Source organism: Gastrolobium bilobum, unplaced genomic scaffold (assembly GCF_033153095.1).
Source record: "Gastrolobium bilobum isolate Gb01-03AN ecotype WA unplaced genomic scaffold, APGP_CSIRO_Gbil_v1 utg15473, whole genome shotgun sequence".
In the NCBI taxonomy this organism is placed as follows: domain Eukaryota; kingdom Viridiplantae; phylum Streptophyta; class Magnoliopsida; order Fabales; family Fabaceae; genus Gastrolobium; species Gastrolobium bilobum.
The window spans coordinates 202,184-272,822 of NW_026897632.1; the positions used below are offsets into that span (position 1 = coordinate 202,184).

Below are 70,639 nucleotides of genomic sequence, written 5' to 3' on the forward strand. Positions count from 1 at the left end.
AAGAGAGGTAGTAACTATAAACTCCCCTAAACATATATATCATTTTTATTTTCCAATATATATATATATATATATATATATATATATATATATATTATTTTAAAATAAACTACTATAATTTATTTAAGGATTTCAATTTTCTCATGCAGTAGAAAAAAAAATTTCTTATACTATAAATACATCTTGTGTAAGACCAACATCTATTAAAAAATATTTGCATGAAAATAATAAGATAAAAATTTCTCTTACAACATAAATAAATTTTTCCATTTATTTAATAGTACTTGCCAACAAAACTGGAGTTGTTTCCCATTTGCATTTGAGCTCTTTTCTCCTTCATTTCCGTTACATTTTATTTCAACACGTGAAAGCAAGAGAGATAAAATCCGATAATCTATCATGTTTTCGTGTCAAATCATTTGCTTCTTAAATTCTTCATCGGTTAATTATACGCAAGTATCCTCTAATGTGTTTTATATCATAAAAAATAATAATAATGCAATATTCGGTATGGAATATCAAGTTTGTAAGTGTGTGTATACCTAATTAATCATAAATAGAATATGATTTTGAGAAAGGTTAAACTTATTATCAATTAAGTTTATCACCTCTTTTTAACTCTTTTACAATTTGTTTAAAATAAAATTTGTTAATTTAATTTTATCCGAAGACTATAAAAGAAATAACTTACTTGATGGTAAATCTTCCTCTGTTTTGTTTATAATTTGTATATTATAGTTTCAAATAAAGGAAAAAGTCTTAATTTTTTACTTCGACTTATATTATAAATTGACATCCATAAACATTCCGATCATATTATTTGTGAATAAAACTTAATTTATACACGTTCATAAAAACATTTATATAATTTAAGAACAATTTGCTTAATATTTTATTTTTTAATTTGTAAGTACCCATAGTTATCCAGTTTCACATATTATGTTGAGTGTTAGTAATAATTAATAAGGTTAAGGGAGATTGTTATGTACTCTCAACTCTTGGAGTACAATTACAAGAACTTCCTAAACCAGTTTATGATATGCAAGCTATAATCTCATCACACTAAAATGTATTTTGAAGAAGCTTGTCGTATTCAATAAGATTATAAGACATTGTGCTTTTCATTAACTGATAATCCTCATTCTACTCATTTATTTAAAAAAAATAAAAACGAAATTACACCTGGCGCAGATAAATGGACAAGGAAGAAACCACAAAGGGGAATCAAGAATTCTCTTTAATCAAGTAGAGGACAGAGTACATCAACATCAATATTCTATGGCCATTAAGATTAAAAGAATCACCCGATGTTTTGTTAAACCATCCGAGGCCGATCTCGAAAGCTCAAGAAACCTACCGCTAACATAACCAATCCCAGTTTTTTTCTTTTTTAATTAATTAAATTGGTAGAAATTAGTTGTTGAATTTTTTGCCCAGAAGCGTGGCGCGCAATTCGGCGACATCAATATCCTTAGTGTTCTCAGGTTTGTAATAACCAGTGACAGGATCAGGCACCCACGAAACCTTGTATGTGGAGGCTCCCTTGTCTTCCCCTGACTTGGGTGTCATCTTGCCGCTTATGGAGGAGGTAACTCCTCCCCTTGTTGCGCTTTCTGTTGCCGCCGCGTACCCACGTCTGTTCAATAACCATTTATTAAAATCATGTCATTCACAAATTAACAATTTAATAGTCATAAGTATCAATCTAAATACAAGTGAAAATGTTACGGTACCTGGCTAGAGCGTTTGAGAATCCGTCAAGGACAAGACCAGAGAGAAGCTTAGCGTTAGGGAAAGAGCGAGCCATTGGTGATTTAAATCAAAATAAAAATCAATGAGAGAAATTTGTGAAGATGTTAACTCTCTTTTAGACGGCTTTTAAGTTGGGATGCAGAGAGAAGAGGCAGGGGGTGGTTTTTATAGGGCAGTGGAAAGAGAAGGGGACGCGTTAACTAGGTTGTATTATTTTTTTTTTATTTTTTTTTTGGAAATTTGGTTGTATTATTATTAAGCCAGAATACTAGCCGCGTCAAAGTATTGAACTTGCTGTCACGTCTTCTTGGAGCCGTTTATTTATTTTTAAGGAAATGAAATGACCCGCCACTAAATTGGTTTTGCTTTATGGCGAAGTTTCAATTCAATGTGAGTTATGTCTCGTAAGATTTAAACTTCAAGTTGTTCAATAAATTGAAACTTCCAGAAGTTGTTCTATAATTATAAAGAATTCTTATTGACTATTTAAATTATTATATATTATAATCTTTTATAAAACAAATACATTTTTATCATAATTTTACATTTTTTTATTTATCCAATAGTAATATGAATATTTATGAAGAATGGTAAGTAACTGATAAATTTTTACTCCATAATTATCATATTATTAGCAAGCATATCATTCAGGCTTTTTGACCAATATGGTTTTTTTTTTGGAATTTTAATATATCAATTTAGTATTTGATTCTCTATAATTATCAATGGAAGCCATTTAGTATTGTGGGGGTCAGCGGTACGAATAAATCTTTGGTACTACTGTTGTACCTAGATTAAGTGTATTCCATGAATGAGAGCTTTACACATCAGAGGAGAGAAAAAAAAATTGACAGAAAAAAAATATTTTAACCTACATATAATATTTTTATTGGTGGGATGCACTGAATCTTTGATACAACAGTAGTACCAAAGATTTATTCCAGCAGTACACAGTGCCATGACTCTCCTCGACACTCACATATTTTTTTAATTTTTTTAAGTGAGTATCGTGATGTCTCTCTGACACTCACATGATTAATTGTGCTACGTGACATGTTAGTTTCGTTAATGTAAAACTTCAAAATAACATAATTTTTGACATGAGTATTGAAATAGATTTTTTTTTTATTTCACCTAATTTTTTGATGTCTACGTAATGACATATCACTTGACATATTTTATCTCTAGTAAACATATTTTGAATTTGTAATAATTATTAAATAATAATCACACCGCTTTATGCATGCGGCATCCCCATTGAAATTATACTCAAGTAATAATTACTTCTAGAATAAGAAGCACTTAAAATATCCCAAGGGCAAAGTAGTGTTTTAAAATCTCATCCCATCTTTCGGGTTGACCCGGGTCAACCCTGACCCATCTCCTCTGAGGGTTTGGGTCACAAGTTGGACCTTATATGCACATCGATTCCTTCGACCTCCAAAACCTGACCGGGTTTCAGTGACTCCCGAGTCAGAGAGGGGTCAAAGGGGGCCACTGCATGTTTTTTTTTTAAAGAAAATTCAATGAAACAACATCGTTTTATTAAAAAATAAAAATAAAAATGCTTGCAAACCTAAATCTAATCGTTCTCTTCTCTCCCACCGACCTAGACTTGTGGTATCTTGGTACTTTGGTATCATTAGAATACGAGTTTTGTACTTTGATATCTTGATACTTTAATTAGGTTGTGTAATATTGATTTGTGGTTGTAATTGGTGAATTATGTTAAGTATATTTTAATTTTTTGATGATTGGTGATTTGTTTTTTAATATTTTCATATAGGATAGATATATTTATATTTTTTTAATATATAAAATCGAGTCAGTAACTTCATGATCTTCCGATTGAACCCGTAACCCCATAATCCTTGACCTCAGCCGAGTCGATGACCGGATCGAATTTTGAAACACTGATGCAAAATCGATATTGAGGGCGGCAACTAAAGATAATCGACGGTGGAAAAGTGATTGCGGAATCAGAATCGTCCAGGTGGCGGCTTCGTCAATGGAAAGGAAGACTTAGTCGTGAGTCGTGAGTCGTGAGTTACAAGTCATCAAGTCAATAGTGGTGGATATACGAGTGAGCTGAACTTGGTCTTTCTTTTGACACAGCCTTTTCTAGTCCCTTCCACAACTAGTTGTCGTAGTTGATTAGTGTTTGCAACTGTGCAAGTCATGAATAACATGTGCATTATTAATGGTCAATAGGCATCTCCAAAGGCCAAACTTTATGAGAACTTTCCCAACCCTCTCGCGCCAAGTGGATACGTACTATTCCTTTTGCGTAATCGATGGGACTTTTTCCAATCCATTACGACCGTGATTTCAAATATTTGATTCTCCATTTTGATGGTTTAGGATTCTGTCTTTTAAAGTTTACTCAAATTTATTTAAATAATAATAGATTCTAATATAATTTTTTTTCTCATATCATAAAAATATCATGAGAAGATGTTAATCCATTCAATAATATATGAACCAACGAAAGGCTAAACACTAGCAAGGAAATGAGGGATTGAACTTTAGGTAGGAATTTTGTTACGGTCGAGAGATATCATAAAAATTTATTGAAAGTCATCACTTATAAATTTAAATCTTTGGGTTGCAATGAGAGCCGACATGACTTTATCTTCATGACCTCATTTTATTAATAAAAAATAATAATTATAGAGTTTCTTAATACAAGTAGGTCCACTTGATGCATCATTCACCTTTAAGTCCAATAAATTCTCTTATGAGGAGGCATGTTAGAGAAATATAAAATTATTATTAATATTGTTTCATCCAATAGTTTAAATTTTTGGATTGAAATGGTTCTTTACATAATTTCGCCTCTTACTTTTTAGTGAAATTAAGTCAGCACAAGGATGAATCCAAAAAATGAACTTGTATAATATCTACACTTTAAACTCAAACGACTCTTACATGACGGAGTGTGTTAGAGATTATAATGTAAAATCATTGAAAACTCATTACTTACAAACTTAAGTTGTTATGTAAAATGGTTGTTTAACAAGGTCGGTGACCATGGGTCACGAATTCAATCCTTAGTGCCTCCCATTTTATAATGGAATTAAATAACCACAAGAATCTTCACTCCCTCCACTTTATAGTGAAATTAAATCAGACAAGATAGAACCAAAAAATGGACCCGTGCAACATCAACGCTTTTAAATTCAAAGGTTTTTTGTGTGAAAGGATATGTTAGAGAGATATAATATAGAACCATTAAAAGGGCAAATAAATTAATTTATTGCTTTTTTAATAAAAAAATTACGAATAAGTAGTCGTTTTGAAATTAATTACAAAAATATAACAGTCAAACACGCCCCACAGAGGCGTGACTGGTTGGAGAGAGACACGCCACATCTGGGCGTGACCAAGGAGAGAGACACGCCCCATCTCGGCGTGTTTCACCAGGTGTTGCCACGTGGCACAAAAGTCAACAGTTTGACCGTAAAACTTTGGAAGTCCATAACTTTTGACTCGGGTATCCGAATTAGGTAAAAAAATTTGATTCCACATAACTTTTTGATATTTACGTAATAACACCTCATTTGGCATATTTTGTCTCTCACAAAAAAATTGAATTTACAACAATGATACCATAAAAACGTTTAAACTCAAATTAATAAGCAGAAAATCATTGTTATGATTAGAAACATTCATAATAAAGATCCTTATGATTATGGTAAGTTATGATAAGGTTAATTATGTATGTTATTGGGATATATATTAAAAATTTGAATGAAGAATTTTATAAAATTTATAATTTTATTCGGTTAACATCTGTCGGTGACAGAATATCGAATAATTTATATTAAAAAGTTAAGTGAGTGCTTTTCGTTTTATTTTGATTTTTAAGTTTTTGTTCATGATTATAAAAATGTTAGATTATTTTTAGTAATAATTATAAGGTAACAAAGTCATGTCATTTTTAGTAAATTATGTTAGATTATAAAGTTTTTGTTCATTTTTAACATTTTTATAATCATGAACAAAAAGTTAAAAATCAAAATAAAACGAAAAGCACTCACTTAACTTTTTAATATAAATTATTCGATATTCTGTCACCGACAGATGTTAACCGAATAAAATTATAAATTTTATAAAATTCTTCATTCAAATTTTTAATATATATCTCAATAATATACATAATTAACTTTATCATAACTTACCATAATCATAAGGTTCTTTATTATGAATGTTTTTAACCATAACAGTGGTTTTCTGCTTATTAATTTGAGTTTAAACGTTCTTATGGTATCATTGTTGTAAATTCAAATTTTTTTTGTGAGAGACAAAATATGCCAAATGAGGTGTCATTACGTAGATTTCGAAAAGTTATGTGGAATAGTAAAAATTACCTAATTCGGATACCCGAGTCAAAAGTTATGGACTTTCAAAGTTTTACGGTAAAATTATTGACTTCTGTGACACATGGCAGCACCTGGTGAAATACGCCTAGATGGGGCGTGTCTCTCTCCTCGGTCACGCCCAGATTGGGCGTGTCTCTCTCCAACTTGGTCACGCCCCATGTGGGCGTGACTCACGCATAGGTCACGCCCCACATGGGCGTGTTTCTCTTTATTGAAACACGCCCTATGTGAGCGTGTTTGACTGCTATATTTTCGTAATTAATTTCAAAACGACTATATTTTTGTAATTTTTTATTAAAAAAGCAATAAATTAATTTTTTTTGCCCCATTAAAAGTCCATTACCTAAGTTTAAGCTTTTGAGTTAAAATAGTAATTTACAAAGTTCTTAGATATAAACCTCTAACCATAAAATTTATGTAATTTAGTAAAATAAGTTCAACAAAATTATATGTGAATGTAATAATTTATATCATTTCTAAATCCTAAAACTCATTTTAATTACGGGTTTAAATTTAATGCACACATAAATTTATATCTTAATTAAATCATTAAAAATAAATATTAAATAAAAACATTAAAAGATTAATATTCTAAAGTTTAAAATATTTAATAATTTATTGTATATACAACTTCAATGATTATTTTAAAGTATGAAGTTATTGCAAGGGAATAAGATAAGTTACTTATTACCTAATTTAATGTATAGTTTACTAATATATTACAAACATGCATATAAGTACCATAATATATTGTATACCAAAAAAAAGTACCATAGTATATTTAACGCCAAGATTGAGAAGCTTGATATGTTCTATGGGATGGACAGCTACAATTATATGTTAATATAGTTAGAAAAGTTAAAAAATTATTTTAACCCAAAATCTTAAGGTGTTAGGAGATTGCATTTTTAATACTTTTATATTATTATCTAACACACTTCCTCATGCAAGAGTTCTTTGGGCTTGAAGCGTGGATATGACACAAGCTCATTGTTGGTCTGTCTTGTGCTGCACAAATCCAATTTTTTGGTTTACCTTGTGTGTAACACACTGTATATATCTGGTAATGTTATTATGTTATCGTATTAAGCTGCGCTTAATTAAAATTGCAGAATATCTTTTTCTTTTCAATTATGATGTCATTAATCATTACCAACTGGATTACTTAACCATTTTCAAAACATCGCCTGTATGTACATTGCAACAAACAGCTAACTGAAATACCTCATTAATTAAAATAACATAAGTATGTCTCTAGTCACGGAGCTACAACACGTAGACCGGACCAACTAGTAGTTTATACAACTCAAGCTAAAAGTACTAACAAAATAGTGGCATGAACAACTCTCATGCTCACCCAAATAAGGCAACAAAGCCCAACATAAGTCTCAACTCAATAATCATAAATGATAGAAAACATAAACAGCATCCAATCCAGTCATGCTAGCATAAATATAACAGCAATAATCATCAACTAAGCTCTGGCCTCCTGCCGCCAGAGGCATCAATCCCCATACTACCTGAACCTGAAATAAGCATTCCCCAAACGTGGGGTGAGATCTCTAAACAAGAAATCTCAGTAAGGCAAGGGGTCCTCAGGGATCTTCCATCCCAAGCTCACTTACATGTGCAATATAAGTTCAAAAACAGTTTATCATCATCAGTTCTAAAATAGTGCAATGCAACAGATAATCATGTCATGTGTGTCAATTATATTATACTGGCCAGAGAAATGCAGGATTTGTATACGCCAAATACCCACAAATAGTGCAAGACGCCACTTGCATCCATCCCGGATCACCATCTTGTATGACGCCACATATTCAGGTTTACCGTCAAGATGGAACAACACATGCATATTAAAAGCCATTACACATAAAGCTCAACAACATTTCAAATATCCAAAGCATGTAACACAGCATGCATATAACCATACCTCCATAGGACATGGTGGAACCACAATATGATTAAACCGAGGACACAAAAGCTTACCTCTTAAAAAGTGCTTTGAAAAAGAAATTTTATTCAATGACAACAAATAACTAATTACTAATGTCTTCGAGCTCCGTTGATTTTGCCGAATGAAACGATTCAGAATGTGTACCACTACATATCTGGAGCGTGAAGGAGTGCACAAAGTCTATAATCAATTTTCCATGCCAGGTATGGCCCATTGCTTTATGAAAATCTGATTTGTTGCTTTCTTACAATTCACTGTTTATTAAGTTTTTTATTTAAATATCACTCGAACAATATTATTTTTTAATATGTCACATGGACAAATTTGTTACAATGACCAGCGAATTTGGTAGCTAATAATTTCGTTACACGTGGCACATTTTCACATAAAAAGTTGACTGACATGTGTCCAAATTCGATACTATTGGTAGCGAACTTGGTAACCAATAATTTCGTGACACATGACACACTTGTGCAGAAAAAGCTGACTGGACGAAGTTCGCTACCAAGGGTAGCGAACTTGGTGCGCTACGTGACACAATCTTATTGCCCAATCAGAATTAATGTATCAATCACAATCAAAAAAAGAAAATGAAGGAAAATGACTATTTAATTAATGTATCAATCAAAATTAACGTACTAATCACCAATTACAATTAATGTATCAATCACCGATCACAATTAGCATACATGGGATTAACTTTTGGCTGTATCAATCATAATTAATGTATAAATCATCAATCACTTCGAAGGGCCATAACTTTTAATTCGAATATTCAAATCAGATATTTTTTATTTTATTTCACATAATTTTTTGAGATCTACTTAATGACACCTCATTTGACATAATTTATCTGTCACAAACATCGTTTGAATTTGTAACAATAGTATCTATCACAAACAATTTATGTATCGATCACTAATTACAATTAATGTACCAATCAAAATTAATTGCGATTGATACATTAATTGTGATTGGTACATTAATTGTGATCAAAATTAATTGTGAATGATGATTGATATATGAATTATGATTGATGATTAGTATATTAATTGTGATTAATACATTAATTATAATTAATTGTCATTTTCCTTTGTTTTTTTTTTATTGTGATTGAAACATTAATTCTGACCGGGCAACAAGATTGTGCCACATAGCACACCAAGTTCGCTATCCCTGGTAGCGAACTTCATCTAGTCAGCTTTTGTTACAAAAGTGTGTCACGTGTTACGAAATCATTGGCTATCAAGTTTGCTATCACTTGTAGTGAACTTGGACACGTGTCAATTAATTTTTTCTGCTAAAATGTGTCACGTGTAACGAAATCATTGCCTACTAAGTTCGCTGGGCACTGTAACGAACTTGCTCGCGTGACATATTCAGAAATAACGCTGTTCGTATTACATTTGAATAAAAAAACTTAATGAATAATGATATTTTGATCACTCTTACTAATTCCATCGGTAGGGTTTATACCTTTGTGTATATATGTTAACCGGTTAAGGTTTATTTAAAAGAGAGTTAGGATATTCTAACTACTAAAAATTCTTACTACTAACTTACTACCTATCACATTATTATTGGATCAAAGAGAGAGAATGTTAAAAAGTTTTTGAAGAGAGAGAAAATATTAATCTAATGATGATTAGATAAATAGTAAATTAGTAGTGAAATTTTTTGATAGTGAGAATATCCTTTCTCTTTAAAAAAACCTAACACCTATTTTGTGCGGTGAATGCATAGGGATATTTTGGATCAAGTGGATATGGAAGTGGCCATGTGGAATGGGATTGTGGGACTTGCGGTGCTATTTCTGCATGATTAAAAAGTGTAAGAATAACAAAGATATGTCAATGAGCTAAACCATGGTTGAGTTGGAAAGAGAATCTAACACCAACTTTAGTCAACGAGTCAAATGGGGAGGAGTGTTATTTTTGTGCGAGAATGAGACTCACTGTCATATTACCAAAGTTCAGGGAAGTTATTGTATTTTACCCATTGTTTTAATTTAAAACAGAAAAAAAAAAAAATACACCCGGAAATATGGAATGAAGACTTGAACGTGTGGAGACCACAGGCTGTGTGAATTTCTTGTGTGGTTTTTAAGATAAGTCAACTATAACTTGTGTTGTACACCCAACAATTTGCTGGGTCGTTATTATCCCATAAAGTGTGTGACATCATCACTTGTTAGTTTTACAATAGAAAATGCCAAGAGTTTTTCATACAAAATAAATAGTTTTTTCATAAATTAATGTCTTAAAAAGATTAGTATGTAATTACAGAATCCCTATGGTCAAATGTCACTAGCGTGAGATATTGGACCTTCCACTCAATCATATTTCTCTCTGGAATATTTTACTCACAAAAAGAAATCTTGTACACAACTGCACAGGAGAGTGAGGAATGAATGATTACAATAACCTACTTTTCATATGTATTATATCAAATTTCATATAATTTTTATTATCTGATTGTAATTATGCTCATTCAAATGTTTACACGTGTACATTTTGATAACAACATTTTTTTTGAAAGAATAATATAAATTATTAAACTATATTCCCCCAATAGCTTAAATCTTTGTATAGAAATAATTTTCTGCGTCATAGTTTTAATGACAACGAGTTCGATACATATTTCTATTTAATTAATAAATAATCAAATATTATGAAGTTTATAAACATAAGTAGCTAAGTATGTGTATTATTTAACCTTCAAACTCAATAATTTTTTGTATGAAGAGAAATTAAAAAATAATATAAATTATTAAAAAATCTTCACCCAACCACTTAAATTTTAGGTTAAATAAAATAATTCTTTACATTTTTTCATTATCAGTCATATCATACAGATATAATGTGATGTATATTATAAAGATGCGCATGAAATATTATTATTCATAAATACCATTAATGTAGTTAATGTAAAAAGTTGCAATTAGTTCTTTACCAAAAAAAAAGAAAAAAAGTTGCAATTAGTTTGACATCTGCCTTTTTGTCTGCGTTTAGCACAAATTTTTTCTGTAAAAGTAAAATATTTATTTTCAATTTCTCAAGTTTTTTATTTAAGTTTTTTTAACTTTCAATGTAATAAAAATAATTAAAAAGTGCCTCATCCAGGATGTGTAAATTAAGTTTATAAATAACTGACATATTATTACACGCTTAAAAACTACGTAAACTTATGTCATTATTATTTTTTATTTAGATTGATAATGTATTGGTTATTTATAATTTATTTGCTCGACAATTATAAGATTCCAACTTTTGTGCTACATGAGCTCCGTCTTAAAGAAAAATTTAATCTTAATATGCTCAAATAATAAACAGTTAATACATTATATTTTAAACATTAAAATTTTTCATTAACACCTGTCTTTATGACATATGTTAAGAAGTATTTATTAATTTTTCAAAATTATAATAATCACTTAAAAAATAAAATATTAAATATTTTCACCTAATAATTTATTTTAGTAATTTTTTTGGGAAATTAGTAGGGGCAATAATATATCAATTAGTTTGGAATTTCCTTTCCTATACATATGAACTAGATGAACAATCCAAAGTCCAAACTTTGGAAAGACACACTCGTATTTGAATCACTGAATGCGATGCGCGAGGTGCTGCAAATGAATAGAGTAATTACGACAATCCTTTAACTTTAAAAGTATGTGTTAAGAAAATTTTAAATTATGTTGCATATACATTTATTTAATTCTTTCATATAAAATGATGATGTATCATGAACTTTTTTTAAGTAAATAAATTAGTTTTCGACTTGTCGTCTGCGTTTCTAGATGTTCAACGTAGCCTCATATTGGGCCAACCAAGTGTCATGTATATGGACCAGTAAATCGAGCTTAGAAATACAGGCCCAAACGAACAGATGGCTCAAAGCCCAATGGCCTTGAATATCACTGACTGGCCTAGAGCAGCAGCTCCGGCAGTGGCCTAGGGTTTAACTCAACCCCGTCGTAGAGAAGCTCACTCTTCCAGTTCGAGAGCGCAAGTAAAAGATGTCTGAAGTGAATGCGGACGCTGAAACCCCTAAAAGCTCAACCATCTACATCAACAACCTTAACGAAAAGATTAAGATTGAGGGTACGCTGTTTATTTCGTGTTTCTGCGACTTCAATTTCAATAGAGATTTATATTATTTATATTTATTATAATTTGATGCAGAGTTGAAGAAGTCTTTAAACGCTGTTTTCAGTCAGTTCGGGAAGATACTGGAGGTGTTAGCTTTCAAGACCCTGAAGCACAAGGGTCAAGCTTGGGTGGTATTTGAGGATGTCTATTCTGCTTCCAATGCCCTCAGGCAAATGCAAGGTTTCCCCTTCTATGATAAGCCCATGGTATCATATACTCCTTCACATTCATTCCACCTTCAATTTTACTTGTCAACTCCAAACCTGTTCTCTACTTTGTATTTATTTAATTTTTTTATTTTATTTTAAATAAGTTGTTTAGGCTTGTTTTTTAATTAGGATTAACTCCTGTAATTATAATTATCTGGTTTAGTATGGTTCTGGTTTCTGAGAAGACTGCTTTTTACTATGATTTGGAAATTTAGCATAATCTACGTCCTACAAGATTTGAAAACGTTACAGAGCAATGCTTGTCTAGTAGAAACTCTTTTTTTCTCAATAGCTGTTAAATTGTTTTTGGGAAATGGAAATTCCCAAGGAAGAAGACTAGTGTCCAAATATGTTAAATGTTCCATGAAATTACTCTTGCCTTGTGACGAAGTGGCAATAGTGGCTATCTTGTTTGCTATGGAGTTAGTAGAATAAGTTCTCTTTATCAGCCAGGCTCCAAGTCCCTCATCTCCCCTAACTGAACAAAATACGGAGATCTTTTCTTGGTAGGAAGTAGGAACAATGGATTTTAGAAAGAAATAGTATAGAACTCTAGGCAAAACTGATGCTAAGGTCTGGCTGAGTACAATATGTCTATATTTATCCTCAATGTCAAGGATCCGTTGACTATAATTGCGATTAATTTAATAGAGACTTGTTAGTGGTTTATCATTTTTAATAAAGTTAACTATTCTATGTTAGAGATGTAATATAAAACCATTCATGACATTGGATCAGAGCCTCTATGATCGAATGGTAGAGAGTTGTATCCTTGCAACCCCCATTCTTCTAAAAAAAAAAAAGTGAATTCTAGCACAAAATAAGTGGACTTGTGTATTATCCAAGCTTCAAGCCCAATGTGCTCTTGCATGAGGAGGCATGTTAGAGATGTAATATAAAATCATTCATGTGTAGTCATCTAAAAGCTTAAGCTACCGGGATAGTTGGTTCATAACACTATTTCACTAATTATATTGAACAAGCTTTAATCACAAAATCATGAATCAAATCAGATTTTAGATTCATGTAGCACAGAAGCAAAAATTTTCTGTGACAGGTCTGACTTCATGATGTGGCTTTAGGAAATTGACAATTATTTCTATCTGAATGTTCTTAGGGTATGCAAATTGCTTTTTGTCATTGTCTGCTTACATAATGGTTGCTCATTAGCTCGACTCTTTGGATATTTAGCAAATCTCTAGGAGAAATATTTTTATAAATTTGTCTTTAATATCTATCCATTTTATCTAAAGCAAAAAATAGATTATTTGACTCTAGAGCCTAGTCAAATAGAAAGGTTCATTGAATTTATCTTGAGAAATGAATTTTATTATAATCACGCATCTCATTTGTATTCTATTTAGTAAGAATACTTTATTTTATTTTATTTTTCCAATTTTCTTTTTGTATAAAAGGAACAGATTGATTCAAACAACTTAACTTGCTTATTATTTTACTTTATCTCCTTACTTTCTGCTGGATATGCTATAGTTTACTCTTTAGTTTATGCCAGTGCCATAGAACTTATTCTCTTGCAAGAAATTGAATTTGACATTGCAATTTATGCAGAGAATACAGTATGCAAAGACTAAATCTGATATAATAGCAAAAGCTGATGGTACTTTTGTTCCTAGGGAAAAACGTAAGAGGCATGATGACAAAGGTGCAACACTCTTTGAACTCTATTATTTTTATAAGCATTTTAAACTGTAAAGTTTAAACCCGTATGGGTACACATAAACTAAACTAGAGCTCATTTCCTCTTTAAAATGGGAGCCCAGTACACTGAATGACCAAAAATGGCAACTAGGACCAATAGATTTCATGAAACTGTCTTTTGTTTTGGGGTGGGGGTGACGAGTGATTTTGGTTCTAATCTATTTTATGCTATTGTAATTGACTCCAGCATGCCTTTAGGCAACTAAAGCAAGGGTAGTTATTGAATTTCATAAAATTGTGATATTTTTCATGTATACATCAGCAAGTGACAGAGTTATTCTATAGTTTTGAGCATCTAGGATGGATGCAACTCTTTTGCTGAAAAGCTGTGTAGTATGGACAATATATGGAGGTGACCTTGTTACATTTTGTTGCAGGCAAAAAACGGAAGGACCAACATGATGCTAATTTAGCTGGAATGGGCCTAAATCCAGCTTATCCTGGTGCTTATGGGGCAACACCTGCTGTAAGTTTCTTCTGCTGTTTTAGTTTTTTGTTTGGTCAACGATGATGGTAAAGACCTACTGATATGCTAAGAATTTGTCTCATGTGAATTTAGCAACTTTAGAATTCTTTCCGTTTAATAGTAATTTGTCTCTAGCAGGGAAGTTTTCTTTCCAATTTATTGGTTTGCCCTTGAAAATAATTTTTGATTTTCTGATTTCTGCCTTCAGAAAAAAAGAAGGAAATGTTCTTCTAGTAGAAAGTGAGATAGGGAGAGAGATTATTGTCATAAATAGAAATTATTAAGATGAGATGACACGCTATCTGTTTCAAAGCAATTGATTCAGATACACTGAAGCGTGAACAATTTTGTTTCATATTCTTTGCCGGTCACCACGTTTAGTTAGTTACTTCTACAGTTGTTACGTGCTCTTTCTAATATTGCAGCTATCCCAGATACCTTATCCAGGTGGTGCGAAATCTATGGTACCTGAGGCTCCTGCTCCACCAAATAATATTCTCTTTATTCAGAATCTTCCCAATGAGACAACTCCCATGATGCTGCAAATGCTCTTCCTTCAATATCCTGGTTTCAAGGAAGTTAGAATGGTTGAAACAAAACCAGGAATTGCCTTTGTGGAGTATGGAGATGAGATGCAATCCACAGTGGCTATGCAGGCGCTACAGGGTTTCAAGATAACCCCGCAAAACCCTATGTTGATAACTTATGCCAAGAAATAGATACCAGTCTCTTCAAATTATGGTATGAGAACGGCAGGAATCATATATCCTTAGCGTAGAGTTGTTAATCCACATAATGCAATGGTGTATCTTCTTAATTGGCGTTTGCCCCAAGCAGCCTCGGTTCGTGTATGATTGTAGCTAGTGTAATCACTTTTACATTTTTATGAAAATCTGTATTCAAATTTTTTTTAACTGGGTCGAGTTTATCTTGTACCAATTTTTTTTTTACTTTTTCTAGAATTGCCATTTGTCATGCATTTGTCTTATTTGATGAAGATATCCCATAATCATCTACTAGTTGAAAAGTAAGTGAATGCCTTTCTTGCCCGAGTATACAACCATTTTGGTTATCCTATTATGAATTGTCTGCTTAATTATTGAAAATGTAGTGATCTTATTTATTACATTGGTCAAAAATAGAAAAAAAAAATCAGTTTTCCCCCTTACATGTACGTTAAACATGTGTACTGCTATACAAGCTATTAACATAATTTTTTTTGGTAAATAGCATGTCTTGATTCCAGTCCCATGTCCTCCATTGCCTGGTATCTATTGGAATGACTGATTTGCTTTATTCAATCCCTTGTCATTTTGATTAAATGAGTACCGTAATTCACTGTTTGGGGTTCGGCATTCATTAGACGTAGTGGGGGCAATTTTCATATGAAGAAACTCTGATAATAATCGGTCTCGTTAATCTGAGGGTTGTTCCATGTTGGTAACCGTAGAGCGAAAACAGAATGAGTTAGTAGAATTAGCTCCATAGTGGCAATGTATGGCTGTGAAATGAATATTTGTTTTGTTGACATGTGACCGGGTATTGGAAGATTTCATCACTGCCCAAATTTAATGGACAAGAAAGGAAGTACCTTTTTGTTGGGTTGCTGTTCCCTTTTTTGAAGCATAGTCAAAAACACACATCAAGTGCGGTAGAATTTTAGCTGTTTGGGAGCATGATTGGGTTTCAAATGCCTTTTGAATAATGAGTGTGTGACCAAATAAAGCTTTTACTGCATACCAAGTGCAGGATGCACACGCCAATATTTAAAGTCCATAGATTTAATAATGATCTCATCCAGAATCTATGTTCTTCTTCCACAAGATAAAGCATGGCCATTTTAAAGTGATAACAGTTCCAATCCATCTTTAAATGACACTAAAAAAATATCTTTCCTAACATTGACCTCATCGATTCTTTAATGCATCATACGTAAGTCCTTATCAAAAATTAGGCATCCAGTGTGACAGGCAAGCACCGTTGCGCATTGCTTTTTAACCTTTATGCACATTTCAACTTCTATGGCAGTGAGAGTGAACGATTCACCAAATCGAAATGATGGCCGCTTAAGTGTGAGTATGTGACCTATGTGTAGAAACTCTTCACTAATATGTAAACCAATGTCGCACGGCACACAGGTTCTCGCATGCTGTGGAATAGAATCTGCTCTGAACAGAGGATGGTCGCCAATAATAATGCATTAAAGGCGAATCATACACGCATTACACTTAATGAATGCAAATGAGAGAGACGCAAATGTAAATATAAAGCTTCTTGACCGAACCGTGGTTACGCTTGCTGAATAATACCAAGTTAGCCTGGTGTGTAAGTTTTGTGTAGTGTTCATTGTTTACTTTTTCTGCAACCGGATATTAATGTTAAGTCTTTGAAATTCTTGTAGTCTACCCTCTGTTAAATCACCAAAAAGTTTGGGGGAAAAGGTAAGAACCTATTACATATAGGGAATCATATCTACCTAGGGAGCCTCCCAACTTTCTCCAAAACACACATGCCATGCCATACTCAAAAACTTGCGCCCAACACGCAAAGCCTACGTGCACTCATACATTATTCTTCTTCCCCTGCTTGCACTATCCATTTCTTTGCAAATGAAAAAGGGGAGCCCCATATGCATGTGGGACCCAAAACTATTGATCTGGCATTAAATTTAGTACAAAACAAAGGGCAAAAGGACTTCAGAGGGCTTGAGCTAGCTTGTCTCCTTGCTGCATTGAGCCTCAATTGAAAAAAGGGGTTGTTGGCTTTTTTTAAGACTAATTTTCCAAATTTGTTACGAAAATCTTGGTGATGCACAGTGTTTGACAATACAAAAATTATATTCTAATTCTTAAGGAATCACATCCTTACACACTGACACATTAGTTCCTGATAGGTACATTTATAGCTCCTTAAGAGTTAGGATTAAATTTTTACATTCTACTCCAATGCCATATTTACGTGGTTTACTCTTTTATGAAATTAAAGCAGGCATGACAGGATTGGGGTCCTTCCATATCGCTACTTTGAATTTCTGTGTGTACTGTCATGACATGCTTTGGCAGAGGTTTTGTTTATGTGCTTTAGCTTTTTGCACCTATAAATACTGAGCCTTTTCCCTTGTGTAATTCGAACTCAACTTCCACTACCGACCTCATCAAGCACAAGGTGTATGGTCTTTACTGGTTGAGAAGCTCCTTGTTGGAGAAGCAGGGCACGTGCAAATCTCTTGGCTCTCAAATGCCATTGAACCCTATGCACGTGCTCCGCTACTCCAACACGGGTTACTCACCCTTGTCTCTCTTAACCCCGTGTGTCTTGCACTTTATGAGGTAATTGCTTTCGTTTCCTGCTTTCTTTGTTCCTAGGTAAAGTTATCAATTTGTAATACGCATCATTTTCTTCCAGAAACATAGTGAAGCACTGAAGCATGTTACTTCTAAATTGAGGCCTCCAGTAATTATACATAGACGGAAAGGAAAAAATGGTTGCCATGTTTACTAATAGCTACCCAATAACCAGTAATCGCATTTCGTGAATGATATATAACTTGTCAAAGAATGATGTTTTTTATGGATAAACAACGTGTATTCTTCACGAGAGGCAATTCTGTTCGGGACGACCCCTCTCATTTACATTTACATTTTATGTACGAACACATTTACAATTTAGTGCTGTAGACATGTTTGTAGTTTGAAACTTGGCAAACGGATGTGTTCTTTGTGCATCAGCAGGTTCTGAAACTTCAACACCTTTAGGTTCTTTGGATTCTTGGACTGAAAGTAAAGAGGGTGATGTAACTGAGCGCCAGACACAAAGCAGAACTATGGCGTACGTAGAAGGAGGAGGAGGTTTCTTTGGAGTGTAATAGATAATTTAATTCATTATTATGATACTTAACTCACAGATTTGGGCGTAATGAATAAATTCCAAATAAGGAATTCAAATACGTGAAAATTAATGTATTGTGAAATGAGTATGAATTTTTGTTTTCAATTGACAAATATAAAATGATTCTAACACTTAACACACCTGTTATGAGTCCATACGAGAAGGCTCAACGAAGGGCAACATAAAAAGGAAGTAATACTAAATAAAGGAAATAATCATCAATTATTATGAATCCTATTGAAATAGATACAAATTTGGACATGGGCCCTCAAAAGAGTCACCAAGATCTAGAATTCTACTAAATTTTATAAATAAGAGATAAAACCTAAAACTAAGGAGAAATAAGAAAAAAAGACAACACAATGGTTCATTTATTTGATAGAGCTTGCTTGATTTCTTATTTTGTGCTGGTATTTTTTTTTTATTTGCTACATCCTCTTATGCAGAAAAAGTTGTGGAAGTAAATGTCATTTGCAATAAAGCCGAAAACCCTTCATTTTGTTCAAGAGTTCTAAACTCGAAGCCTGATGGAGTAATTGGTGTAGATCTCAGTAACTTTGCCCAATACACCGTTGACGTCGTTCGTGCAAATCTCACCAACTCAATCAACTTGATCAATGGGTTGATTTCACAAAGTTCTGCCAATCCTAAAGCAAGAAAGCATTACAAATAATGTTTGGTACTTTTCAAGAGTGCTCTTGAAGATAGTATTGAATACACCCAACAGCGGTTGAATTTAGGAGATTACAATGGCGTGAACGTGGCTGCATCTAGTGTCATGGACGAAGTTGATGCTTGTGTTTCAGGGGAGGGGCCAATGGATCCTCCTTATCAGGATACGTCCTTGCTTCCCACATATGCTAATGTTGTTCGCCAGATTGTTCAAATAGTTCTCATTATATCAAACTATTTGAATATGATTGATAATTAGTTGCTTTCTAGTCCTTTTGTGTTTAATTAAAGCTAATGCTTTGGCAACTTTAAAATAAATAAAAGTTAATTATTATTACTTTTTATTTTTTTTGTAAATAAAGAGGGGCTAAGCCCCAGAAACAGAAAGTAAATACAAATCAGAAATTAACAAGCTAGACATATTTCTAGCATCAGCAACTATAAGTTCCATCAACTAAAAGTTAATTATTTTTCTTCTTCTTCTTTTCATTTAATCATTTTTTTTTTCGGTAGACGATTAAATCATTCTTTAATCTTATCATATTAGACTCCATCTATTTATGATTTAATCATCTATTTACGATTAAATCATTAGCTGTTTTTTTTTCTCATTTATGATAATATTCTAATTTCATTAATTTCAGAAGTAGATGGATTTACTAAGTACGCCAATATTAATGGGATTGATAAACTTAATCATTATTTTACATATACTAATTGCGTGTCTTGCTTTATAATTGAAGAATGTTACAAATTCTTGCTTTATAAAATATATTAAATTTTAGATTAGATTTTAAATATTGATTTATGGTATTTACAATTTGGATTTATAATGTCAACCAAAATCGGATCACAATTTGATGGAATGCAAAGCCCACTGTGTATAAAGTAACAAGGGAAAAGTCTGCTTATGAATTACGATAAGTGGCACGCTTAAGGGGTGAAGCTCTGAGGGCACTCGCAATCTTCTTGAAAAGGAAAATTCAAGTTAAAAAATTCCATTCACGACGTTAATATTACAAATCAGAATGCAACATGGTAAGCACTCAAAACTTTTGCAGCTTGTTATTCCTTTTCAAGAAATTTTGAAATACATCAGACAACAACAAATCACTCCACATAGTCATTTTCAAATTGGGGTGTCTATCACTTCTCCCCGCGAACTCGTGTTAAAAAAGAAGAAGCTAAGACCAGGAATATAAGGAACTCGTGGGAACATAGATTAAAATGTCATCTTTTGGTAAAAAATTTATCCAAAACGAACAATACTTTTTACTAGACTGTCACGTAAGTATAATTGCTACGAATGATAGCAAATTATGTTTGTCAATAATTTTATAACACGTGACACACTTTCACATGAAAAAGCTGACGTGTCATAATTCACTATCAGTGATAGCAAATTTGGTCTGCAATATGACCGACCACGTGTCAATAAATCATTAGCCATGAAATTCGCTTCCAGCGATAGCGAATTATAATATGTGGCGTCTGATAAAAAATATTATTCACTTGATATTTAAATAAAAAAATTGACAAAATATGACATTTTGATCATTGTTCCGAACTCGTGTTTAATTCAACCAAGAATTAATGTGTGGCACACTTTTCTCCCCTCTTGATAATTATATCACATGAAAGGAAGATTCTTTAATCAGGACAACTCTTTAAATTTATTTTGTATATAATTTTTTTTAGTGCATTCTGTATATGAACTTTAAATTCTAATAGTATTATTCTTATTTTATTTATTTATTATAAATTCATATTTAGATAGATATCTAATCTATTTAAAATTGATTAAAAAGTATAATTAATTTATCATGTTTAAATATATTTTATCTAATTTTGAAACTCTTAATTACAATATTTTTATCTTATTTATTTTAATTATTAAATATCGACATCTAAATAAATTTAAATATATTTACCAAAAAAAAAAAATGAAACCAACTTTATTACATTTATGTCTATTTTCTATGAGAAAAATATTTCTCCTACCACAGTAGAGAAAGTTATCTGAGCAATTCTAAATTTACGTCGTTAAAAATTGATGAAGCATATTTTTGAATTTTTTTTTTTTGTGATATAATTTTACCAAAACACCATTCTTTAATTTCAATAACTTTCAAAATGATGTAATTTTGAGATTGATAGATATAAACTTTGTTATAGTCATAATTTGATTTAAAGTTTTGATTTTTTATATCGTAGAAAATTAAATTATCTCATTCACATATAAAAATGTGTAGTCTATATAAACAGAAAAAAATATAAATTTTATATATTTTTTATTTTATTTTTATATGTATGTATTAAATAAATCTTATATAAATTTTATACCTGAGACATTAAATTCCGTTAATTTAATGGATTAATTAAATAGCCAGCGAAGTAGGGTTTTAGATTGTATTGCTGAGCGTTGCATCCGCATCTCATTTCTAGAGCGTGTTAGCAGCTATTGCTCTGAAACCCCGAAGTAGAGCATGGCAGAGAAGAAGCGTAAGGACAGGGTCGAAGCCAACCGCGGAAGAGTGAAGAAGTCGAAGAAGAACGGCAACATTCAACGGAAGAAGACCGGTCCCCGGTTGCCTTCGTCGTTGCAAAGAGAGGTTGACCGTTTAAACCACACTACTGCATTCGATGGGGGCGATGCTGACATCATGGATTCCGACAACGACGTATACGAGTACGAGGAAAAACAGGCCGAGGAGGAATCAAGGAAGAATAGGCGCTACGATCCTTCGTCAGTAAATAATGACCTTTCTCATGAATTCGAGGTTTTTATTTCAAACTCTCCATCTGATCTCGAAGTAGTGATTTGCATTTTATTTCAGTGTTTGGATTATCTTGTCGTAAATTAATTTGCCAAAGTAGATTTTAGAGGGGGGAAGTAACTCTCATTGGTGATATTAGAGTGGGGAACGAAAGATAAAAGAGTATACAAAACTTGTAGACACCCTTTTTGTATCTGAGGCAATCGATCTGCATATTTACTCTTAGCCATGGGGCTATGTTTAGATCTCATACGTGCGAAATCTGTTTGCATTGTTTCGTTGCACAAAGAGTGCGAAATCTTCTTGCTTTGTTTAGAGATAGACAAAATGTTCACAAAAACCCTCTTGGTGACGGCTGATACCGCGTTACTTCAATAATTTGAAGGGCCCAGAACCCCAGGAGTGGACTCCCTGATCTATCATGAATGAAGGGTGGGGCCTTATTTTGCATTCCAATCAATTAGCTCAGAATCTTAGAAAGTATTGTTTCTTATGGGCCAGCCATCTTCAGAATCATTTCATTTTCTCAGGGGCTTTTCTTGACACGGATTTAAGCAGGAAAGTAAGATGAGAAAAATAGAATAAAGGGTTCCTTTTCACTCTTTTGCCACATCAATCTAGAAGCAACGTCAGTGTATATATTTATTTACTCTTATATATGAATTAATTGGTATCAGGGACTAAATATATTGCAACAAGCTTGAAACAAAAACTAGTATATCATATATACTATACTATACGATACATCCAATAAAATAGATACTAGCGTAACAAGTTTTTGTACCCGACAAGCATTTCAATTAACAAAATTTTGAAAAAATTGAAAAATAATAATTCATAGACAATATATAGTTAGAAGTAGAACTGTAACTGATGACAAGCAAAGTTCACACTTTTTGGATGGGTCTGCCATGAAGTCCGCATAGATTGAAACTTTACCTTCAAAATCAGTGACAGAGACACTAAGCTGCAATCCATGACGGAATAGCTCTTGGTTGCCCTGCTGTTCACGTGAAAGAATCATTGTATTTTGATATCTACACAGCGCAGTTCTGTTTATGATGTGAATTTGCATATTACCCATATGTACATAATTATATATAGTATGAAGTTTATTGTTATTTTTGTTATTTTATATTTCAACTTATCTGTTCTATCTATTCTGGTTCATTGTTATTTATGTGTCCATTTGTACTTTTAGGATGAGAATGTGCAATCTGATGATGAAGACGATGATGATTATGTTGGGACAATGAGGAATGAAAATGCTCTGAATGACGATTCTGGAGAGGAAGATGATGGAAGACATGCTAGGATGTTACAAGGAATTACTGGTATGCCGAGTGAGGCTTTTGAAGGTAAGAAATTGATGTTTAGCTTTTGTGTTATCCATTATTTAGGTTAGACCTTAGAGGCATCTGGTCAATTTTCTGCTCTATTTATTGGAAAACAAAAATACATATTTGAGATGCATATGAAGAAGTTTTTAATGTTGCAATATTGTTTTCAAGATGGAAGGGTGTTTATTTTGAACTTTTTGAGACAAGTCTGACCACTTCTTATACGGGAATTATTTTAGTAACAACTGTTAGTGCATTCACAGTCTGTTTATTATGTTTTCATAAGTATAATACGCTTGTAAATTTTAATGACAATGCAGAGAATAAAAAGAATAAGGAGATGATGCATGCTGTTATGTCAGAGCTGTATCCAGAGTCTGAATATAATCCTAGTCGTGATGTTATGGATGGTGATGGACACATTAGCATTGAGGATCTTCTGAACCCTCTTCGTGAAAATCCTGGTTATGGAAAACTTAGGAAGAGAATGCAACAAATTGAAAAGCACGCTAGAACTGTTCATGCACCACTTTCAAAGGCAGTTCAAGCGAAGGTAGAGAGGAAGGCGGCATATGAAATATCAAAGAAAGATGTCACAAAGTGGCAGCACATCATTCAGAGAAATAGAGAGGCACCAACTGTTTTCTTTGATGAAAATGTAGATTTAGGGTTTTCAACCATAGGAGCAATAGCTTCCGAATTTGAGCCAAGAACTGAATTTGAGAGGAAAATTGCTGCACTAGTGCATGATGACAAAGTTATGGAAGCTCATAAAAAGGATGGTTCTAGACTTCTTGAAATGAACAAGGTACTGATCTACAAATCTGGAATCTGATTAAGTTGTCTTTTTCTGACTTTTAAATCTATCTTTTTTTCCCCTCAATATTTTCTTACCTCCTCAATGTTTAAGTGCTTGTGATGTGATCTGGTCAATTCTCAATTGGAGTGATGCCTTCAATTTATCCAATTTCCAATTTTAAGTGCGTTGCAATGTTCCATGTGTGGCTTTTGGAGTTTAAGAATAAATTTAGCTTCAACTTCAATTTTAAAGTTCTGTTTATTTAGCATTATTTTTAACCCATGTTTGTGATGCTTAGGATGTGGAGTTATTGGTGTATTCTTGTATTTCAATTGTTTTATGTGCCTGATAGGTCACTATTGAAGATGAGAAGGATAGGCAAAATCGGATTGCTAAAATGCGGAGCCTTCTTTTTCGTCATGAAATGAAGGCAAAGCATATTAAAAAGATCAAGTCCAGAACATTTCATCGTTTGTTGAAGAAAGATAGATTGAAGGCAGAGTCTTCTAGGATTCAAATGGACCCTGAAGCTGCTAAAGAATTTGCCATGAAACAAGAGCGCCAAAGGGCAGAGGTATATCATCATCCCTCAAGAAATAGGAGCCGGAGAAATTTAGCTTAAGGAATGCTTTTTACTGTAATATTTATTGTCTTATTTATTAAAAGACAAAAATTATTTCTATTAATCCTTTTCTAACTTCCCAACTTTATACAGGAACGCATGACTCTGAAACACAAAAATCAGAATCAATGGGCTAAGCGTATTTTACAACGTGGTTTAACTACCCAAGATGAAGGAACTCGTGCTGCCATAGCTGAACAACTTCAAAGGCATGCTGAATTGACTAGAAAAATGCACTCAATGAAGGGTAGTAGCAGCAGCAGTGATGATACCAGTGATGAGGATGATGGAGTTGAGAACTCTGCCGGTTCTGATCAGGATAGGGATTTCAAGCTTTTGGGAAAAGCAAAAGAGAAGACAATGAAAGTATTAGAGGAAGAGGACGAAGTTCCGACGTCAGGATTGCTTTCTTTACCGTTTATGGTAATTATCCATTCCTTCTCTCTTCTTATTCTTCTTTCCCCTTGAAAGAAATATTAGTAGCCTAGCCTCTCATGGTGATATATGTCCCTAATCCTGAGAAAATTGTGGGTTGGATACTTAAATTTTTTACATGAATTATTTTTTTTTTTAAATGATTTGTTCTATTAGTACTTGTAAAAGGGGGTGGGGATCACCACAGTGAGGAGGATGCATATATCTTTGGCTTATGTTAGTTTTGTTTTATCATATCCAATTTAGAGATGAAAATTTGACAGTTAGGAAGTTTTTCTTATTGGTTTGTGGTCCCCCCCAATGATTTGTTCTTGTGTAGAGGCGTGGATTGGAGAAAAGAAAAGAAGCAGCAATTGAAGAAGCCAACCTTGCTCTTCAAGAATATGAAGATTCCTTGAGGAACCCAGACAATTCTGGTGGCTCAGAAGATCCAAAAGCTGCTTCTACCAGTGGCAGAAGAGTATTTGGAGCAGCTAAAGCCCAAACATCCAATGCTTGTAATAAGGTGAAATCAGATAAGTTTTATGGTAGCAGTGATAGTGAGGATGACTTGGGTGCCAGCAAAAGTGGAAATGTAGAGAATGGGGAAATTAACCTTTTGCAGAAGGATATGAATGATGATTCGGTCATAATTCAAGAAGACACTGACACTAATCATGAATCTGTTTTCAAGGTATAGAAATTCCTATTTTTTTGGACTTCTTATTAAGTTTCTTCTGTCTTGCTAGTTGCTTCATAGATATGATATATTTTATGCATTGTTTTTTCACAGAGCTTTGATGAGATTGTTAAAAATCCTGGGCCAAAAACTACATATGAAGTTTCTATATTTGCATCAGATACATGGAAAAAGGTTTAAATGCTTTTAATATATTGTTTTGTTTTAATATTTATAATCTCTTTCTTAATTAAAGAGAAGTATATTCCATTTAAAATTTGAGCATTCTGCTGGACTGATGTACTTATGATGAGCAGGCAAAAAACAGAAATGAAAAAGACATAAATATCAAGAAGTCTCCAAAGCTTACAAGGCCTGTTAAGCAAGATATAAAAGTATGAACTCTTTCTCTTTGTTATGAACATAAACTGCACTGTACTGTTGTTGGTTTGCCTTATTTTTCTTTCCTTTTATGTTGTAGCATACTGAAAAGGATTTTGGAGAGGATAGCGATACAGATAGTGAAGGACAGATGGTGGATGGAATTCTGTCTTCTGTCTCTAAACAGTCTTATGAACTTCCTTCTCAAGAGGAGCTCCTTCGGCAAGCTTTTGCTGGAGATGATGTAGAAGGTGATTTTGAAAAGGATAAGCAGGAGATCCTAGACGAAGAAAATCCTGAACCAGAAAAGCCTCTATTAATTCCTGGCTGGGGCCAATGGACACATATCCAGCAGAAGAAAGGTTTACCATCTTGGATGCTGAAAAAACATGAAGATGCCCAGATAAAAAGGGCAGAAGCTCTCAAAAGGAGGAAGGATGCTCAGCTAAAAAATGTGATCATCACTGAGAAGTTAGATAAGAAGGTTAGTAGCACAAAATACAAGGTTTAGGACCTTCCAACTTCCAAGCTCTTTCCTGATAATAGATATCAACTTGATTACATATCATTTTTCCGATTAGAAATTTGAGGAGTTATTCTTGATTGGCATATTTTTAAATTCAGTGTTTTCTATTTCAGATAACCTCAAGGTTTGTAATTATAGTAATATTATTAATTATCTATTATTAATATTATTATTATTGTGAAATTTTTAACTCCTACCTCATTTTGCGTTTGAATACATGGACCTACTCTCTATTTCTTTTATTTAAAACTATTATGTGAGTAAAGGGCTGCAACCAATGAATGTGTTTGTCCCATTTTCTTGACATGTAAGGCTGAAGAAGTGTAGGAGCATTTGACCACGAAACAACGATGAGCTAACAGCTCATTTAACAAATCTTTTAGGTTTGATGGGTCTTTCAGAGTTAGCCATAGCATATTTTTCATAAATATAATGAAATTGTGGTAGGTTTTTATGATAGAGGGAAGGTCTGCATAGTAACACATTATTCAAGGAAGGGGGGAGTAATTTACTCTGTTATTATTATGGGGGGTGTTCGTCGAGGTTGGTGTTTTCTTGCTCTAATTTACTTTTTCTTTTGGTAGACCTTCTTGGTGTAATTTCAGTTTTAATTAATGGCTTGGATCATGTTGCCAACTACGCCCCCAACTATCTGCTGACTAGTTCAATACTTATTTTGTTTTGTATGCGTGCTTTGTTTTTTTCAATCAAGTAAATTGAGCAGGTTTTAATTTCATATTTCCTTTTTGATATGGCAGGCTCAGAAACTCCATACAAAAGCGTTGCCTTACCCTTTTACCTCCAAGGAGGTCTTTGAACAGAGCATGCGTGTGCCCATTGGACCTGAATTTAATCCGGCAACTGCGATTGGACCTCTTAACCGGCCTGAAGTAAGTGTTTCAGAACAGATCCTTGTCGAACTGGCTATTCTATCTTTGAATTTTTCGTGTGAAAAGTGAAGACTGAATCATGCCGTAGCCCTTATTTAAACTAACTAAAAACAATATTTGGATAGTCCTGCTCTCTATCAGGGGAGAAAAACCCTTAATTTATTGGATACTGTTAGTAGGTTGTTGTCTTTATATATCAAATGAATCTGTTTGGGGAAAATACAATACGCTTGTGTATTTTTTCTAGCTGTCTTGTAAGTATACTCTGGTATGTGCAGGTGGTCAAGAGACCAGGTGTTATTATAAAACCAATAGAGTTTAAGGAAGTGAATCCTCATGAAAAGCCAGAGCAACGGAGTGGAGATAATAAGCAAAGGTTGAAGAAAAATAAAGACAATGGTGGCAAATCAATGAAAAAGACGAAGGTTGATGGAAAAAGTTAATTGGCATGAAATTTTGGTCCTGACCCAGTTCTAGATCTGTTTTCAGTCTTTGGGAAGACAAATTAGTTAGCGAGATTATAAAGTCCAAAATTAAAAGGAGAAAAGCAGAGAATTTACTAGACGGGGAAGCTTATGGCGTCCAGGAAAAAGAGAAGATAGAATGCAAGAATGGCGGGGCGGATTCCCTTATGTATTAATATTGAGACACCATTTTTGCATTGATTTTTTTTTTGTTTTTTTTACTCCGAGGAATTATACAGTTATGTAACATATATATTTAATTATTAACTTTTTTATTATACAATACTTTTATGAGTTTTATTATCTTATATGTTTTGTGATTCGCTAATTTTAACATTTGTCATATTTAATTATAGTCAACGTAAAATTGAAAAAAAGAAGATTTTTTGATTTAAATTTTTAAAGTTGTAACCACAAACTAAACTGCACTCTGCATGAGACCCTATTATCGTACTACGTTATTATAAATAATGTTGAAGTTCTCTTCGAGAGTATTCTAATGTAGCGGGGTTGTTTTTCAAGTATAAGGATTGTCATGAGAAGTACATCTTGCTAGTGCTGTCTCACTTGTCTGAGAATTCAAAGTTTTGTGAACGCCTCCCCGAAAATATTCCAATTCTTGTAGTGTGTCTAAAATTGATGAATCATACAACTGAATTGGAAACAATTAAATGTTAGTATCAATTACAGTTACAGTAAATCAATCAGGTAGAAGCGTCATGTTTAGGTAAATCTCTTACTCTGGCTGTTCTTTTAACAGGCAATTAAGGTACGCTAAGTCTTTTCTCCAGTTAGTTAAGACAGGTTCTCTCCGTTTACCATTGTATTACAATTGCCCTCCTCAAAAGTTGGGTATGGGGAGCACATGACATTAGTAGCGAGAAATGCCCCTTGGTATTGTTAAGAGAAAAAACCGATTTTGTCGAAGGTAAGGTGGATAATTCACAGTAGTGGAAACAATTCTGGCCTAGCGCACGGACACATTACTTATTTTACAACCATTTGTAGATCATCCTTGAAGAAGCTTATTGATGTGCAAACGGAACCAGCAACTATATTTGAGTGTGATAGCTTCAAGCTACCTAGACAATCGATAACACTGAAAGTATGTATTTGTATTATATTTCAACGGCAATTTACGAGAATGCCGGCAACTCCAGAAGAAGATACAAGGTTGAAGATGAGTTTGTTACAGAAATATTCGATAATCTCCCTCGTGCCTCTTCCCTGTAATATAAGGCTACTGATCAATTGAAAATTGTAACTAACTGTTTGCAATTGAAAATAAAAGAAAGTGGGCTTAGCACAGCGGCCCAATTATTATATCCTATGTAAGTAACTAGTGGGCTGGACCATTTTAGGAGAATCCAGACCCTGCTCCCTTGTCTTAGTCCACCTCAGCCACTTTTAGATTGAACAAAGCCTTCTAGCCATGGTGTTGCTTTTCTCACACGTGTGCTTCCCCTTCGCTGGACACCTTGAACATCTCCACCGACATCTCCATCGTCCTCCACCGATCCGTGTCGGTCTTGCTCCCCAGACAGAGAAGGGATCGTATCATTTCCCTCCCTCCTTAAAAAATCAATCTTGTCCACAAGATCAAAGTTAGGGAAGGATTTACAGAACTCAGAGTAAGGCACCCAAGTCGCATCTTCCAGTTGCATGCCCTCCCATTGCACTAAAAGTTGCAAGCTTTCCTCCTTCCCAGGTTGTAGCACCCGAGTACGGAGCACCGCCACCGGTTGAACCACTGGATGATTGTCCCAATCGACCGACGTAAGTGGGGCGACGTGAAATAGTGGATTCTGCCGGTATGGTTTCAGTAGAGAGACATGAAACACAGGGTGGATCCGGGACTGAGGAGGTAAACTCAACCGGTAAGCGACAGAGCCAACACGGTCCGTAATCGGAAAAGGGCCATAAAAACGGCGGCGCAGCTTCGAAAAGGTATGATTTCTCACTGATCGCTGGCGATACGGTTGAAGTTTGACTAATACAGACTCTCCAACAGAAAATTGAACATCTCGACGTTTCTTATCGGCTTGAACCTTCATCCTCTGCCTGGTTCTATGCAGGTTCTCCTTGAGGTGCCGCAGTATGTCATCTCGGCGAGTGAGTAAAGAATCAACCGCTTCCACAGAAGTTGTATCCTCTGCATAGGGATGAATGCTGGGAGGTGCCCTGCCATACACTACCTGGAAAGGAGAGGTCCCAATTGAAGAGTGATATGCTGTGTTATAGGAAAATTCGGCCCAAGGAAGGAAGTGCACCCATTGTTTTGGGGATTCCATCGTGTAACACCGTAAGTACTGTTCTAACCCTCTATTGGTAACTTCGGTTTGCCCGTCGGTCTCTGGGTGATTTGCTGTGCTGAAACAGAGCTTGGTCCCACTCAAGCGAGCTAATTCGCTCCAAAACTTACTGACAAAGATGCGGTCACAGTCGGAAACAATGGAGCGAGGAATACCATGTAGTCGGCAGATGTGATCCACAAAGACAGAGGCTATCTTCGTTGCGGTGTAATTAGAGGGTAGGGCAATAAAATGAGCATGCTTCGAGAGTCTATCCACAACCACCAGGATGGCTGTTTTTCCTTCCAATGGGGGCAACCCGACAATAAAGTCCATGGACAAGTCTTCCCAGATAGCTGAAGGAACTGTGAGAGGTTGGAGCAGTCCTGCGGGTGCTAGGGGTTGATATTTGGTTACTTGACATATGGGGCATGTCCTTACAAATTCTTGGACATCTTTTTTCAAATTGGACCAGTAATAGAGGGGTGTGATCCGCTGCAATGTTTTCCTTACCCCTCCATGCCCTCCAATCAGGGAAGAATGAAACTCATGTAAGATGGCAATGCGTATGTCTGAGTCAGAAGCTACTACCACACGGCCTTTAAAAAGAACGAGTCCATCGCGCCAACTATAGTGGTCAAACCCGTCACTGTGCGTGTCAATATGGGCCTTTAATCGAACCAGCTCTGGATGGTCCTGAACTTCCCCCTTTATTTGTTCAATCAGACTGTTTGTCACAGTAGAAATGACCAAAGCACACCCTTGTATGGGATTGGTCTGTAAATCGGTTTCAGGTTGTCGGGAGAGTGCATCTGCCACTTTATTGCCAGCACCAGGATAATACTCAATCGAGTAATCAAAGCCCAAGAGCTTAACGAGAAAACACTGCTGCTCAGGGGTTTGTATCACTTGTCCCATCATCTTTTTGATGCTCCTTTGATCGGTTCGGATGAGGAAGGGTCCCCCTAGGAGGTATTGTCGCCATTTGGACACTCCTTCTGTAATGGCAAACATCTCTCTCACGTAAGTTGACGCCTGTTGCATCTAGGGATTTAGCTTCTTGCTAAAAAATGCAATGGGTCTGTTTTCCTGGCTCAAGACCGCCCCAATACCCACCCCGGATGCATCCGTAGTTAAGACAAATTTCTTTGTAAAATCGAGTAGTGCCAAAATAGGAGGGTTGGATAAGGCTCCTTTCAGTTCCATCATTTCCCTTTCAGCATTGTCATTCCAACCAAAAGCACCCTTGTGTAATAAGGCTGTTAATGGGGCAGCCACTTGGGCAAAACTGCGAACAAATTTGCGGTAATAACCAGCCAAACCGAGGAACCCACGCAACTGTTTCACAGTGGTTGGTACCTGCCAATCCCTGATGGCCCTGATTTTTTCTACATCGGGTCTGACTCCCTGGCTGTCCACAATGTGACCCAAGTACTCGATCTCTTTCCTACCGAATGAGCATTTGGATCTCTTGGCAAAAAACTGATGCCGTCTCAGGCACTCCATGACTTGTCGTAAATGTGTTCCATGCTCACCCATTGATCGGCTATAAATGAGGATGTCGTCGAAAAACACAATCACGAACTTGCGTAGGAATTCTTTGAGCATGGTGTTCATTATTCCTTGGAAGGTGGCCGGGGCATTGGTGAGCCCAAAGGGCATCACAACAAATTCATAGTGCCCTTGGTGTGTCCGGAACGCAGTTTTAAAGATGTCTTGGGGTGCCATGCGTATTTGATGATACCCAGAACGCAAGTCCATCTTAGAGAAGATCACTGCCCCTGTGAGTTCATCAAGCATTTCATCTACAGTGGGAATTGGGAATCAGTTAGGAATTGTTACCTGATTCAAAGCTCTATAATCAATACAAAACCGCCAGGTACCATCTTTTTTCTTTACAAGAAGTGCGGGTGAGGAAAAAAGGGCTAAGACTCGGTCTAATGACCCCTGTGTGTAGCATCTCTTTCACCATTTTCTCAATTTCTGTTTTTTGAAAATAAGGGTAACGGTAGGGTCTCACATTGACTGCCTTTGTACCAGGTTCAAGATGTATTTGGTGGTCCTCTGATCGTGAGGGGGGTAGTTGCTGGGGAACAGCAAAAATGTCCTCATACTCCTGCAGTACGTGCTGAATCAGATTATCTTGGCAGTCATTGAGGTCTTGCTCTGTTGGCTGCTCATGATTAATGACCTGCATTTGGAAGTAAGTGGCTACTGCATCTGAACTAGCTAATTTACGGAGCTGGTGCAATTCTATGGCATCCACTTGTATCCGTGGTTCACCATGCAATTCAATTAATATTCCATCTCTCTTAAACTTCAGCAGTAGTTTCTGGTAGTTTGTGGTGATGTCTCCGAATTCCGACAGCCATTGGACTCCTAGGACGACCTCCGCTCCTTGGATAGGAAGTACAAATAAATCTGCTACAAAAAAATGGCCTTGCAACTCCAGTGTCACCTTCGGACACACTCCACTGCATCCAAGATGCTCTCCATTACCCACAAGCACCTTGAAGGGACTAATGGGCTTAACTTCCAACCCCAGAAACTTGACCACTCTTTCTTGAACAAAATTGTGAGTAGACCCGCCATCTACTAAAACTTGGACATCATTCTTATTAATCAACCCGCGCAGCCTCAGAGTACTGGATGAGTATTGGCCATCCATCGCATGAAGGCTAATGCCAGGTACCTCTTCTTCTCCTTCTCCCCCAATCTTTTCATTATCTACTTCTAATTCAGTGACTTTATCCTCCTCCTCATCTTGAATTATTAACATAAACATTTTTCCTTTGCAGGCATGATTTCTATGGTATTTTTCATCGCAATAGAAACATAGTCCCTTTTCTCTCCTCTCAGCCATTTCTGCCGATGACAATTTTTTAAATGGAATGGAGTTCTTAGGTGTACCAGTAGAGAGCATACTGCTCTTTGGGGGTGTTGGCAGTAACCCAACCTGATTCATAGTGCTGGGGCTGGTATAGCTTCTCTGAGTCCCGAATCGTGTTGAAGAACGATCACTCAACTTGTCCTCAATCACTTTGGCTATGGCTATGGCATTTTCTAAGGAATCAGGAAGATGCAACCGAACTTCCTTCCTGATCTCGGACTTGAGCCCAGACTCAAAATAACTCTGCAAGGTAATATCATCAATGCCCATAATCTGATTGGACAATTGCTCAAAGGTTTTCTGATACTCTTCCACTGTGGTGTGTTGTGCTAATCTCCCCAACTCTCCTCTTAGATCGCGGTATTTTGAAGGTCTAAACCGAGATCTCAATGCTGTCACAAAAGCGTCCCAATTCGTCAATCGCTGGTTACGCTCCATCCAATGGAACCAGTGTTCAACTACACCATCCATCTGAAAAAAGGTGAGCGTCAATTTATCAGCATCTGGTAAGTTATGAAACCCATAAAATTGTTGGATTTTGTGGATCCACGGTTCTGGGTTTCCACTTGCGAACCTGGGTACAGTAAATTTGACGGACTTGTATGCATTGTTGCCAAAGAAGGTGGTAAGTCCCGGGCCCATACTGTGTTCACCCTTATGCTCCCCTTTAATTTTTTGGTTCTGATCTAATTTTGCCTCCATTAATGTTAGTTTTAGGTTCATGCTTTGCAGCAGATCACCCAAAGCACTGAACTGATCCTCATGCTTTGCTAATTTGGAGAGACATTCCTCCATCAAATTGTTCTTCACTGCCGAGCGAGTTCCCTCCGCCATCAGGATTCACGGAAGTTTCTCTCAACGAGAGCACCAGATTGATAGCTTCAAGCTACCTAGACAATCGATAACACTGAAAGTATGTATTTGTATTATATTTCAACGGCAATTTACGAGAATGCCGGCAACTCCAGAAGAAGATACAAGGTTGAAGAAGATGAGTTTGTTACAGAAATATTCGATAATCTCCCTCGTGCCCCTTCCCTGTAATATAAGGCTACTGATCAATTGAAAATTGTAACTAACTGTTTGCAATTGAAAATAAAAGAAAGTGGGCTTAGCACAGCGGCCCAATTATTATATCCTATGTAAGTAACTAGTGGGCTGGACCATTTTAGGAGAATCCAGACCCTGCTCCCTTGTCTTAGTCCACCTCAGCCACTTTTAGATTGAACAAAGCCTTCTAGCCATGGTGGTGCTTTTCTCACACGTGTGCTTCCCCTTCGCTGGACACCTTGAACATCTCCACCGACATCTCCATCGTCCTCCACCGATCCGTGTCGGTCTTGCTCCCCAGACAGAGAAAGGATCGTATCAGAGTGTTAATAATTTGAACCAGTTCAGTTAAATTATATTGCACTTTAATTCATAACTGAAAATATTCCTTAAAAGATACACGAGCTTACCATCAATTGTACACAGGAGAAAACAGAATAAAATGGATCAATAGGTGCATGAACTTGTCCTTTTAGGAAAAGAGAATATTTAGCAACCACATTCTGGATGCTTTTTATGTGAATATGGACAATCTCATGGCACTGAAAAAATGCATCCAAATGCTTTAAAGTTTTGGCCCTTGTAGCGATTCCTTTAGGCTAATAAGCTTGTGGTGATTTTATATGCTCTTCTATAACTCATCAAAACCGTCTTCATCTCCTTCAGCCTCTACCCTTTGAAATTCTCTTCTCCATGTTTCCATCTGCAAGAATATCAATGCCTCGGATTATTTATGCTACATGAATACGTTAACGAGATGAAGATTGATGTCATATAGAAAAACCAGATTTTCAGTGGAACCACTTATATGTTGTCTTCTCTCGTCAAAGAACAAAAACAAGTTATGGGAAAGAAGACATGGTATAACCATTCTTTAAAAGAATAAAAGGCATGTGACTTGTTTTGGTACATCTGATAATGGAAAATCGAAAACTGAACCTAATATGGTGTAAAGTAGTCTACTAAGGAGTCGTCAGCAACCCATTGTCTTTCTAAGTCTTTCATGAGGCCAAATATTTCTTTCAATTTTAGGCCTCAAATCAAAATTGGCCATAGAAATGGCCAAACTTAAGCCTTTGATATTCAATGCGTTCGACAGTTACTGAATTCACCTACAATGCGTGAAACAGATTTTATTGCTGAGAATGGCATAAAAAAGAGGGAAAGAGAGAGAAGTGGTTTGACAAAGGCTTATATGACATGCCAAAGAGATTAACAAATACAAATACTTTTGAACCCGGTAGGATAACGATCAAAATATTAGAATACCATCCTCATAAAAAAATAAACACACACACACACTCACTACTATGCACTGCCATGTCAATCTGAATACAAGGTGCCTCACCTGATAATCAGAATGTCGCAGTTGTTGTGCAACAAACAGTATATTATTGCAATGTCCTGTGGCAAAATTTTTACCGAGACTCTCTGCAACTCCTTCATAATTAATCAGCTCCACCCGAAAGCCCTTGCTCATGAATAGTTTATCGATCCATTGCTTTGTATTGTACTGTGCAAGGGACCAGAAAATATTTTTTTTCATTTCTTTTTTCTCGAAGAAGAAAATTACTTTAACTAATTGCTAACTGACCTTGATTTCTATGTCTGTCTCAGCTAACCAGGCAGGCAACTCTCCCACAAAAAAGGATCCCTTCATGGCCAAACTGCTTATCATTGACAAAACTTCTTCAGAATTTGCCAGTGTCATCACAGGAAACCCCTGCACAGGAATAAACACATATGACTCACTTCACTGCTCAAGCAGTCATTCCCTCTTCGCCCCAACCCCAAACTCACTAACTTTGCTTGTGATTTCAAGTGTTTACTAATGGGAAAGAAATGATAGAATTGATCACCTGTATGGCCCATATACTTGGCCTGCTACCATTATAGCCCTTTGATTGCAAACTTTGCTCTATATCAGATGATTCCAATGGAATATGATAGAATATGCAACTTTTGGGAATCTTAGCCCCAACACCTGAAGCGTTAAAAAAAAATACAATTAGACACCTTCATCTCAGTAAACTTACAAGTCACAACACACAAACATAAAAAGAAATAAAAGAAAAAGAAAAAAAGGAGAGTGAAAACTCATATGCATGAAAACAAGCTACAAACCTTATAAAGATTTTTGTGAGGTATAAATCTTTTACCCATGCAGTACCCTGGTTTTGTTGAACTTACAATAATAATATTGTAGTTTATAAAATAGTTGCCATATGAATTGGATTATTTCCTAAGTTTTTCACATTACACGGTCATGGGAGAAAAATAAACAGAGAGATTTTTGCACTACAAATTTTAGAACCCTTTGTGTCTATCTTTCTCATCATATGACATGATCATTTGAAAAAGAAAAACTCAAGTAGAGAATCCCAATCCTCGGGACATCTGGCTCGCATGTGTGTAGTTACCAACTTTTCCATTCACGCCATTGTCCTTATATTATGGACCAACTTTGCCCAAATTATATTTAATTTTTGGCAATGATATACGCTTAAAGATTATCCTTCACTTAATCCAGTCAACTAATGTCACCTTTAAGCTTCTCAGCTGCAGTTTTAAACACTCCTTCGGGCGATATGTCAAATATTATGGTTGAAGTTGGCCAATTGAGTCTGTATGGCCGTGTATCCATGCCATCAGTCAACATAACTACCTGTAATTAAGATGAGAAACCCGAACGAACTATGCGGTGAAGGAAAACAGCATAAATTTTAGTTAATAAAAAGAATAATGCAACATCCTCCAAACAAATCCCCAGAACAAACATCCTAATTACTTAATAATAACGAAAAATTTAGGAATATCAAATACTTTCATCATCGTAAGTAAGATGAAATCGAATTATTCTTATAAGTATATATGCAATCAGCAAGTACCTGCTTAAGTCCATCAATATGGCTCACTGTACGAAGCAACTTATCATCAATGAACTTGGTTGCAAGACAATAGGGGTGCAAGTCTTGACTCATATCATTGGGAATATTTAAAGGGACAAAGCACCCGGCATATGGATCTACAAACAGAGGTTCTGCACTAGCGGAGAAGTGATACTATGAGTTTCTTGAACTTATAAGCTACATGACATGGCACAGTGTAGCAGCACCTAATAGGTATAACTTTATTTTCGGCTTTAAAATATGTGATAATTAAATAACAGTAACGGAGAATATGTATAGACAGCCCATAAAATGCTAGCCTAGCAGGCTATCGTGATGCAAATATGAATGCAAGAGATGATTCCTGCTTAAACAAGGTATTAGGTTCAAGTGCTTGTGAATGCAAAAATCATTTTTGGGAGATACATGTGGTTTATCCAAAAAAATAAAAAATAAAAAAATGTGAATGCAAGATCACAAAACATGATTCAAGGTTCCGGGTATGGTCACAAAACTACAACCTCCCCCCCCCCCCCCCCCCCCCCCCCCCCCCCCCAAACGAACTAAAACCTTGTATGCATAATGTGGAAAAATATAATATTGAACAATGCATGCAGTGTTTAGCATTGAAAACTATCCAGGAAAAGGAAAGATTGAAACAAGAAAACTCAACGATATCCATACATTATTCAGCAGCACCATCCTTGAAATGCTTGATAAAATGTCTAAAAGAGATAGCATTACTTAAAAGAGTTTGGTTCGATGATGAAAGGGAGAGATGGGTTAATTTACCCGGTCGAAGAGTTTCCTGGTAACGAAGAGAAGCAGAAGCAGTGGCAGAAAGGAGTAATGGGTCATTGTCACCGTTGAGTTTCACAGCAGAAACAGAGAATCTTCTTCTGATAGAGGTGCCTATGAGTGGACCCATATGAATATAAGGAAGGGGGGGTGCTTGTGCAAAACCCATGAAGCATTCCAAAGGAGAAGGACTTAGAATATTTAGTTAAAGTTGTATCTTTATCGGTATTGGCCTGCTCCTCCTCATTGGTTTCTGCATGGGACAGTAACATATGATTCGCGCGGACGCGTGACACGACACGACACGCTGACACGTTAATTCTAAAAATTGTTATATTTGGATACGTTGGGACACGTTTTGATATTAAATAAATTTTTTAATATATATAATATAATTTACATTTTTTGGATAACATATAATTTATATTTACTTCATATAATAAACCATGAAAAATCATACAACCAATAAATATCTTGAATAATTTTATCTATGAACATTTTTCTCATGAGTGTGTTAAAGGTATTGATTATAGAACTTATAATATTATTTATAAAATAATTTTGATTATTCAATATAATTTAAAATATTTGTCATTTAAGATAATATATAATAAATAAGATGGCCTCTTAATTTTATTCCAAAACATAAATATCTTCAATTAAATTACTCATTATTAGAATATTAAAAAATATTATTTTATAAATATTTGTTATTAGTTTTTAACAAATGATAAAGTTATTGAAAGGCCAAACTATCCTGCTAAAAATAATGGTTGAGCCTAACTCTATTGTCATATTCTAATTAATCTTGTTTGTTCTAGTAACCGTGGTGGTAAAGGCTAGGCGCATCAAAATCAATAGGCTATGTGCTGTAGACAAAAAAAAACAGCTTTTGTAGCTGAGTAGTCATTTCCACCGTTTGACAAATTCAAATCTTATTTTTATCTTTTCACCATTTTCTTTATTACCCCTTTTCTCTTTTTTCCCGTATCTGGTTTTTATCATCTTCTAGCTTTGCTATTTCTCATGCATTTTTTCTTTTCACCATTTTTGCATCTTTTTTTCCCGTATCTGGTCACCAGCCATCAGAGCGTAGCAGACCCAGCCGTGAATGGCTTCGTTGGCGACGACGCTGAGCCAACCCGGCCAGCCAGCTGCCACATGTTCGTCTTGCATGTATTTGTTCAGGTCCCCCTACCTGAAGCTTAAGGCCTTGTAGGCAACAATGCCATTGGAGACTCACCGATTTCGCTCTAACTTTTCTCTTTGAATCAGTCTTCTTCTCCTCCTCCTACTCGTTCAAAAACCTTACATTTTTGCCCTTGGACCGTGTCGGACACGGTCAAAATCGCGTGTCCAGATAGTCAACGTGTCCGAAAAAGTTAAGTATGTGTCAAACGCGTGTCGGAGCGTGTCCGAACGTGTCGGTGTCCGACACGTGTCAGACACGCATTTTTTCTACAAAATGACGTGTCCGTGCTTTGTAGATTTGTAGATTCGCGCACACCAATTAATTGAGAAATTGAAGGGATATGTTTTTGTCAATAAGACATAAATTATCTCATGCAATAAAAATACAGATTCATTTTTTTTTCTCTTTTGTTAGCGAGTCTTATTCATCTTTCTTTTTTTGTGTGTTGCATGAGACAATTTATTTCTTGCGAAAAACATTTTCCTAAATTTAATATCTGAAAGGAACTCAAAGGAAGGATGATCAATTTAATATCTTAAAATGTTGGATACATATATAACATCATATTCACTTAATTGATTTATTATTGATCGATAACCATGCTAACAATATTTGATTAGTAATTATGAGAAAGCCACATCATCACCATTTGTGGCCTTCAAAACCAGCTCAATATGAAACGGTGGGATAGTTAGAGGATGAGATTGAGGAATAAGGGCTAGAGATTTATGTAATTGTCATATTTAATGTATAATTAAATTATATATAAAAAATAAAAAGTATTGACAAAATTTCCAAACAAAAATATTTTAAAATAATATTTTAATGATATTTAAGACTGTCTTTTAAATTATTTTTTATTTAAAATAATTAATTTATAAATTATGAAAATTGCACTTGGAGATATACAAAATGAAAAATGACATACACTTGTTTGTTATTACAGATAAATTAATAACATATGTATAATTTTATATAAACTTTTTATTTACGTTCATTTTTTTCTTACGATTTTCTCTTTATATTGTAGAAGAATTACTTTTTTATTTATTTTTCTATCTCTTTATTTTTTTTCTTTTCATCCACTTTCAAATGATGTGATCAAGTCAATCTGCGGACTATCAAGGAAGTTTAATTTCGGATGCCCAAGGTGGTCTACTTGTCCCATTAACAACGTCATTAGCAGCAGGCATAATTATTTGATGAGCTTGAATATATAAAGTATAATGATTAAAAATGTAATAAAAAAATTCAAAAACAATGAACACCTAAGCAACCACTAATATTTTAAGAAAAAATTTGTTTCTACTCTTACAAAGCAAAAATTATTTTTCTACCACACTCACGTATACACAAGTGAACGGGTATCATTATATCCTACTAAGTGTGAGTAGAAAAAAAATTCTGCAATAAAAGCAAAAATATTAAACCCTATTTCAAAAGTCAATATGAAAATAAAAAGTTTGTGGCACAATTTGTTTATTCATTCTTGATCGTGGTAGTTGATAAACTCATAGTTTATCATATTTTTAAAGACTAAAATCACTCCTATATCTAGTCAAAAGCACAAAAATTTAGAGTTATTTGGTTAAAAAACACGGAGTTTGAATTATTGACTTATGTGAATGATTTTTTCTTGTTTAAAGGACAATTGAATTGACTTGGAGCAATGGTTAAGCTTCAAGGATTACAACGATAAATGAGGAATAGTCATTTAGTGAAAATCTTCCTAAAGCTGTCTTTTAGCCAATTTTTCGTATCCAAGATGATGGATTTGAATCTCGTATTCTTCATAGAAGTTGTAGATCTCTCTTTTATCTTTCCAATGAGACTAAGATCATATAAATTGGATGAGTATAGATCAAGTCATGGCCAAAATACGAAACCATATTTTTACTATCAAAATAGCACATTTTAACGTCCTCCAGCCCGTTTAACGTCCAGTTGCGACCCAATTAAGACCCACTACGTGATTTTTTACCTAAAACAAGGATTCTTATGCCTATTTAAGCTATTCTTCATGAGTCTTTGACATCACTTGACACCGAAGGCGTAGTTTTTATCGAAGGAGCGAGTCTTTCATGCTTTTGAGAGCCACAGACAGGTTGGAGTTAGTATTACGCTAGAAATCTTAAAGATTCATCGCACCATCACATCAATGAAGTTTGGGGAAGCTTTCTTGTTTTCTTGTGTTCTTGATTTTACCATATTAGGCTAGATTTTCTTTGTAGTTAGGGCTTGATGAAACCTAATTGAATCTTTATGTTTTTGAATTAATCTTTCATGTAATTTTTTCTTTTTATATTGAATGAATGTGTCTTTGCTTAAGGTCTTCCATGAGTTGTTCTTGTAGATTGAACAATGATTCGTATATGACAATAAAGATGTTACTATATGAATTTGGTTTGACTTATTCATCATTAAATTGTATGACTCTAGGAATAGACATATGTATTGTGCCATTTTTATGATTCTTGATATTAATGCTTAAATACTTTTGGGAAACATCAAGAAATTAGGATTTTCTTAAGGGAGTAAAAAGTTAAGATGCTAAGGGATTGAGTTTTAACTAATTTAGAGAAATTTATGAGCAATATAAAAAGGGCAGTTAATTAAGATTTTAATTCAGAACATAAAGAAAAAATTGGAGGAAGTCGAATCCCTAATTACGTTTCTTGATTGATAAGTAATCCAAATTTTACCTTCTTGTTTTGTTATTTAGTTTGGTTTTTATACAATATTCATGATCAAATTTCATTCAACTCTCTTGATTGATTGTCCAACTTAAGCATAAATAGTGAACTAGTGATTGAAATTCTAATCCTCGTAGGAATAATCTCGTACTCAGTATACTTTATTACTTTTACGATAGTTGCACTTGCCAAAGTCACAACAAGTTTTTGGCGCCGTCCTCGAATCACAACAATAATGCAAGGGAGGAATCAAGGTAAGTGATTGTTCCCTCAAACTCATATAAATATTTGTTTTAAGTCTCATTCAAACTTAACAAAAAAGTAGTGTAGCATAAATTTATTCCCTCAATCTCAGTCTCCCAATTTTTGTTTTTATTATTTAGGCAACATATTTTTATTTACAACATTTTACAACTATATCTTAATCGTTGATTTTTGTCAATAAACGGTTATTATTTTCACAAATCAAACTTATTAATTAATATTTAATTCGCAATGAATGATACCTATTGATTGACGAAAATCAACGGTTAAGATATGATTGTAAAAGGTTATAAACAAAAATAGGTTGTAAGTATAACCTTCCCCTATTATTTATAATATATATTGGAGAATTCTTTAAATTCTACTATGTATATTCACTATATATGGTGTTGTGTTACGATGTTTGAGTTGTGTGACCTTTTGTCCGTGTTACAAAATTTTCTACCTCCGCCATTAATTTTTGATAGTTGAAACCAACAATTAAGAAATTGTATATGATTCTGATTGGAAAATTAATGAATATTTAATCATGTGTTTAATTTATTTAACTTAAAAAAACAGCTAGCAGGACCGGTCAAAAACTGGCTAATTCCATTCTATATGCTTAGATTTGTTTAAAGTATTATGTCATGTTTAAATTTATTTTTGAGTTTAAATTTTAATATTTTGAACTTGTAAATATTATATTTATTATTAGTTTCAATGTACTATTATATTATTTAAAATTAAATATATATTATTTTACTTTTTAATACTATATATAATATTAAAAATATTTAATTATCACTAATTAGGTGAAAGCTAGACTGCAACTTCACCAATAAATTACAAACATGTAATTTTACTGATTCAATTGCCACTAAATTTTTAAAAAGGAGTTTTCCAAAATAAAATAAAATTAAAAGGATTAGTTGAAACTTGAAACAGTCGGCCGTAAGTAATGGATGAAGACGAATAAATGTTTAAGGTTGAAAATAATAGTGTCGAAGTCGGGATTCTATTACTTTTCTGGTTAGAAAAAAATAATAAGATAAAGCTGATATTAAATTAGATGGTTATAGTATAGCCAGCCTCTGAAATCTTAATAAAATTAAGAGTAAATATCATTTTTAGTCCCTAACAAAAAATACGGTCCCTACTTTAGTTTTTTGCAAAAATAAATTAGTCAACAAATTCAAAGTGGATCTATTTAGTTGAAATCGTGGTACCTTACAAATTCAAAAAAGACTCATATTAGTCCCTCAAAAGGACTAAAACGGGTCCACCTTAAATTTGTTAGGGACTAACTGACTAATTTATTTTTGTAAGGGACTAAAGTGGAGACCGTGTTTTTTGTTAGTGATCAAAAAGGTATTTACTCTAAAATTAAATAGGAAAAATTTATTAACTCTTATTATCTCTTTTATTTAAAGCAATGATATTACAATAAATGTTTTTTTGGAAATTAATAAAAGTTTAACTTTGATATACTGTGATGTAAAAAACTTTGCACTGTATATATGTTATATAATGATGCGTTATCATATTAATTAAATTTTTGATAATTAAAGTATATATAATTAAACCTATGAACTAAAGTGACAATATATAATTTACAAAAAAAAAAAAAAAGTGACAATATATTATTAAATAATAATATTTTTTTTCACAAATCATACATACAGATTAATTAATACTTACAATTGTTTGCAGAATTGATAAGTGTATACTGTATAGGTAATTTTATTTGAATTTAACACAATGAATTAAAACTACTTAAACGAAATAGCATTATATACTCAACTAAAAATGAATAATTCCAGACACAGTAGAAAGTGTAGAGTTAATGTAGATGGGGCAGATGACAACTTTATATTATATATCTTGATTGATTGCGGTAAACGAGTGTCCTACTCTTGTAAGTTTTGCACCCTAATTAGATTTGGAATAGATGTTATAGCTTAGTAAAAGATGAATTTCAGATAAGCAGTTAACCTTCCGGTTTAAACAAGTTTTATTAAAGATAGCTACTATTCCACAGTGTCGTATTTCTATCTCACACGCACTTTTCTGCACCTTTTTTTTGAAAGGGAAAAAAAAAAAAATTAATGATTGAAATCAATTATTTTTTTCAAAAGAAATGGGAAACCATTGCTATCCAACACATGTATATCCGATTTCACGATGGATCTGTGCTTGCCTTTTAATTTCCCAGGGACGTAAAGTCAAACAACAATTACTTTGTTGTTCGGTCTAATTAAGAGATGTTCCTTTAGTTAAAATATAAGTAACAATTAAGAGACAAAATATTTGTTTACCCAAAAAAAAAAAATTATCATTTAAAAGAGATTTTTTTTATTTAAGTGTTATTTTTAAATAAAAAATTAAGAAAAGAAACAAATAAAAAGAATATGCCTTCTGAATTTCTTTGAGAGAAGACACAAATCATAAAGCACAATAATGAATAATTACGTAAAGGACCTGCTCTTAGTACAAACAATTATATCATCTTATGAGAGTTGTTGTGATAGGTTCACGCCGCTAAAACAAGAACGTGAACGGGTAGAGTGACGTGTAAAATCTATGACAATTGGCAAGACGCTTACACAATTAGTTAAGTCATCTTTCATATCAGATATATAGTGAAAGTGAATTTTGGGAAAGTAATGAACCGAGGAGAAAATTGACATACGTTCACGTGTGGTTACCAGTAATTTTTATATCTATCTCTTTCGTTATTGTTGTTAATGGATTATATTTAGATCCCATTTATTTAATATAAGTAAAAGAAGAGGTACGTAAAAAAACAAGAATTTGCATTAATTTAACGTGATGCAATTCATATGGAAAAACAAGAATTTGCATCTTTGACTCTAATGGCTGCACCACTGACGGAGGCAATGTGTTGAGGTGGTTAACAAGAAAAAGGTTTTCCATTTGGTGACATTTTGGATCTCTTACCTGTGAAATTCTAGAGAAAAATATGATCAGACGCATATTTATAGATTTTATTTATCAATCAAATATAAGTGAAACGTGTATAAGAAATGTGTGTTTTTAAGTTGCGCATCACTTCATGTGTAATTTGTGCAAATTCCAAAAGACATTTGTCACGTGTCGCATTCTGCAAGACATAGAGTGCTTACGTGACTTGAATGCGCATGGTTAGAGTTCCGTCTTGCATTGTGTTGATTTTTGCACAAGTCACACATGAAGATGATTGTAATTTAAACCTGCACACTTCTTATGTACGTTTCACTCGCATTAGATTAGTAAATAATTTGTAAAAGAATTATACCACCGAAATGTTTATATTTTTACATTATAAAGGTCAAAAAACCCACATTTATAGGGCCGAAAAAATTAAATCGTTATAATTATTTCAACGTAATATTAGTTGGTAAACAGAGTAAGACCATGGTGAGAATGCGCTAAGTAGGGTGTTTCCCAAACTTTATATTCAAATTTTTTGGATAGCTTCTTAAGTAAGTCCTGGACAACTTTAAAAAGCTCAAAGAGGATTTTTTTTCCCCCTTGGTGGTTGTGGTTAAAAAATTATAATCACACTCAAGGAAATTAGTTAAGGTTATTAGGTGGTGTTAGGTGATGAATGGGTTAAATGATATTCACTAGCATACAAGTAACTCATGTGGACTTATAACTGAATAATTTTTAGACTTTTTTAAGTTTTCGTTTTTTATGTACTCTAAATGACTTTTATTTTTTAAGTTTCCATGTGGTTAATTTGTAGAATCAAGCATCCAACGCTAACATACATTACATTCAAATTTTAAAGACTTAAAGGATATCAATTAAGTTCATTGTTGATTTTTTTTCTTAACCATACATAAATAATATATTTCTAGAGTTATTTTCAACTAAAAAAGTTATTTCATATCACTTTCTTTCTTTCTAAGGGACACTGTTCAGGTAGATACATTTTATAACAATGATAAATACAATTAGGGTTAGGTTATATTTATAAATTTTTTATTTACAAACTTTTACTAACTATATTGTGTATTATAGGTAATATATGCTCAGTAATACATTAAGTTAGAGTTTATTTGGGTGTAATGTGTCTCTTAATGTTATGTTTTTCAGTTTTAGTTTCTGATTTATATTAAGTTTGAGTCAGTTTATGAAATTTGTATTCCCTCTTCAAACATTGTGAGTTATATTTCTGCATCTTAATTTTTCTCTATCAGTGGTATCAGAGCCAGGTTGAGAGTTAAACACGTGAGGGAATTGAGTTGTGAAAAAAGAGTAAAGTGAAGAGTCATGGCCACAGATTCTAATTTTGTGCAAGCAGCCATTCCACGTTTCGATGGTCATTATGATCATTGGAGCATGTTGATGGAGAATTTCCTTCGATCCAAGGAATATTGGGATGTAGTTACCAATGGTGTTGTTGAACCAGCACTAGCAGAAGGAGCTCAGTTGACAGCAGCACAACGAGCAGCTCATGAAGCAGTAAAGTTGAAGGATTTGAAGGCGAAGAATTATCTCTTCCAGGCCATTGACCGTTCTATCTTGAAAACCATTCTTTCCAAAGAAACTTCCAAGGATATTTGGGACTCCATGAAAAAGAAGTATCAAGGCTCTGCAAGAGCAAAGAGGCAGCAACTTCAAGCTTTACGCTCGGAATTCGAAACACTTTGAATGAAGTCGGGAGAATCAATTGCAGATTATTTCTCTCGCGTGATGACCATTGTCAATAAAATGCGAATTCATGGAGGCAAGATAGAAGAAATAACTGTCATAGAAAAAATTCTTCGATCATTAACAGCAAAATTTAACTTTGTTGTTTGTGCTATAGAAGAATCTAAAGATATAGATGATTTGTCACTTGATGAATTGCAGAGTTCATTGGTGGTGCATGAACAGAAGTTCAAACAGGAAGACACAGATGAGCAAGCATTAAAGGCTTCTACCGATACTCGTTCCAACAATTTTCAAGGAAGAGGCAGAGGTAGAGACAGAGGCAGAGGCAGAGGAAGGTCCACTAATTTCAGAGCCAATAATGATCAATTTCAAGGCAGAGGCAGAGGAGGAGCCCCTGATAAATCCAAGGTAGAATGTTTCAGGTGTCATAAATTTGGTCATTATCAATCTGAATGTTATACTAAGCTGCCAAATAGCAAAGAAAAAGAAGAAAGTTCAAACTTTGCAGAAAAGGAGGAAGGTGAAACCTTATTGATGGTTGCTAAAGATGAAAAGCAAATTGAGCCAGATGTTTGGTATGTGGATACTGGCTGTAGCAACCACATGAGTGGTAGTAAGTCTTCTTTCTCTCATCTGAATGAAAATTTTCAATCTACTGTGAGTTTTGGTGATCATTCTACTGTGAAAGTAATGGAAAAAGGTGACATTAAAATAAAAACCAAGAATGGTTTTGTGGAAACAATATCTAATGTATTGTATGTTCCTGATTTGAAAAGTAATTTATTGAGTGCTGGCCAATTACAAGAAAAGGGTTATGTGATCACTATTAAAAATGGTGTTTGTGAAATATATGATTCTGTTAGAGGTGCTATTGTTGTTATTCAGATGAGTTCAAACAGATTGTTTCCATTAAAGATTGAAGGAATCCAATCTAGTTTAATGGCTGAAATGAAAGATCCTTCTTGGTTGTGGCATTTTCGCTATGGCCATTTGAGCTTTGGTGGGTTGAAGACGCTCCAACAGAAAAATATGGTGACAGGCCTCCCTCAAATCACAATTCCTCATTCCTTAGTATGTGAAGAATGTGTTGTTAGCAAACAACATCGTTCTGAATTTGCAAAAGGGAACTCATGGAGAGCAAAGGGAATTTTGCAATTGGTGCATTCAGACATTTGTGGTCCAATAAATCCAATTTCTAATGGAGGTAAAAAATATTTAATTACCTTCATTGATGATTTTTCTAGAAAAACGTGGGTTTATTTTTTACAGGAAAAGTCAGAAGTTTTCTCTACATTTAAAAATTTCAAAGCTCGTGTGGAGAATGAGACAGGAAGGATGATTCAGACACTTCGCACAGATCGTGGTGGTGAATATTGCTCAAAAGAATTTGAAACTTTTTGTGAAGAACATGGCATCCGAAAAGAGCTTACAACTGCGTATACACCACAACAAAATGGTGTATCAGAGAGGAAGAATAGAACCATCCTCAACATGGTTAGAAGCTTGTTGGTAAGAGGAAGAGTTCCAAAGACGTTTTGGCCAGAAGCAGTAAACTGGTGCATTCATGTCTTGAACAGAAGTCCAACCTTTGCAGTTCGAAATATGACGCCAGAAGAGGCTTGGAGTGGGAGAAAACCAAATGTGGATCACTTTAGAATTTTTGGATGCATTGCATATGCTCATGTCCCGGAACAGAAAAGAAAAAAACTTGATGACAAGGCTGAAAAATGTGTCTTTCTAGGTGTAAGTGATACATCTAAAGCATATAAATTATTTAATCCACTGACGAAAAAAATTGTGGTTAGCAGGGATGTTGTTTTTGACGAAGAAAACACTTGGGATTGGAATATGCAGCAGCCTACCGAAGTTCTTTGTGATATTGATTCTGAACAAGAGCAAATTTCAGCATCTAGTATGCCTGAAAATTCGTCCATTGCAACTTCTTCAGCTAGTCAATCCTCACCAACAGTAGTTGGAGTTAACGAAGAAGAAACTCAATCTCTTCGTCGTGTTAGAAGAAGGCCTACTTGGATGGAAGATTATGAGGTAACTGGAATTGAAGATCCAATTACTCACTTTGCTTTGTTTTCAGAATGTGATCCCGTGACTTTTGAGAGTGCTGTCAAAGAAGAAAAATGGCGAAAAGCAATGGATGCTGAAATTGATGCAATTGAGAGGAATGATACTTGGGAGTTAACTGATCTTCCAAATGGACACAAAATCATTGGTGTGAAGTGGGTGTTTAAAACAAAGTTAAAGGAAAATGGTGAAATTGACAAGCACAAAGCACGCTTGGTTGTCAAGGGGTACAAGCAACAATATGGGATTGATTATACAGAAGTTTTTTCTCCTGTTGCGAGACATGATACAATCAGGTTGGTGGTTGCATTGGCTGCACAAAATTCTTGGCCTATTTACCAGCTAGATGTCAAATCGGCATTCTTGCATGGGTACTTAGAGGAACAAATATTTATTGAACAACCCCCTGGTTATGAGAAAGTTGGAAATGAGCATAAAGTTTACAAATTGAAAAAGGCACTTTATGGACTAAAACAAGCCCCTCGAGCTTGGTATAGTCGCATTGAGTCTTATTTTCTTAAGGCTGGTTTTATAAAGTGTCCTTATGAACATACACTCTTTGTTAAGATTGGTGATGAAGGAAAAATGCTTATTGTTTGATTATATGTAGATGATCTTATATTCACTGGAAATTGTGATGTTATGTTTGAAGAATTTAAAAAGTCTATGATGAATGAGTTTGAAATGACTGATCTTGGTATGATGCATTACTTTCTTGGCATAAGTGTAGCACAATCAAGTGATGAAATTTTTATTTCTCAAAATAAATATGTGGAAGATATTCTAGACAGGTTTCAGATGAAGGATTGTAATCCTGTGCACACTCCAGTTGAATGTGGCTTGAAGTTACATAAAGATCATGGAGGAAAGAAGGTTGACAGCACCTTCTACAAACAAATTGTGGGAAGTTTGATGTATCTCACTGCAACAAGACCAGACATAATGTATTCTGTGAGTTTAATTAGCAGGTATATGGAAAATCCTACAGAAATACATTTGTTGGCTGCCAAGAGAATCCTTCGCTACTTGCAAGGAACAAGAACTTTCAGGATATTTTACAAGAAGGGTGTAAAATCTGATTTAGTGGGATTTACTGACAGTGATTATGCAGGAGATCAAGATGACAGGAAGAGCACATCAGGTTATGTTTTTATGATTGGTACAGGTGCTATTTCTTGGGCATCGAAGAAGCAACCAATTGTCACTTTATCAAGCACAGAAGCTGAATTTGTTGCTGCTACAGCTTGTGCATGCCAAGCCATTTGGCTAAGGAGAATTCTTGAAGAACTTCACTTCAAGCAAGAAGGAGCAACTTTAATTTATTGTGACAATAATTCTGCAATTAAATTGTCAAAGAATCCAATTTTACATGGGAGAAGCAAGCATATAGATGTGAAGTATCATTTCTTAAGGGATCTTACAAAGGCTGATATAATTGATCTTATTTTTTGTAGAAGTGAGGATCAAGTTGCTGATTTGTTTACGAAGCCTCTCAAATATGTTGAGTTTCAAAAGCTCAGGGGATTACTTGGCATGTGTTCCATGGAGAAAGTCAAAGGATTTGGAGTAAACTGAATTTTTCAAGAACATCACTTTAAGGGAGGGAATGTTAGAGTCTCTTTGTTTTTTGTCCGTTAGAAAATTCAATGGTCTTTTAAGTTTGATGTAACGGCCATGTGCTGCACTAAAGTTGTTTGACGAGTCTTAACGGTATCATAATGGGTCAGTTTTGGGTAGTATAATGAGTCATTAAGTTAGAGTTTATTTGGGTGTAATGTGTCTCTTAATGTTATGTTTTTCAGTTTTAGTTTCTGATTTATATTAAGTTTGAGTCAGTTTATGAAATTTGTATTCCCTCTTCAAACATTGTGAGTTATATTTCTGCATCTTAATTTTTCTCTATCACCCTTAATATATATTATAATTTGTAAAAATTTATAAATAAAATATTTGTAAATATAACCCCCATTCATACAACTATACATATTCATATAAAGTTTAGTTCTCCAAATGAGTTAGCATATGAATCAATAAAATTAAAATTTGAGCCAGTCCAAAAGCATCGATATATCCTACGTACTCGACCTTATGCTTTTTCTGTACCCATATTACACTCTCTCACGAGAAATCCATTAATATTATGCAACTACCATTTCAATTAAACAATTCAGCAATATCATCCATTTCTTTTCGGGTACATTACTCAATGCAAAAGCATGGCCATCCACTCTTGGTCTAGATTATATTTTCTAATAGATCACTAGTAGAGTTTACTTATTCTGAATATATTATGCCAAACTATAAACAAAATTTTATTATAATTATCACCATATTAATGCTGAGTCCTAGATATTCAAACAGATGTATATTATGAGAATTGGATAATAGTTATACAAAGTATTTAACAAATTGTATATAATTTAAATAATTCTGATTGAAATATACTTCTGATGGGCTGAGTATTCAATGCGAAATTGGATTTCGTAAGTAAGATTTGTTTACAAATTTTGCATATATATATATATATATATGTGTGTACATCTTTGCTTTGGAGAAGATTAGGAGAAAATATTATTTGACGGTGAGCGTGTATGTGTGCATATCCACAAATTAATAATGAAACTTGGAACTAAGACTTGGTACGACGAGGGATGTGACAAGGGGAGGGTGCACTGAGGCAATATACTTATGAACGACAACAAACTAGCCTTCATTAACTATTCCATGTCATTCCCTGAGATACGGAATGGCCTCATTCAATTCAACGCTCACCTTTAGTCCTTACCTCATTACTCTCCATCTTTTTATTTTTTAGTCTCAAAGAAAAAGAAATTATGTGAGTAAACAATCAAATTCTTATATATAAAATAAGGATTTGAACACTCTAAAATGATAGATGTATGTTGGATGAGAAAACATAAAATTATAACTGTTAATTAAAAAATTAATAATTTTATAATTTAAAACACATGTATACATATTTTATTATAATTTTTAACAGGTGATTTTTTAATTTATAATTATATATCCAAAAAAATTTCCACACGCTCCATTACTCCACGTGTCCACCTTCTAGATTAGTCAAATTCATTTAAAAGTAAATACCCTTTTTAGTCCTGAGCAAATTTCACAAAACCCGTTTTAGTCCCTAGCATATAAAAAGGTCCATCGAGGTCCCTAAGAAATTCGAAATGAACTCATTTAGTTGAAATTGAAGTCCCTCACAAATTCAAAAAAGACCCATATTATGGGTCCATTTTGAATTTCTTAGGGACACGATGGACCTTATTATTTGCTAGGGACTAAAACGGGCTTCGTGAAATTTAGTGAGGACCAAAAAGATATTTACTCTTTGTTTAATTAAAAAAACACCCTCACCGTCTCTATCTAAAAGGACAGAATTCACCCTCTTCTCTCCTCCCATTCTCAGTTAAAGCTGTTTTCGTTCTCCCCTGTCGCTCTCTTTTATGTTCTTTCCACTTATTTAACAACTTTTTCATCATCAGGTTCACGTACATTAGACTTCTTTAGCCTTTGAACTAGAGGAGGTGCCCTTTGTAGATCCGTCACTTGGTGAACGGTTTTTGTTTTTCATTTGTTCAACATTCGATCATTTGACTCTCATCGGATTATTTATTTGGCTGCTTTTATATCATGGATTTGGAATATGAATATCAAGAAGTAAATCCTCCCTAGCTCTTTCTTTCACACAGTACTCGATTCTTCTTTTGTGTCGCGGTTATGTTAATTTTAATGTGGAGATTGTTTTATACGTAACATCAGGAATACAGGAGGAACTCAAGGGGCGTGCAACTCTTCACATGCAAATGGTTGCCTTTCTCTTCTCCAAAGGCCCTGGTTTTTCTTTGCCATGGTTCACTCTCTTTTTTCCCTGGCCCCTCTATCTCTCTCATTATTCGTCTCCCTCTCTCTCTTAGTAGGTGTCGTTTTACGTCGGCTTCATTAATTATTTTTGCAGGTTATGGCATGGAATGCAGTCGCTTCATGAGAGGTAATAAATGTTCTTCGATGACTTCTTTTCCTTCCTTTTCCATTCCTCACCTCCCAATTTGTGTTATTGTTAGAGTCAGTTTAAAGAAGATTGAGATAACAAATTCATGCATAAAATATAATGCAAAATACTCACGTTTTAAGTTGAAAACTTAAATTTTGTGTGAAAACAAGGATTTATGTTTTACTAGAAATAATTGCGTTTACCAACAAAGAAGCCTAGCACCCTTGGTAGATAGTTGGGTTCTTTAGTTATGTTGATAGGGATTTAATCTTTCGCCGTATGTATGAAAAAACTTTGTTGGGAGAAATTTATTCACTTAATATGATCTTTCATCTCGAAAGAATTAATCTTCAACTGTCAAGCTGAAAGATATTTTGAGAAGTCAAAAAAAAAAATAATACTTGTGTTTAAAGCCACTGGGTTTGGTATTCTGGGAAACCAAAAAAAAGAAATACTTGCATTTAAAGTCACTAAATTTGGTTGAATAGTAAGGGATTTGAGTAATTTGTATTACACTATGTGTTCAATTTTCACTATTATATATATAAAAAAAAAAAAATACTCGCGTTTAAACACCATATTAACATATGAGCGAAAATAATTCATCTTTAAGGAATATAATTTTATTAAAAAAAAATTGTATAATTACATGAAACATTATCTAACTGATAGTTAAATTAACATCAAGTTAAATCTTTAAGATTTGAACGTGATAATTATATATTTTTTTATTTAATTATTTGTCATCTTCTCGTAGGTGGTTAAACCTCCAATGAAAATAATTACATGAACACTTATTCCTTAATGGTTGAACCTCTAGTTCAAAAAAAAATTCATAGAAAATTATTCCTTTATTTATTTTATTTTTCTGACCAAAGTTTATTGATTTATTGTATCTCACTCTAGTAATGGGAAATCACAATATACCTAATAAACTAGAATAGAGCTAACCCATAAAGATGCCAAATGCCAATCTTGCACCCGTACGTCGATTAGGTGACCAATTTATATTTGAGAAAAAAATTTGTTGACAAAAATTGTGTGTCAGGCGGGCCCTGTTGACACTTGGTCAAATCTTTCCGAAAATGAACCTGTGAAATTGGAATAAACTTTGGTACCGTTGTATCAAAGATTTAGTATATCTCACCAATGAAAATATTACATGTCAGTTAAATTTTTTTTTTCTGTCAATTTTTTTTCTCTGATGTATAATGTTCTCATTGATGGAATGCACTGAATCTAGGTACAACAGTAGTACCAAAGATTTATTCTTGAAATTGAGATCCATAACAAGTTGGTTGGTAAACCATCCAATTTGTCATATAATAATCCAACTGCCCTTCGCCACGTAAGGGTACAGTTGAACCAACAATAACGATGGTATTGGTTCATTTCATGCAACAAAGATATAGTAGTACTAGTAGTGGTGTGATCCAACCAGATCTTACAGCACTCCATAAAAAGAATAGGTAGCTTTGTTTATCTAAAAATTAAAAGAAACTTTTTTAAATTCAAACAAAGCATTAAGAAGCGTGGATCCACCACAAAAAGTGACGTACTGAAAAAATTTATTGCAATTTTATCTGAGCAGAGGAGGCCATACTAGACATGGCGTGGGGGAAGATTTTTTCATGGTGGTGACTGGTACTGGTCACATTATTATATCTTTCCTTTCAATTTTTCCCCCCTCAGTTGGAGTGGACAACTCTTTGTCCTTCATAGGCCCATTTTGGTTTGGCAGCCTCAAAAATAGAACATTAGATTAACCACCCCGACCTAACCCCCCAAAGTGATGATGATAATATATAATAATTAGAATGATGCATAACTAATATGGGCAAGCATTAGAGCTAAAATTAATAGTACAGAAATTGCTATGTGAACTTTTGTATGATTTGTTGCTTTGGTTGCATGGTGTCTGTAGAATGTGGAGTAAGGCTAGCGTGTGCCGGATATGCTGTGTATGGTGTCGATTATGAAGGGCATGGACTTTCTGAAGGTGCCCGATGTTACATAAAGAAGTTTGATAACATTATTAACGATTGTTATGACTTTTTCAAGTCGGTCAGTGGTAGGGATTCAAATTATTGACTTTATTTGCATTACTCTCAGTGTTGAAAGTTGAGACATTATGGGGAGTGCTTTTATGATTGATTCATTTGCGTATTTCAGTGCTCCAAGAGTACAAGGGAAAAGCTAGGTTCTTGTATGGAGAGTCAATGGGAGGGGCAGTGGCCCTACTTTTGCATAAAAAGGACCCTTCTTTCTGGGACGGTGCAGTTCTCGTCGCGCCCATGTGTAAGGTAGGTATGATTCGGAAATTATGAATGTCTTTTGCGCGGACATTCATTCAGCTCAGAAAAAATAATATTTTACGAAAAATTTCCAAATAAAAATATTAAGTTTAGGTAAATTAATTATTCAATTGATTATTAGTATACAAATATGTAATTCATAAGCAGCTACTTATTAACTTCATTAATTGAGTAGCTATAATTTTTTTCCTACATAAAAATTGTAACATGCATGTGGCTGGAATATGCAAATTAATATCCAAACAATGAGGCAGATATCAGAGAAGGTGAAACCACACCCGGTGGTCATCAACATATTGACTAAAGTGGAAGATATTATACCAAAATGGAAGATAGTTCCCACAAAGGATGTCATCAATTCAGCCTTCAAAGACCCTGCCAAACGAGAAAGGGTGAGGCTTAATTTCCTCTTTTCTCAATATTTATAATTTTCTCAAGTTTAAATAAACTGTAATTAATTAAGGCTTACTTAAATGACTTAAAAATCTTGCCTTGATTGATGTGCCTCTTCCTTTGACGGTGGTTGCAGATAAGGAAAAACAAGTTGATATACCAGGACAAGCCCAGGTTAAAAACAGCATTAGAAATGTTGAGAATCAGCATGAGCCTTGAAGACGGCTTATATAAGGTTATCTGCCAGTTTATTTTTATATTTGAATTTAATTCGTAATCTACTTACCCTTTTTATTTTTGCCAAAATATCAAATTAACACTTCTTAAATATACTTATTGTAACCAATTTGTTCGCGGTCCATTGGCTGAGTTTTGAGCAGGTGACCCTGCCGTTTTTTGTATTACACGGAGAAGCAGATACAGTGACTGACCCAGAAGTAAGCAGGGCATTATACGAGCGAGCCAGTAGCAAAGATAAGACCATAAAATTGTACCCTGGAATGTGGCATGGTTTAACATCTGGGGAACCTGATGAGAACATTGAACATGTATTTGCAGACATCATAACATGGCTAGACAAGCACGCCAGCAATGCTGCTAATGAGTCTCTGCAACCAATTCAGAAGTTGACAACAGCTGCATCGCCAGTAAAGATTTTACATCGAACACACGGGAGAAGAAGCTACCTTTGCGGATTGAAAGTACACTGCTTGCGATCCCACTCAGAAATTTAGATTGTAATCCCACTCTGGTAGGGACTCTGAGAATGTGACCATATGTAGTTATATATATAATGTTTTCTGAGAGTATATCAATAATAAAATTGAGGGCGGGCATTATGTTAATACATGAAGAGGTGGTGTGAGACGTAGATAGATTAATAATCACGAGCGTGTGGATAATGATAGAACAAATTCCAATTTGCATTTTCTAAGAAAACTACAATAATGGAACCCCGCTAACTGTTATCTGGCTATGAAGTGCAAACTACAATCCTTTCCCTTTCCCACTCTCAGGGACATGATAGAACAAATTCCAATTTGCATTTTCTAAGAAAAGCATTAGGCTGTGGTTGCACCTTCCTTGTGGTCACCAAAAATGCGTTGTCGGAAGTCAGAAACCATTAAAGGGAGTCCCTTGCGTAGGTCCACCTTGGTTTCCCACCCAAGTAGCTCCTTAGCCCTACTAATATCAGGCTTTCTCTTGTGTGGGTCATCTTCTGTGTTGGGCCTGTATTCTATCTTAGCATCTGGATCTATTGTTTCTTGCACCACCTGCAACAGTTTCACCAGGCCAGCTTATTTTAGTGTATATCAATAATTCAATATACAATATAGAATAAAATTACTTTTGGATCCTTAACAAAAAAAAACAGTCTCCACTTTCTTTCTTTTCAAAAAAAATAAATCAATCAATTTTTAGTTCTTCTACAATTCTATTTTTTTGAAGTAAGAAATTTAATAAAGATTCAATTTAGTCCATAAAAAAAGACTTAATATGAGTACTTTTTTTGTAAAAGATGAAAATAAGAACCGTATTTTTTGTTAGGGACAACAAGTTTTTACTCCACAATATATCATTCAGAAATCGTTAAACCTATCGAGTCCACTGACAAGAAAAATAACCCTTTCTTCCCAACTGGCATTATTCATTTATATTTACCCATAACTATTTATGATAGTCCCTAATTCTTTGCGGATTGAGACGTTGAGTAGAGCCATTTTTTTGGCACAGCAATTTATAAAATTTTAATTGTATAAACAACTAATTCAACCGAAAAGTTTAAGCATGCTCCCTCACAATAGAGTTCACTGAGTTTGAAAGATGGATGATGCACCGAATGGGAGCAGCGAAGATCGAACCGGGACATCGAGACTATGATACCATGTAAAAAACCAATTCAATCAAAAAAAAATTCAAGTTGTTGGCTGAGACTATATTAATGGTTTTATATATCTCTTGCGTGAGATAGTGTGTTAGAAAATAAAATAAACCATTAAAATGCCTTTATCCAACACCTTAAAATTTGGGTTGAGATAGTTCTTAACATGGTATCAAAGAATTCGATCTTCACTACCCTACTTTCTAGTGAAACTAAAATAAATACAAGGTAAATAAAAAATTGAAACTCTGTAATATCTACAATTCAAGCCCAAAAAAGAGAGAGGAAGAATTTGAAAATTTTCACAAAACTCTCTAAAACCCTTCTTGTTCTTAAAATTAAAATTTTCTTAATTTGAGAGATTTAAACTCTCAAATAATGGGAGAGAATACGCTCCATTTTCTTTCCCTCTTCTCCTCTCCCTTCTTTTCTTCTTCCCTCCAAACTCGCAAAGAAAACTTTAAAGTTTTGGGTTGAAATAATTATTTAAAAAATGAATAAATAGTCGGCCTAACAAGACAAGTTGCACAATCTACTCCTGGTTTTTACTTGTTCAGTGAATAAGAACGAGATACATGAATAAACTGGTGTCCCGTGAAGATGACTTTTGGGTTTATTGGCGTAATGCGAATGATTATAAGTAGTTTTACCCTCCCTCGTTGTCTTTGCAATTTAACGTGCCAAATTTCTCTCAGGTATTATTATAAGCCTATCTTAAAAATATAAAAGGTTCCTTCAACCAACGGCATACTTAACATCAATAATATTTTTATCCTAAATTGATTGGTGTTGGTAGTGGATGAACAAGAATAAAATAAAATAAAATAAATTAAAACAGAGAAATAAATAAATAAAAATTAAAAAAAAACATATGAAAAAAAGAGAATAAAAATATAGTGAATGTAAAATAAATAAGACAGAAAAATAAATAAAAAGAAATAGTTTAAATAAAATAAAATAAAAAAGAAAGTAAATAAAAAATAGATTAATAAAAGGGGAAAAAATTCCTTCACTTAAAAAAAATAGTAAAGCTTATAAGAGCACAAAAACCCACTTTACCTTGGCAAGTTCAAGCATGGTGAATTCACCCGGATTTCCAAGATTGAAAGGTTCCACATGTTCTCCTTTCATGAGGCGTATCAGACCCTCTACCTGTACCAACATAAACACCGCATTAATCCAACATAGAGCAGCATATGGACTCAGAGCGAATAATCCAAGCAAGTTTACTCCCAGCAATTTCACCGCGTACTGATCTAGGCCTTAATCTAAAGATCACAACCGTGGAATGATCCAGGCCTTAATCTAAAAGTTCACGATGATATTTGATTATTTGCAATAAACGTGTTACTTATGAGCTTCGTGCATTTATCTTAAAAGCGAGGTTGCCACTTTTATTTATTTATGCTTCATTCTCCATTGTTTGCAAAGTGGAGTTTTTATTGTCTAGAGAGCAGGTATAAAGTAATGGCCCACCTGGGCCTGCAGAACTGCTTCCATCACATGCCAATGCTTCAAAGTTAAATGAGCCACTAACACCATCCGACATGACTCGACTATGGGCAATGGAGTCATTTAGACACACGACAGAGCCTTTGCAAAGAGCTTATATACTAAAAGAATTGAAAAGACCCGTTGCAGGAAGCCAGGAATGATTTGTTACATATGCAGTATGCACATGGGGAAAGTTCACATGTTTTTGGCTTGAAACTAAAAGAAGCCAAGCTGCTTCTAATCCAAATTGCCATCCGAAACAAGTAGCATATATGAAATTGGAATTTAGATTTGATTAGAGAAAACTTATTACCCATTTAGCTTATTATTAATTTTTCTACTATGCAAGTACACAAGAGAGAGAGAAGTACAATCACTTACCAAATCAGATACATATTGGAAACTCCTTGTCTGCTTCCCATCCCCATAAACGGTCAAAGGCTCCTTTCTTAGTGCCTGCATTAACGCCATAATCAGTGACACTTAACGAAGAAAGCCACAATGCATTCCTTTCTGTAAACAAGGTACGTATATTATGTAATCTATCCAAACTATACTTTAAAATTAGAAGACTCACCTGAGCAACGAAGTTACTAACAACACGACCATCATCTAAGCACATTCGGGGCCCGTAGGTGTTAAAGATTTTTTGTGTTTATTTTTTTGTTGGTTTTATGCCCAAGTTGAGAAATAATAACGTAAAACTTATTATCATATTTTTTGTGTTTATTTTTTTGCTTGTAATAGAGTTAGAAAAAATGAATGGATAGAGGGAATTGATTTTTCTCTCTCTTTTTGTGTTGTAAATAAGATTTTGTGAGTTGGATTAATAGGTAAAGTTTTTTTTTTAGAGATTTATGTTGTATCGGTAATTAAACAATGAAAGAGAGTAGAATTTGTTTTCTTATTCTAACAAATCAAGCACATCCTAAATCTAACAAAACTTTTTTTTTTCAATCTCGAGGAGAAAATGGTCTCAAACCAGCCATGAAACCACAAGTTTTACTGTACATGTTTTGATTTAGCTAATTTTGTATAAGAAACAAATTATGACACAACTGATAAATAAATTTGGCATCATATTTTAATTCAAGATCTTAAATTATTATATTAATGGGTCCTCTTCCTTATATAATCCTTAATTAATTATTTTTTAATGGACATGAGACTTAATTATTAATCACTTACCTTTGAATTTTTAACACTTTATTGTTGAAGGCGTATAATGATACTTACAAATAACATATCAATGAATGTTTGAGGTTGCTTTGTGACATAGCAGATCTATAAGTCGATGAGGCATGGTAAGTATTATGTTAAATGAGTTGTAACATAATACTCGCGAGCCAATTTGAAAAAAAAAAGGTTGACCTGCTTTTTATTTTATTTTTTTAACTAGCTCTTTTGCCTATAATATTTTTTTTTAAAAAAATCTCAAGCTAAATGCTAAAATGATGGCTTAAATGCTCAAATAAGGTCCAAAATCTTAAACAACAAAAAAGTATTAGAAAACAAAATTAAAAACATAGCGGGCCCATTTCGCTAAACTTGCTAACCAACACGGACCAAGCCTGAGTTAGCAGTTTAAAGCCCATTTAAATTTGTGAAGGCAACCCATTTCTGATCTATAAACGTTAGTGAGCCATTCAAATGATTTGCCCAATTTCTATTTCAGAATATAGTCAAATTCAGTAAAGACTAAAGAGGATGGCAGCTAACCCAAGGTGTAGCTCAGTTGGTAGTGGACTGAGCTCCAAGTATTTGGGTTTGTGTGTCTACAGGGCATGGAGTTCGAATTAATGGAGTTGCATTTTGGGGTCAGCAGATAAATTTATGTGTGTGCAAAATAATCAAAAATTTGGGTCGAACCATGAACCGAACCAAACCGTCCCATAAAATAACTGGTTTTTAAAAACTAGTTCATGAACCGAACCGAACCGAACAATTTTCAAACCAAACCAAATTAATTTTTATAACTTTATTTTTTTTCTTTTCAAAAGAGGGTCGACCTGAACCGGTTTCGAACCACTTCCGAACAGAACCAGTTTTGAACCGAACCGAACCACTTTCAAACCGAACCATTTAAACCAATTCGGTTCGATTTTTCAAAAAATCCGGTTCGGTTCAACCCATGCACATCCCTAAATATTGTAACTATTAATTTTAATAAATTCGGTTCGGTTCAATCCGATATCGGGAAGGATATTGTAACAATTAATCAAGTAGTGTTACTATCAATATTACTACCAATTAATTTTATCGTTAGATCGATTATGTGGATCAAACGGTTATATTTATTTTCATCTTTGTATGGTTATGATCCCTCATATTTAAATTAAAAACTTTAAATATAGAGGATCATAACCATACAAAGATGAAAATAAATATGAAATTGATTGGTAGTAACAATACTTGGTTGTTACAATATCCTATTTTTTAATGCATTTAAAATTTTCTTTAATTTTTTTTTCATGAAAGTCACTAAATGTGCAGACATAAATTACGTCTTCTGGATCCGCCACTGATCTCATCCCGAAAGAACGAGGATACCTTGGATTTATTAAAAAAAAGAGAGAGAGATGATGGCAGCTAGTGAGGGATATAAAATAGTACTTATAGAAAAAATACAATAAACAAACAGCGAGGCAAATCTCTATAGGTTATAAAATTATCTAAGAACGATAAAAATATCTATAAACGTTAAATAAGTTTTTTTTTGTAAGGTAGCTCCTGCAAGCATACAAAATTGTAAATGTTTGAGTGATCTCCCTATTGAGTAGACTTAATGGGAAATTAGATTAACTTATTTTTGTAAAACAATTATTTATCATGATTTTTAAGAGTTTTTTTTTCATTTTTTTTTTAAAAAATTAAGAGATTTTTTTAAGCTTTGAAATAAAGTTCTTTTATAATATTTTTTTAAAACTTTATTTCAGAAGCCTCAACTTTAGCATTTAAGCTCTTAGAACTAAAGACGTACGTACTCGTCTCACTAACAAAATAGAACTAAAGAAATAAAAGAACTTTAACTAGGGGATAGCTTTTAGGATTGCATGTCATATTTACAAAGAGGAAGCAGCATCCAATCCATAGTGCAAGTTGAACCAAACTCAATATCCAGACATATCTCATCTCATCCTAGCTAGGCTTTCTTTATTTCTTCTCTCTGTCACATTTCCAGGACGATTTAAAAGAAACAAGTATACATATATCTTAGAAATAAAGCCACTATTATAGAGTATCTATAGGACACCTGTTCACAACTTATTTCTATATCCTTAATTTAGAGAGAATTTCTGTTACCCATTTCAGAACTTCTATGGATCAGTGATGCTTCCAATACCTGTAGTGGCAAGTTTGTTGACGAGAGCTAGAGCGTTACTTGTTATGTAAGACACATTCTGAACCCGATTTTGGAGCAATTTGATTTGCCTTTGAGTTTTGCCTTGAAACCCGTCAAGGCAAGTATCTTCGTCAGTGAGTGCTGCACTTATCCATGTATTGAGGTCCCCCATTTGGGTACTAAATGTGCTTTTGCTCAGCCTCCTCAGAACACCCAGTGATCTGTGAAGTTCATCAAGAGCATCGCCAAAAGTCTCAACACAATCTGAAAGGGCAACTCTGTTTCTTCCTTTCATGCTTCCGTTCCTCTTCAATTTTGTCACATATGTTAGAACATTCTTAACCTCGCCAATTGTCACTGACACTCCAGCACGTGCCCACTTGCTGGGGCTTCTTCCCGCAGTGTTAGAGAAATGTGCTAGAGAGTGTATACAAAGGTCTTGATACCTTGTTACACTGCAAGCATCTCTAACATTATCGTTCCCTTTTGCAAATACCATTTGGCCAGTATTTGTTAGGAATGAAAGAAACAACGCAAGCAGCAACATAAGGCGTGCTATAATGATCATTTTATAGAATGTCAATGAAGAAAAGAAAAAAAAATAGTGATGCTAGTTTGGTACAAACTGTATTAAGAACAGAAGGGAAGAGTCAGGCATGAATATATAGTTCTTGTTCTAGTGGAACTAGAGAGCTGTGAGATTAGCTTTGAAAGTTGGCACTTTAAAAGCAGCATGTTACGTCTCACTTTATGGATCTTTTTCTGGAGGGATCTGTTGCATAGGCAAGAGGCTAGTGAATGCAATTAAGAAAAGGGTGTGGGTGGTGAACTGAAATAGGTGGGAAAAGTCAAAAACATGATGAATGGAAAGTGCGTTTCTCACTTGTCTTGATAAGTATAACTCAATAAGATACTCCATTTTTAAATAATTTCCACGAGTCCTTCCCTCATTTGAAAAATTAAAAACCCTTTGGCTAAGTAGTTGCTTCCAATATTGATATTACTTCTTCTACCCAACAAGGGAAATTTGTCATGTTGCCGTTAGTTGTACTTTATGTCTAATTTCTATTTCATGTCAATGTCCAAAGAAGATAATGAAAATTAAACGATCTCGTGAGTAAGAAGAAGACAAGTAGGTGAATGGGATCTTAATCTGTTTGAAAATGCCTCATGTTGGGTTTGATTACATGAGGTCTCTGTCGTTCTTCCCTCTCTCAGACAAATGAAAAAGATGAGAGACGAAATTGATTGTTATGTGCATAACTAAAAAACCAAAAACTAGATTCTATGATTAGGCCATTGGGACATTATACAAGTTGTAATGTGGTTTAATTTGTGTGTAACTAGTTTACCCTCTCCTAAATTTCAAGGGTATTTTATTTTTGGGTTTTATAAGAGTTATGTTGTAGGAAAAGTGATTGTGTAATGTTATAGAGATTCGTTTTGCGTGCCTTAATTTTTTATTTATTTTTTTGTTTTAAAAAGTGTGGGTCCCACAAAATATTGTGAGTGTAGGAAAGTTTGTTGTGTTATGTTAAAGGATAAAACGAAAACCCTTTATTTTTTTATTTCCTTATACTCAGTGCATTTTTTATCATACAAATTGTTTTCCTTGTCCTTTTACGCTTTTTTTTTTTTTTTTGTAACAAAAGATTATCGCATTAAAGGATTACAAGTCACAAATATCGAGATCTATTAAAGGTACTTATATCATATTTAAACTTACAACTTTTTTAAATTGTTGTTGTTCGATTACTTTAGTCAAGTTAAACTTCATTTGGTGTTTTTACACTTTAAAAAATAAAATCTTAACTTGACATTATATAATTTTTTCAGGATCCAATTATTTGTGTATTTTTAAGAAATTTTTTTAATTAAAAATATAATAATTAGAAAACTAAAAAAATAACTTTAACCTTTTTATAAATTAAAAAAAAAATAACTTGTGAAAGAAATTGAAACGAGCTTCAAGTGTAATTTAATTCAACCCTAAAAAAATATTTTATATATATATATATAAAAAAAAAAAGTTGTGGCAGTTTGGTAATTTAGGCATGGCAGAAGCTGAAGAAGGGTTGAACTAGGGACCAAGAATCAGAGTGTGCACTCGGAATTAGGGAGAGCGCGAAGGTAATAGTGAGTGAAAGATAGAGAGAGATGGCGTCAGGGTGGGGAATTACAGGTAACAAAGGTCGATGCTACGATTTCTGGATTGACTTCCGCGAATGCATGTCTCACTGCCGAGAGCCTAAGGACTGTGAGCTTCTCCGTGAAGATTACCTCGAGTGCCTCCACCATTCCAAAGAGGTCATTTCCCTCTTTCTCTTTTTTTCCTTTTTACACTCATCGAAATCATATCCATACGATTTCATTTATCAAAACCCTAATTTCTAATTTTTGCATTCCGCTCGCTTACAAACCCTATCAATTTCCGTTATGCGACTTTTAAATCTTATCTTTATTACATTTTACTTAGGTTTTTCGTCCATTTTTTTTTTTTTTTATTTAATTCATCATTCCGATCCGATAAACAAAAATACATCCTGTTTTGGGGATCTTATTATATTGAAAGGAAGAGACAACTGTGGAAGTGTTTAATCTAGAAGTGAATTAGCAACTTCACCATCCCTGTTATTATCCACACTGGACAATGAAGACAAATGTTGTAAAAGGGAATTCCTAATACTGACTAACTAAACCCTCTTTTATTGTAAGGTAAAGGATATTTGATAGCATTGGGCAACTATTATTGTAAAAACCTTTCACTATCTGTTGTGGAATATCATTTTACTGCAGCGACGTTTTTTTTGGGCTAAATCCTTTAGCTCTGCGCAGGGAATTGAGCTTAAACTAGTCTATCTGATAGTTTTTTTTTATCCATTATATTTTTCTTTTCATAAGGAAAGGCCTTTGGTCACATTCGAATAAACACATATGTATTCCATAAGTTGGAGATAAGAGACATGGTCAAGTCTCATTGTTATCTTTATTTGTGTGGTTATTGTCGAGTAGCAGTTTAATAAATCAAGGAAGTGGTATCATGGGACAGGGGAATTGTGAAAAATGAGAGTGGTGCTGTGTAAGGAATGACAAGCTATGCATGGCTAGTGATATTTCTGTATTCCATGCTTCCTTTCTGCTCGGACTCAAATTTTGTGTTTTGCCTTGTTAACATATTCGTGTTTTATTTTGAGGGTAATCTTATTGTCAAACTTTAAAGGTGGGTTTGAAGATTTCAGCAAATTTTGTTTCTATTAAATCTTAAAATGTTATTTGTCTTTTCCCTCTAATAATTGTATTTTAATCTACATTCCATTTCAGTCTCTGATTTGAATATGAGAACAACACAGGGTTTGTGCTGATTTATTGGGATTTCTGATTTCTTTTATGCTTCTTTTTGTTGCCATCTATAGCAACCTTGATTTGGCCAGGGACCAAAAATTTGCTACATAACAGAATTTGGTTACGGATTAAAGTAGTGAACTTTGAATTACAACTGGACTTTTAATGTTTGATTTAACTGTTGGACTTTTTAGAGTTATTTTCTTCTCTTGCTTTTACAGTCTATTTTATTTATATATCTTTTTGTAGCTTTGTACATACACAGTGGTTGTACTCAATTAACATGGATAATGGGATATCAGTTGTTAGCTATTTGGCTGAACTGAATGACTTAAAATTATTCACAGAACTTATATAACTTTTCACTAACTTACATTCTAGACACAACTCTGAGGATGTATATGCTGTGGTTGACAATAATATGGTGGTGACTTTCAGAAATTTGATGTTGTTATCATATAATACTGTTTATGAGGTTAGAACCTTCATGCGAATTGTTGGATTTCTAATAGCCAGTCTAGTGCATGAATTCCAAACTTCTGGTGAAAAATTACACAGATTATCATCTTTGTCAGTCATTTACACACACAACACAAACATAATGTATGTATGATTGACTAAAATATTAGTTATTGAATTTGACGAGTGATATGGAAGTTGTTGTTTTTCAAATGTTGCTATTATCTGGTTAAATTCTTTTGCCTTAGTCAAGCTTTTCATTTTGTATGGTTTAATCTTATAATCAGGTACTCTGGGTTCATTCTCGTTAATTCCTTCTTTTCCATCTCTGACTAAGAAGTCAACTAATTTTACATTGGGAACAAGGTGTATATAGTTTTATATTATACTCCTAGAGTGCTTCTTTTGTTTTTCAATTTTTTTTAAAAAAACTTTTATGAGTGTTCCTTACATTTTGGGAGCAATGAAGACAGAAGGAATGCTTTTGGTAAGAATCAAAATAAGGGGTGAAAGATAAATAATTCTAGATTACGTATCTATACTATTTTGTCAATAAAGTTTACTTTGGTGACCAGTGTATATCCTGGTATTTTAGTTTAGGGGCCTTAAAAGAAGTTGAGGATGCTATATAACCTATATTATAAAAAATGTTCGAATTTACTTTGCCACAGCATTGTGAAAGTAAACGTCCCCGCTTTAGATGCAAGGCCTGTTTGACACTCTAGTAAACTTTATGAGAACATGTGTTGGTTCGATTGGCAAATCAATGACTGATATTGATGTTATTGCTTAATGCAGTTCCGACGAAGAAACCGGATTTACAAGGAGGAGCAGCGCAAACTAAGAGCTGCTGCCAAGAAAGGCCAGGAGGATGGCGTTGTTAAAGAACATCATTAGCACTCGGCATTAATTGTCAATTTCATCTTCTGAACAAGTATTGATAAAACATTTGTAATTTCGCTTGGACCTGAATTCCTGCATGTTTTCTGAGCCCTTATTTTATCCCTTTAACGTTGCGGGCTTCTTTTTTCTGTGCAATAAATCGGAGGTCAACTTGGGACTTCAAATCAAACTTACGAGCTTGCTGATTGAATTCAATACATGTCTTTTGAGTTGTAAACATGCTCTGTTAAAAGGATTGAAAGCCTCTAAATGAAAAAGATAAACAGATTAAAACTTTAAAAGATATAAAGTATTTTGTGTAATAAATTTATTGTTCGACTAGGTTGGATTAACTTTTTCTTATGTTTAGCTTAAATATTTATTCTTTAAAATATTTTATAAAGTTAAAATATAAATCCTCTGAGTAAATCAAAGTTGAAACCTGAGTCGTATAATGAGTCCTTACAATTAAGGAGCACTAATGAATAATCATCCATATTTAATGTATAAATTTTTTCTTTTATAAATATGGTAGCATGTAAGTATGGATTACTGCAAGTACTGGGGAAATTTTAACTGAGCCTTATTCGCAGTTTGCCTGCGATTATAAAAAAATTAATTAAACTTGCAAAAATATAAAAACAATTGTGCCAAATTACAAGAATCAAGAGAGAATTTTAACCAAAATGTAATTCTTTTTATGAGTGTATATAAAGCATTGCTTATTGGTATTTTATATACACACGCACATGTCCAATTTACTTGCTAATAGTATCAACGGAATGTGAGAATGGAAATTTTCCAATAAACATGGAATAAAAAAATAGTTGAAATAAGAAATAATGATACCTTGTTAAATTCTAAAAATATTACTATTAGACTAAATCTACAATTACAATTGAAATCAATTAAAAGTTAACAGTTTTTTTTTAAAAAATAAAAATTAATATTTAAATTTTGAAAAATTTTAAAGCACGACTCAGGTATTACTTATTACTATCCCCGATCCGTATTGATGCATTTATCACATTTTTTATTTTTATTAAATGAATGTAATTGTACGGTGAAGATTCGACTCTTAAATTTAATAAGCATTTCCTTGGAAAAAAAATGTTTGCCTTTATCCATATTTTCATTTTACCTTATCCTCTATTTAGCTTCTTAAAAAGATTTGGACATGTGTGCTGCACGGATAAAAAAATGCATTTTTATTAGTAAATTTTCATCGTGTAAAAAACAAAACAAAATTTTATTATAGTAATAGACAAAAATCCAACTTAAAATTAAATATCTGCTTTATATTTAAATTAAAAATACAATCAAATTGAATGTTTTATTTAATTCAAGCATAAATATGTATAAGTAAAATAATTTTAGTTGTTACCCAAAACAAGAAGTTATAATTTGAATTCATTAGGTAAGTCTAAATATATTTATTTAAAGAAAAAAATATTAGATGTTTATTTTACTCTTGCAAATTTAAATACTTTATATCATTAACAATTTAAGTTTTAATTCTAATTGTTCTTATTCCGGTAAAATTGTAGAAATTTTATTATCAACTAATTTGCTGGAATATTTTTTGTATTTCTATTTGATAATGATATTTAAATTAAATTTTTGAGATTATTTATAATTTAAAAGTTGACTATATACATGTAAAAATAAGAATTAAATGATATGTTTAATAGTAAAAAGCTTGTAAAAGAAATGAATTTAAAGGTAACATATAATATCTATAGACAAAAAATTTATCTTATATATTAGTATCAGACATGATTTCTAATTATTAAACAGAAGTAAAGACAATCAAGCAACTATAATTGTTCTATTTAATGAATTACATTGAGATGAGATAATTACTATACTGTTTTTTTTTTTTTTTGATATCACTATACTGTTCTTTATAGGATATTCGATGAAATTCGAACAAAATATAATTACTATATTCGATAAATTTATTTAACTGAATTGCTATAATATCACAGTTATTTGCTTGATTTAGAATATAATAATTACTTAGCTGAATCCAGCTATATTTCATGAATTCGTTTAATTGAATTGAGAGAAATTCTTTATAATTAAATCATTTAATTAATTTACTTTATGAATTCACCAAATTAAAAACAATTATAAATACTATATACTAATTGAATTGAGAAAAATTATTCCCATTGATTTAATTCGCCTAATTGATTGATTTATTCTTTATTCATTTACCAAATCTCAAATAATTGAAAAGAAGAATTAATTTTCAAAAGATGAATGTTAAAATAATACAAAATAAGTAAACTATTAAATAAAAACATTTTTTTTAAAAAAGAACTAAATAACAATACATGACATAAAATCTGCATGTAAAAATTTCATTTTTACATAATATATTTAGATTATGTTAATTTAAAAAAATAAGAACCAAATAAAATAAAGGCATTATTTTTCTATAGCAGCGACAGAAAAGTGATATCTGTCAAAAAGACAAAAAATAAAACACAGAAATTTAATTTTTATTTTTATTTATCAGGATCCGATATGATATCCTATAATTTTATGTCTATAACAAACAAAATATTTATGTCAAAAATTTATAAATACTTTTGCCTTAAAATAAAGGGATGAAGAAAAAGGAGATATACAATCCAAAGCGAGAATCACGTGCGTCGCGCACCACGGTACGACCGTCACATTTGGAAGGCGACATCGTATATATCTAATTATTTTTCCAACTTACCCATTACCTAATCAATACTTCACTCACAGACCCTCTTCTCTTCCCTCTCTCGTGTATCGTCCTCTAATTAAAAACCCTAACCACCAACCTCAGAAGCTTTCACCGCAACGCCACCGATCCCCAATCCTAACTAGTCAAAGGTGAGTCCCTTTCACCCAATTAGACCCCTCCTCCTATCAATTACCCGCAACTCTTTATTCTAATTTATTTGAAATACCCACAAAATTCGATTTTTTTTTACCCCCCATTTTGCTATGCTGTTTTGGTTTTATGAAGAATTATATTCCTCGCTGAATTAGCTTAAGTACGGTTAGGGTCATGTACTGGGTGCTAGGGCATGAAATTTTTTATTTTTTTTCAATTGTAACATGTTGTTGCTTATTTTTCGTTTTTTCACGTGCCGCAGAAAAAAAAAATGAGTAGACGCGGGAGCAGAACTGTTTACGTTGGGAATCTTCCTGGTGATATCCGTGAAAGAGAAGTTGAAGATTTGTTTCTGAAGGTGATTTCGTATTTTTTTTTTGTTTTATTTGCATTTTGGTATGGAATTATGGTCCTTGTGGCATACACCTCACTAGATAAGGGTTGGGTATGTGAAGTTTTTGGGGGATTTATTGACATTGATAAACTTTCATTAATTTGAAACTTGAAAGCCATCAGCTTGCTAGGATCTATACCTACATTGCCTTTATTCGTATATGTGAGGATTTCATTTGGTAACACTAGTTAAGTTGGACTTAAAATTAAGGTATTCTAATGGATTGTAATTGAAGTAAGATACAATTTTTAATGGTCTCTTTTGGGACAATGTAGTAAGATGTGTTCTTGATGTTGATGACCGATCATTTAGTGTAGTACGTCTAATGTACCATAAGTGTTTTGTAGACTTTTTGGTTCTTA

At 33.6% G+C, this 70,639-nt stretch overlaps 9 protein-coding genes across 12 annotated transcripts in view; 5 read left to right on the forward strand and 4 right to left on the reverse strand.

Moving 5' to 3' along the window:
* Nucleotides 1-1,208: 1,208 nt before the first annotated feature.
* Nucleotides 1,209-1,878, reverse strand: LOC133308833 (indole-3-acetic acid-induced protein ARG2-like). Its single transcript, XM_061509554.1, has 2 exons — nucleotides 1,734-1,878; nucleotides 1,209-1,636 (listed from the first exon to the last, which is right to left on the reverse strand). The coding sequence occupies exons 1-2, from the start codon at nucleotides 1,805-1,807 to the stop codon at nucleotides 1,414-1,416; spliced, it is 297 nt and encodes a 98-aa protein (XP_061365538.1). The 5' UTR covers nucleotides 1,808-1,878; the 3' UTR covers nucleotides 1,209-1,413.
* Nucleotides 1,879-12,011: 10,133 nt separating this feature from the next.
* Nucleotides 12,012-15,687, forward strand: LOC133308818 (U1 small nuclear ribonucleoprotein A). 2 transcript variants are annotated; one of them, XM_061509534.1, is made up of 5 exons: nucleotides 12,012-12,200; nucleotides 12,282-12,454; nucleotides 14,027-14,120; nucleotides 14,554-14,642; nucleotides 15,068-15,687. In XM_061509534.1, exons 1-5 carry the CDS (start codon nucleotides 12,116-12,118, stop codon nucleotides 15,359-15,361), a joined length of 735 nt encoding a protein of 244 aa, XP_061365518.1. In that variant the 5' UTR covers nucleotides 12,012-12,115; the 3' UTR covers nucleotides 15,362-15,687. The 2 variants fall into 2 exon arrangements, with proteins under 2 accessions (XP_061365518.1, XP_061365519.1); XM_061509535.1 differs by having other exon boundaries at nucleotides 15,077-15,687.
* A 6,001-nt stretch (nucleotides 15,688-21,688) lies between these two features.
* On the forward strand, nucleotides 21,689-28,333 carry LOC133308820 (uncharacterized protein C57A7.06). The gene is made up of 11 exons (XM_061509537.1): nucleotides 21,689-21,982; nucleotides 23,181-23,337; nucleotides 23,640-24,127; nucleotides 24,471-24,692; nucleotides 24,834-25,163; nucleotides 25,495-25,848; nucleotides 25,948-26,028; nucleotides 26,151-26,228; nucleotides 26,315-26,698; nucleotides 27,499-27,630; nucleotides 27,909-28,333. Exons 1-11 carry the CDS (start codon nucleotides 21,689-21,691, stop codon nucleotides 28,071-28,073), a joined length of 2,685 nt encoding a protein of 894 aa, XP_061365521.1. The 3' UTR covers nucleotides 28,074-28,333.
* A 6,138-nt stretch (nucleotides 28,334-34,471) lies between these two features.
* Nucleotides 34,472-38,172, reverse strand: LOC133308847 (O-methyltransferase 1, chloroplastic). The gene is made up of 8 exons (XM_061509570.1): nucleotides 38,006-38,172; nucleotides 37,214-37,365; nucleotides 36,870-36,990; nucleotides 36,185-36,309; nucleotides 35,920-36,048; nucleotides 35,674-35,838; nucleotides 34,736-35,028; nucleotides 34,472-34,614 (listed from the first exon to the last, which is right to left on the reverse strand). The coding sequence occupies exons 1-7, from the start codon at nucleotides 38,139-38,141 to the stop codon at nucleotides 34,957-34,959; spliced, it is 900 nt and encodes a 299-aa protein (XP_061365554.1). The 5' UTR covers nucleotides 38,142-38,172; the 3' UTR covers nucleotides 34,472-34,614; nucleotides 34,736-34,956.
* Nucleotides 38,173-52,862: 14,690 nt separating this feature from the next.
* Nucleotides 52,863-56,340, forward strand: LOC133308838 (caffeoylshikimate esterase-like). The gene is made up of 6 exons (XM_061509560.1): nucleotides 52,863-52,895; nucleotides 54,823-54,969; nucleotides 55,071-55,201; nucleotides 55,468-55,605; nucleotides 55,743-55,841; nucleotides 55,987-56,340. Exons 1-6 carry the CDS (start codon nucleotides 52,871-52,873, stop codon nucleotides 56,338-56,340), a joined length of 894 nt encoding a protein of 297 aa, XP_061365544.1. The 5' UTR covers nucleotides 52,863-52,870.
* A 327-nt stretch (nucleotides 56,341-56,667) lies between these two features.
* LOC133308830 (UDP-glucuronic acid decarboxylase 2-like) lies at nucleotides 56,668-59,625 on the reverse strand (the record flags this gene model as incomplete). Its single annotated transcript, XM_061509551.1, has 4 exons — nucleotides 56,668-56,880; nucleotides 58,548-58,640; nucleotides 59,364-59,438; nucleotides 59,560-59,625. Coding segments are annotated over 4 exons (447 nt in total), but the record flags the coding sequence as incomplete, so codon positions are not given.
* On the forward strand, nucleotides 58,545-67,230 carry LOC133308829 (NADH dehydrogenase [ubiquinone] iron-sulfur protein 5-B). Of its 2 annotated transcripts, XM_061509550.1 has the most exons (3): nucleotides 58,545-58,555; nucleotides 64,479-64,632; nucleotides 66,925-67,230. In XM_061509550.1, exons 2-3 carry the CDS (start codon nucleotides 64,483-64,485, stop codon nucleotides 67,021-67,023), a joined length of 249 nt encoding a protein of 82 aa, XP_061365534.1. In that variant the 5' UTR covers nucleotides 58,545-58,555; nucleotides 64,479-64,482; the 3' UTR covers nucleotides 67,024-67,230. The 2 variants fall into 2 exon arrangements, with proteins under 2 accessions (XP_061365534.1, XP_061365532.1); XM_061509548.1 differs by lacking the exon at nucleotides 58,545-58,555 and having other exon boundaries at nucleotides 64,413-64,632; nucleotides 66,925-67,227.
* On the reverse strand, nucleotides 62,019-62,971 carry LOC133308828 (pectinesterase inhibitor 6-like). Its single transcript, XM_061509547.1, has one exon. The coding sequence runs from the start codon at nucleotides 62,891-62,893 to the stop codon at nucleotides 62,300-62,302; it is 594 nt and encodes a 197-aa protein (XP_061365531.1). The 5' UTR covers nucleotides 62,894-62,971; the 3' UTR covers nucleotides 62,019-62,299.
* A 2,494-nt stretch (nucleotides 67,231-69,724) lies between the features above and the next one.
* LOC133308827 (serine/arginine-rich-splicing factor SR34-like) overlaps nucleotides 69,725-70,639 on the forward strand; it is a 4,754-nt gene continuing 3,839 nt past the window's right edge. For both annotated transcript variants that reach the window (XR_009751227.1, XM_061509546.1), the window contains exons 1-2: nucleotides 69,725-69,879; nucleotides 70,146-70,241. Coding sequence is in view for 1 of the 2 variants with exons in the window: in XM_061509546.1 (XP_061365530.1) it covers nucleotides 70,155-70,241 (87 nt within the window). In the remaining variant the exon portion in view is untranslated. The remainder of the gene's footprint in view (nucleotides 69,880-70,145; nucleotides 70,242-70,639) is intronic.

Bases quoted from the DNA above. Each gene is read 5' to 3' on its own strand.
- LOC133308833 (XM_061509554.1), bottom strand. From the start codon at position 1,807: ATGGCTCGCTCTTTCCCTAACGCTAAGCTTCTCTCTGGTCTTGTCCTT. The intron at 1,637-1,733 runs GTACCGTAACAT...GTTATTGAACAG, and splicing joins TTCTCAAACGCTCTAGCCAG to ACGTGGGTACGCGGCGGCAA.
- LOC133308818 (XM_061509534.1), top strand. From the start codon at position 12,116: ATGTCTGAAGTGAATGCGGACGCTGAAACCCCTAAAAGCTCAACCATC. The intron at 12,201-12,281 runs GTACGCTGTTTA...AATTTGATGCAG, and splicing joins CGAAAAGATTAAGATTGAGG to AGTTGAAGAAGTCTTTAAAC. The intron at 14,643-15,067 runs GTAAGTTTCTTC...CTAATATTGCAG, and splicing joins CTTATGGGGCAACACCTGCT to CTATCCCAGATACCTTATCC.
- LOC133308820 (XM_061509537.1), top strand. From the start codon at position 21,689: ATGGCAGAGAAGAAGCGTAAGGACAGGGTCGAAGCCAACCGCGGAAGA. The intron at 23,338-23,639 runs GTAAGAAATTGA...ATGACAATGCAG, and splicing joins GCCGAGTGAGGCTTTTGAAG to AGAATAAAAAGAATAAGGAG. The intron at 26,029-26,150 runs GTTTAAATGCTT...TATGATGAGCAG, and splicing joins CATCAGATACATGGAAAAAG to GCAAAAAACAGAAATGAAAA.
- LOC133308847 (XM_061509570.1), bottom strand. From the start codon at position 38,141: ATGGGTCCACTCATAGGCACCTCTATCAGAAGAAGATTCTCTGTTTCT. The intron at 36,310-36,869 runs GTGACATTAGTT...TTAACGCTTCAG, and splicing joins TGCAGCTGAGAAGCTTAAAG to GTGTTGGGGCTAAGATTCCC. The intron at 35,029-35,673 runs GTGAGGCACCTT...ATATTCTTGCAG, and splicing joins TGCGACATTCTGATTATCAG to ATGGAAACATGGAGAAGAGA.
- LOC133308838 (XM_061509560.1), top strand. From the start codon at position 52,871: ATGGAATGCAGTCGCTTCATGAGAG. The intron at 54,970-55,070 runs GTAGGGATTCAA...TGCGTATTTCAG, and splicing joins CTTTTTCAAGTCGGTCAGTG to TGCTCCAAGAGTACAAGGGA. The intron at 55,606-55,742 runs GTGAGGCTTAAT...CGGTGGTTGCAG, and splicing joins ACCCTGCCAAACGAGAAAGG to ATAAGGAAAAACAAGTTGAT.
- LOC133308828 (XM_061509547.1), bottom strand. From the start codon at position 62,893: ATGATCATTATAGCACGCCTTATGTTGCTGCTTGCGTTGTTTCTTTCA.
- LOC133308829 (XM_061509550.1), top strand. From the start codon at position 64,483: ATGGCGTCAGGGTGGGGAATTACAGGTAACAAAGGTCGATGCTACGAT. The intron at 64,633-66,924 runs GTCATTTCCCTC...TGCTTAATGCAG, and splicing joins GCCTCCACCATTCCAAAGAG to TTCCGACGAAGAAACCGGAT.